We start from the raw sequence: 72089 nt of genomic DNA, 5'->3' as shown, positions 1-72089 counted from the left end.
AGATAACACAACCCAGGATGCACCGAGAGCACACAAAAGAAGTGTGCTGAGAGAGATAAACTGTCAAGGGTACAAAACATTTAGTTGTAAAGGGGAAAGGATATGATAAGCAGGAGTCATAAAGGAAATTAAATGTATAAATATGCACAATAGGATATCCAACAAAACTTTCCAATCCTATTGCTAAAAGACACAAATGCTGCTTCCTTTCACATTTATATTTTGTGGTTTATGACCATTGTCCATATAAAATAGTGATTAAAAATACAATTCAAATATACAGAGTTAATGTAAAGGGCTGTGTTTAAACTTTCCTGAATATAAATGCACGAACTGGGCTGCAAGCAGCCTCTTCCTCTCAAATTTTATATTATTTTTTTTAATATGCAACACATTAAAGGTTGATCATGTGAAACATTTCTCAGAAATCTCATTAAGCTCAGATGATTTGTGCACCCTTTATACTGTACAACACTTGTAATCAATAACATCTACCCTTCTACCTGATCACACTCTGAACTTGTAGTTGTTTTGGTCATCCAGCCTAATTTCTTCCCTAATTTTTTTACACGTCTAGCTATCTACAAAGCCCATTTAGAAATAAACACATATCTACAGTAGATCTTTGACTGCACCTCTTTCAAAGCTTAGGCTTTGTTCATTTTTTAAACTACTACATTGTCCATAGGCCCTCATTCATTCTCTACTCTGTTTTAGAGAAAGCACTTTCAGATATTTCTAGGCCAGTTAGGATAAACCACTACGAATGGAAATTAACGATACACCTCTATCTTATAAGACTTCTGTGTAACCTTATACAAGATAATGGAAACAAACAAACAAACAAACAAACATCTCCTTTGCTTCAATATCCCAAGCTTGAGCACTATGCAAACTGAAAATAAAACTGATCCTGATCTCAAAAAAAGTGGACTCTCCCAGAGCCTAGAGCAGAATAGTTGAGATGGGTAGATATGGGTCAACACTCAGACATGACAGCTTTCCCATTCACTACAGTCTCCTTTGAGCTCAGATTAATACCTGATAACTTCATGGAGGTGTCCAATACATTTCCTTGGCAATAACATGGAAAAAACATTGTTATTACCTTTTCAATTTTCCAATCTGGCCCACACTCCTGGTATCTTCTGATGGTCTTCTATTCCAGTATTAAAAGGGTCTCGCCTTGCTTATCTTTTTGAAATCAGCCAAGGACAACTAAATACTGTCACTTAACTGGATGGAGATAGAGCAAATGAGATAGACAGATCGACCGACCGACAGACAGTGTCATGTTCACCATTTCAATGTGTTGTTCACATCGTAACGTTTCACATGTCAAACCGTTCTTCCGTATCTTACATGCTTGAACGTTTGCTGGAATTTTCCATTATTGCTGTGCTCCTTATTTTGCTCCTTTGGAATGTATGTTTGGGTTTGCAACTCTGTTCAAGGTTGCTTTCCCAGGCAGATGTAACGGTTGCTAGCACCTGGGAGGGGGTGGTTGCTAACGAGCGCTCGGGGCGGGGCTGGGGTGGAGGCAAGGCTTTTAAGTTTGTATTTGGCGCGCTTTTGCTCATTCTCAGCTTTCTCTGTATTTGCATACTATTCCTTTAATAAATCAGTTATCTTTAAGCCCGAGCTTGTGAGACTGAGTATTTGGGATTAGGCAACCATTACAGACAGACTCTTTGACAAAAATTCAGAATGAGCCAATGATTTATCGATTTTAGTTCCTATCATGGACTTTTCATTTTAAGTGCTTATGTTGCTCATAAACTGTAAATTACTAATATAAACCACTGAGTATCTTGCAAAAGCAGCCAGCATAAATACAATAAGTGAATGTGGCTAAAGATGCTATGAACAACAAAAACAGCTTCTTCAGATCTGTTCAAAATAAAAGCATCAATATACAGCTGCTTAGTGAAGATAGCTACAATAACAAACTTATTCAGTGCCAATTAATTTCTATTTTGACTCATTTTCTCTGCATTATGATACTGCAGTCATGGTTTATAATTTAGTTTCATGTATGTGCATGATGTAAATTGCTATAAAGCATCTTTCTAAGATCCTTATACTCAGCAATGCAATTTCACAGCTTGTCTATGAGCTCCTACTTTGCACAAAATAGCATGAACATGCTTAAATAAAACTGGGCTTGGTTTGCACTTGTGGAATACTGGCCAAAATGGGCCAACCTGTTTGGTACTACTTTTACTGTTAGCAGGAAATGCTGCATGTGATGCAGGTATTAGTAAGGCTGGTAACACAGTCTGCACCTGCTCTGTCTTTCTGCAAGTTATGAAATTTATGAAAGCCTCAGTTGACCAAAGTCATGATGGATAGTGGAGGTCACTATATATGGGCCCATCTGATATTTACTATGACATATGAAATATTTGGAATGTAAGAGGAGTACATAGCAAAGAGCATGAAATGAATACAATGAAGAACGAAAATAGATACGCAAAAATGTCTGTGAAGCCAAGAGAAAGGGTAGGATGTGATGGATCTGAATGAACCTGTGAAGCAGAGTTGATGAACACATGCAGGGAATTGAAGATACAGATTTAATTATGAATAAAAGAGCCAAAATAAATGTCTGAACATATGAGTTCATGTCCCCGAGGTTGTTACGAGTGTATATGAGAGGAAGAATCCATAGCTTGGTGATAGCGGCGTGATATGCTGTAATGAATGGTGTAATGGAAGACCTAGATATAAGTTCGGGGAAGAATTATGCAGGATTTTGAAGGAATGTGATCCAGGATAGAAAATTATTCTGCTAAGTGACATGAATGGTTGGATGAGAACAAGAGGAGGGACTATAATAAATGATATGAAAAAATACAAAAACAAAAACAAAAAAAAGTGATCAGGCCATTTGGAGACCCAAGAATGAATGAGAAAGATGACTAGCAAGTGTCTGCTTAGGAAAAGAGTTTTTCCCCAAATATGTGGTTTAAGCATAAGTCTTTGCTGTTTTATAAGGACAGACTGACGGAATGAGTGAAGGATACAAGGGTGAGAAGAGGTTCTGAATGGTAATCTCAAGTGTGTATCTAGGGAAAAAATGGACACAAAGAAAAGGAAAGTTTTGAAAGAAATGGGAGTGAAGAGACTGCAGGAAGAGAAAGCATGAAGAAGTGTTAAAGGATAGATGAATCTCCCATCAGACTGAATGGAACATAAGAGGAGTACGTTGTTTTGGGACTAGGTAAAGAGGGCAAAACAAGGAATCTCCATCAGGGGAGTAAAAAGAATTAAACATGAAAGCAAATAAATTATTTGGCATGAAAACTGAAGTGCAGGATAGATGGAATAAGTGATAGGAATGTAATTTCCCATAAAAGGCTTTTTTCCCAGTGGAGTCAAAATCATCTAATAATTAAAGAACCCCATCCAACTTGACTGTATAATGATTTCATCCAAAAGCTAAGTATGATAATCCATAGGCCATATTCAACTCTAGTGACTCCGGCTTCTTGCCAAAGCACCATATTTGGGAATATGATGGAAGTAAAGCAGGAGTGAGAAGAAATGGAATTCTTACAGAATAATTCGGCGCTGAGCAGGAAGCAAAACAAGAGTATATTGTATGGTGTCTTCTTGGTTATTTAATGTATTTTTGGAATAAATGTATAAGGAATGCTTGTGATGATGTTAGAATGTAGTTGTACGGGACATGAATGTATGGGCACTTTTGTTTGTAGATGATGCTGTGTTGTTGACTGATAACCTAAATGATTTGTTTTGAAACTGTGGTATAATACAACAAGGAATATTGTTCTGAAAATTAACACATCTAGTACCAAGGTACTTGTGCTTATTTGTTTATTTAGATTTAGAAGGCTACCCAACTCTGAAATGACTCTGGGCAGCTAATATAATTAAAAGAAAGGAAAACAATTAAAAAAGAGGAGGATATGTGTGCCTGGACAAAACACATGCTACATGACAAAAAGTTCACCAGGGGCTCAATAACCAACTTAACCCCAGGCCTGGGAGGACAGTCATGTTTTCAAAAACTTACAGAACTCTTGTGGGGAAAGGGAAACTCTGTATGACAGAGAAAAGGGAGTGAATGATTGAAAGTTATATATAAAACTAGAGAGAAAAACTAGAGAAAAACTAGAGCAAGTAGATGGATTTGCCTACCTTGGTAGAATATCTGCTAAAGGTGGGATAATGGATGGTGAGATATTAAGCTGTGCAAATGCTGGTAGAAAAGGAGTTGGTAGTGTGTAGTTGTTAGGAATGAATGTTGAAAGAAGCACAAATGGCCATGTATATGATAATGCTTCTGCCCACTTGGTAATAGAGAAGTGAGAGTTAAGAATGTCAGGAGAAATATAAAAGTAAGTTGAATACAGTGGGAATGGGGTAGTGCATCTGATAAAACAAGCAATGGTTTCAGGAATGAATAGATTTTGAGGAATGTGGATTGAACACAAAAGTGAAAGACCAGTATGTAAGAAGTGGAGCCACTTTAGTGGCCTGATAGAACCACTGAAATGGAGCAGAGCTTATAACACAGCTGAGAAGCTGGCACAGAAAAATAATATTATCTTAAAATAGCTTTAATGAGCATGGCAGAGAAACACCGGTTATTGATCTTATACAGTCAGCCCTCCCAAGCATAAAGAATCACACACTTAGACAGATTAGGTTAAGATAAGAAAAAGAATTCTTACTGACTTTATTGTTGCTTCTGTAACATCCATCTTGGTGGAAAAGATGAAGTTCCTTTGTTCTTCTTTTCTTTCTAAATACATAGTTTACCCTAAACTCTCAGCTCTACAGCTGGCAAGAGCTGTGTAAAAGAAAGGAGCAGAATCCTTCATCAAGGCCCGAGCACATGGCCCTGATGAATGAAGAGCAGAGCAGCATGCTTGCTTCTCCCTGGGTGGAAGAAGGGGAAAAAGAGAAAGAGGAAGTGGGAGTGGCAACGAACAGCTTCCTCAGAGTTGCATTGTGGGACTACTCCATTCACATGCTAATTCACATGCTAATGAGGCATGCTGGATTTGCCAGGACTTCCAACAAGAAGTACCTTGGTCATAATGAAAGAATAGAATCACAAAACAAATACAGGAAGTAAGAGAAAATGGAAGATGGAGAAATTCAGGGTTGGATAGAGTTGTTGTGAACCTCAGAGGAGAGACAGGTAAGAATTATAATAACAAATAGCACTATATGAAGTCATGTATGGAGATGGTGGTAATAAGGATGGCCTGCAAGGATAGAAAGGTATGGAGAGGCATAATTAATGCTGCTGGCATAAACTTGTTTTGGCTATGTTTCTGTTTCTTCTTTTATTTCATATCCTTCTTTGGCTTAGTATTTCTTACTCCTACTCCACATTTTGCATAATGTCATTTACCATGAAAGGGAATCAGGTGTCGGGTAAGTATCTATGGATGGATGTTGGACACAAAATATTACTTGGATTTTCAAACTCTATGAATATAGAGGACTATGGAATAGTCCTAAGCTGAAAATATGAAAAATCATTAAGAAATGACAGAAGCTGTTCCTGAAAAGATAATAATAGTTGTAAAACAATACTTGGGGGGAATTAACGTAGATGTACATTGTTAAGTCTAAGACTCTGAAACCTGAACTGCAACTGTGGCCTTGCCCTGCCATCTTGTGGTTGCTATAAAATTCAACCCCCCTTTTAATGGCTTTCCTGTTTAGCACACATTTTTCAGAAAGCCTCCTTTGGTAAAAGGGCTGGACTCCTTTAGCTGACAGGACAGAAGAAACTGAAGACAATTCTTCTCCATAGACCTGGAGCAACTTGTCAGCTTTTCATAGGCGATTTAAAAACAAAGGAAAACAACAACAACATCAACAAAATGTTCCTGAGACTTTCAGTGTATGATGTGAGGGATGTTGCCTAGATAGACCGTGCAACTGGGAAAGGGGAGGTTGCCCTGGCCTACTTTCAAAGCATGAAAGCCGTCTCTGTTGAACTTTATCTCTTGTAGACCTCTTGAAGATGGGAAATAAATACATCTCATGGATGTATTTGTACAGCAGTTTCCAAACAACTGTAAAAACTAATCAGGATACAGAGAAAGAATGAGTAGACAGCCACTTCCATCCCACCTCCAGACCGGCCAGTTGTTGCCAAGGGTGACAGCCAGAATAGGAGTCCTTTCAAATAGGTGCCCAACTCCTAATCTAGGCTAGAAAACTGAGTATCGATTTTTGGCTAAGGTGGTTTGAATAAGCATGGATTATTCCCAGTGCAACTTGTAAACCAACCATGGAGGTGATGAGGTGAAAACTTTTCTGTGTAGTGTTATTATGAAAAATTGAGTAAGACACAGGGAGGTTTTAATCAGGCTTGTGGCTTGCTATTAATAATGGCTTTGGGCCTACTACCTGTATCACCTCCGAACTGATCCTCTCTCTGCCCCCAAGCCTCTTGGGTATCAGACCATCTGTATCTCCATTAGGATATTATCTACCTAAACCAAATATGATAGGAATCCAAGAAGTATCTGACCAATCAGGGCTTCGTTCACATTATTCCAGACACAGGACTAGGTATGGCTTCATTCCTACTGATCAACAAAACGGGATATAGTCAGAGTCCTACAATGTCCCCTTATACTCCCCTTCCTTTCACACTCATACACTTACTTGCCAACCTTTTCAAGAAAGATAGAAGAATGCTTTCATGACTTCACAATGGATTTGATTCCAGCTTGCTTTCCTTCAGCACGGTGTGAGTATGTGTGTGTTGTGAAACAGCCATATAAATCAATTTATCTATAACATGCCATGGGACATTGCAAGATGTTTAGGGGCAGTATTTAAAACATGCTTAAGGATCAAAAGCCAAGAAGTAAAGCTCTTCTATATACTTCCAGGGGGCATAGCTGCTATATTCACAGTGAATTCAGTGAAGGGTAGAAAGAAGAGTCTGGGGAAACAAGAAATTTCTACCTCAAAAGCATTTGGAAGAAGGAGGGAATGTTTAGGCTGGATAAAGATGAACTGAGGAGATTAAGCATTGTATTATTTATGAATTCCCCAAGACACACAACTACCAGACAGAGACTAAACTGTCACTACAAATCATTCTATCTCTCACCTCATTAGAATCATATTGTCTCTACGTGGATCTTATGGGATCTGTTTCATGCAATGTGAATTCAGTATATATGGCACATGACTTATCAGCTGGTTGAGTTCATCTTAGAATTTGTTTTTTTTAGCTCTATGAGGTTTGGGTGTTTTGAAATTGTTGGCTAAATTAATAATTCTGCTGCAACACCAAACAGAAATGTACTTGGTAGGTTATTAATTCTATTTTCTTTTCAGGTGCTCATGCTTGGCAACTAACAATGCCATTATTATTTCATGAACGTGTTCGTTGCACTTGCTGGACACTTTCCATCTTCATTCTTACCCCACCCCACTCCACGGGATGTGCATTGTTTAAAGTAAAAACACCTCGTATTTTGGTGCATGCAAACATATTTGAACTATACACATATGGGTGGTTTGCTTACACTGTCCCTTTGTAGCAATCTGTAGCACTAGCCCAGAGCTGCTTGTTATGTCTGCCTTTGTAGGTGTGTTGCAATTGCACACAGATGTAAGTAATTTTATTTTTGGTCCACAACCAGCAACATGTTTTTCAGTACACAAAATGCATGAAATGCAACTACAGAGGACAAGGCTTATTTAATAAGCAAATCTGTAAGAATCTTTTGGATTTTATAAGCTAGCACACAAAATTTTGCTATTTTATATATCATATCAAACTGCTTGTCTGACAAAATGTAACAAACTTTTAAAATCTGAATAACCAGGAAGAGCCAATAAAACAAGTCTCTCTCTCTCTCTCTCTCTCTCTCATTCTCCGTCTTTCCCCGCATCCCCACCCCCGAATGCTTTAGGAATATAGATAAAATGCAGAAGTAACCTGTATACCATAAGATAATGAACTGGATTATGAACTGGATGAGTATGGAGGGCTCAAGATTTGAAGAGCACAAAGTGCAGCTGGTCACTTGATTCACCTTATGAGGACATTTTCCATAATTGCCAAATCTGGATAAAAGAATTCAGCAGCTGATCATATCTAGAAACAGTAGATTACAATATACAAAAGAAGTGATCTAACTGCTTAGAGTCAAAATGGAGGAAAGCAAGATAACATATGAGAAAACCTTTTCAGCCAAAGGGTCATATTGTCTCAAGGCTGAGTTTTTGGAAGAAGTCATTCAAGCCATCAATGCACAGGGCTACTTATATTTTCTTGTAGATATATCAACAGACCTTCATATATTTCTCGAAGACACACAACTCCATTTATACATATTCAAACCATATATTGTAGCTTTACATGATCTTTCCCAATTTTGGCTGGTGTGCCAGTTGAAACCCTACCTAGGCCAGATGCCTTAATGATGGTGACTCATGCCCTGATTACTTGGTTGGACTATTTCAATGGACCTCACAATGGGGCTGTCCTTGGAGATGACTTGAATTGCAGCTGGTACAGAATGTAACAGCCACACTGCTGGTGGGACAACCCTGCCATTTCAGGATAACACCAATTCTTAGATTGCTGTCTTGGATCCCAGGAACCTCCCAGGCTTAATTCAAAGTGCTAGTTTATCAGGTTGAACCAGGTTATAGTGTGTACCACCTTGGCACATTTGAACTTGCTCATCTTGTCTGAACATCTAAAGGTGCTGTGGGGAATTCCTGCGCCCCAAAAAGTACTGTGTGTGTGTCTATGTGTCTGCGTGCATGTGTGCAAGGCTGGAAGCCTTCTCTGTTGTAGTTCTCATGCAGTGGAACACGCTTCTTTCAGACATACCTTTGGCCTCTTCCCTCTTTGCATTTCATAAGGCACTTAATGCCATATTATTCCAATGTACCTCCAGCTTGAATTGTTTGATTTTGGGTGTTCCTCTTGGGTGATATGGTGGTGTCTTTATTTTGTGGATTATTTCTTGTTCTGCTTTCTTGTTTGCCACCTAGAGTTGCAATTGATTGGGGTGGCTTGCAAATGTGGTAGAATAAATAGTAACAGATAAAAATTTCCAGTTGCCCTCTCAAAGAAGGCATTTTTCTCAGCACTGCAGCAGGAGGGAAAAACAGAAAGCACCTCTATGTACTCTCTAGATCCCCAGTAATTATCAACCCTCAGAACCCTGAGATGCTATTTCTCTTCTGAAAAGGCTGTGCAGTAAATGCAAAGACACATTCAACATATCTAATTCAGCAATAGCTTTCTGGTTGACTGTGGAAAGGTGCAACTGATTAACATCAACACATTTAAAGTAGCAAATAGCAAAGCAGGCTAGTCAGGAATCCTGTGAAAACAAAGGAATGTTCAGGAGGCTACCAGGTCTGGGCTGTAAAGTACTAGAAGGCAGCAAAGAGATTTTGGTGCAGCACCCATCTGCTACCCCTGCTTCCAGCAATCACTGGATTCTGAACCATTCATTTTTTTGGCATGAACTAAAGGCAAAGCACAGTCATGTAAATTGTACATTTCTATAGATCGTTACCTTGTTGTGGTGCTGGAGCTTGAGCACCTCAATGATGCCATGAGCTAAACCGTGAAGGGCCACACAAGACGGGAAGGTCATGACAGAGAGGTCAGACTAAATGCAATCCTTGGGGAAGGTAATGGCAACCCACCCCAGTATTCTTGCCATGAAAACTAAATGGATCAGTACAACCAGAGATATGTCGGTATACTATCAGAAGATGAAACTCCCAGGTCGGAAGATGATCAAAATGCTACTGGGGAGGAACAGAGGATGAGTTCAACTAGCCCCAGACATGATGACGCAGCTAGCTCAAAGCCGAAAGGAAGGCTGGCAGTCAAGGGTGCTGATGGTGAAAGGCGAATCCGATGTTCTAAGGATCAACAGACCATTGGAACCTGGAATGTAAGATCTATGAGCCAGGGCAAATTGGATGTGGTTATTGGCGAGATGTCAAGATTAAAGATAGACATTTTGGGCGTCAGTGAACTGAAATGGACTGGAATGGGCCACTTCACATCAAATGACCACCAGATCGACTACTGTGGACAAGAGGACCACAGAAGAAATGGAGTAGCCTTCATAAATTAATAGTAAAGTGGCTAAAGCAGTGCTTGGATACAATCCAAAAAACGACAGAATGATCTCAATTCGAATTCAGGGCAAGCCATCTAACATCACAGTGATCCAAATATACGCCCCAACCACAGATGCTGAAGAAGCTGAAGTAGATCAGTTCTATGAGGATCTGCAGCACCTACTGGACAACACGCCTAAAAGAGATGTTATTATCATCACAGGAGACTGGAATGCTAAGGTGGGCAGTCAAATGACATCTGGAATTACAGGTAAGCATGGCCTGGGAGAACAAAACAAAGCAGGACATAGGCTGATAGAATTTTGCCAAGACAACTCACTCTGCATAACAAACACTCTCTTCCAACAACCTAAGAGACGGCTTTATACATGGACTTCACCAGATGGACAACACCGAAATCAGATTGACTACATCCTTTGCAGCCAAAGGTGGCGGACATCTATAGAGTTGGTAAAAACAAGACCTGGAGTAGTTCAGATCACGAACTTCTTATTGCACAATTTAGGATCAGACTAAAAAGATTAGGGAAGACCCACAGATCAGCTAGATATGAGCTCACTAATATTCCTAATGAATATGCAGTGGAGGTGAAGAATAGATTTAAGGGATTAGATTTAGTAGACAGGGTCCTGGAAGAACTATGGACAGAAGTTTGCAACATTGTTCAGGAGGCGGCAACAAAATACATCCCAAAGAAAGAGAAAACCAAGAAGGCAAAATGGCTGTCTGCTGAGACACTAGAAGTAGCCCAAGAAAGAAGGAAAGCAAAAGGCAACAGTGATAGGGGGAGATATGCCCAATTAAATGCAAAATTCCAGAGGTTAGCCAGAAGAGACAAGGAATTATTTTTAAACAAGCAATGCGCAGAAGTGGAAGAAGACAATAGAATAGGAAGGACAAGAGACCTCTTCCAGAAAATTAGAAACATCGGAGGTAAATTCCAGGCAAAAATGGGTATGATCAAAAACAAAGATGGCAAGGACCTAACAGAAGAAGAAGAGATCAAGAAAAGGTGGCAAGAATATACAGAAGACCTGTATAGGAAGGATAACAATATCGGGGATAGCTTTGATGGTGTGGTCAGTGAGCTAGAGCCAGACATCCTGAAGAGTGAGGTTGAATGGGCTTTAAGAAGCATTGCTAATAACAAGGCAGCAGGAGACGATGGCATCCCAGCTGAACTGTTCAAAATCTTGCAAGATGATGCTGTCAAGGTAATAACCCTATATGCCAACAAATTTGGAAAACACAAGAATGGCCATCAGATTGGAAAAAATCAACTTATATCCCCATACCAAAAAAGGGAAACACTAAAGAATGTTCAAACTATTGAACAGTGGCACTTATTTCACATGCCAGTAAGGTAATGCTCAAGATCCTGCAAGGTAAACTTCAGCAATTCATGGAGCGAGAATTGCCAGATATACAAGCTGAGTTTAGAAAAGGCAGAGGAACTAGGGACCAAATTGCCAATATCCGCTGGATAATGGAAAAAGCCAGGGAGTTTCAGAAAAACATCTATTTCTGTTTTATTGACTATTCTAAAGCCTTTGACTGTGTGGATCATAACAAATTGTGGCAAGTTCTTAGCGGTATCGGGATACTAAGTCACCTTGTCTGCCTCCTGAGGAATCTGTATAACAACCAAGTAGCAATGGTAAAAACAGACCACAGAACAATGGACTGGTTTAAGATTGGGAAAGGAGTATGGCAGGGCTGTATACTCTCATCCTACCTATTCAACTTGTATGCAGAACACATCATGCAACGAGCTGGGCTTGAGGAATCCAAGGCTGGGGTGAAAATTGCTGGAAGAAACATCAACAATCTCAGATATGCAGATGATACCACTTTGATGGCTGAAAGCGAAGAGGAACTGAGGAGCCTGATGATGAAGGTGAAAGAAGAAAGTGCAAAAGCTGGCTTGCAGCTAAACCTCAAAAAAACCAAGATTATGGCCACCAGCTTGATTGATAACTGGCAAATAGAGGGAGAAAATGTAGAAGCAGTGAAAGACTTTGTATTTCTAGGTGTGAAGATTACTGCAGATGCTGACTGCAGTCAGGAAATCAGAAGACGCTTAATCCTTGGGAGAAGAGCAATGACAAATCTCAATAAAATAGTTAAGAGCAGAGACATCACACTGACAACAAAGGTCCGCATAGTTAAAGCAATGGTGCTCCCCGTAGTAACATATGGCTGCGAGAGCTGGACCATAAGGAAGGCTGAGCGAAGGAAGATCGATGCTTTTGAACTGTGGTGTTGGAGGAAAATTCTGAGAGTGCCTTGGACTGCAAGAAGATCAAACCAGTCCATACTCCAGGAAATAAAGCCAGACTGCTCACTTAAGGGAATGATATTAAAGGCAAAACTGAAATTCTTTGGCCACATAATGAGAAGACAGGACACCCTGGAGAAGATGTTGCTTCTGGGGAGAGTGGAAGGCAAAAGGAAGAGGGGCCGACCAAGGGCAAGATGGATGGATGATATCCTAGAGGTGATGGACTTGTCTTTGGGGGAGCTGGGGGTGGCGGTGACCAACAGGAAGCTCTGGCGTGGGCTGGTCCATGAAGTCACAAAGAGTCGGAAGCTGCTGAATGAATAAACAAGAAAATAGATTTGGAAAAAAATGAAGATTTTTATTTTTAAAAGGTCTGGAAAACGAAGTTGGAAAGACTGAGTTATCCACTCACTTCAGATATTTCTCCCATGTGTATCGTTTTCCATCTAGTCTTTTAACTTAATACCAGTAGAGGGCACAGGTCTACAGTAGAAGACAAAATGTTATTTTGGAATTCATTCTGACCCCTCCCCCCCATCAGAAAGAAATTCTTATAGTTACAGCATACAAAGCGCAAATCTTTGTATTACTTGGAAGGGCAAAAGGATCTGTACAGCGTGAGATCTATATCACAGCAGTTGATCTGAAAGGAGCCTTGGTCCTCAACGTGCTTGGCTAATTCCAGCAGTTCTGGTGGGCAATGACTTTCTTCTTCTAGTGAGCCCTGTTTTCCAGCCAGCATAGGTAACTGCTTAGCCTCTATGCATTTTTTGTACATAGGGATGTACAACTTGATATACTGATTATAAATGTGTAGAAAGCTGGGCTGCTGTTTATCTCACCAGTTTTATGCTACTATATACGTGAATTAACACATTGCCCCTCAATATCTCAATCTGTGTCAAGCGGCAGAGTTCCTCTAATATGCTTTCATTTAGTCCTATAAGGATTAGGTTACTGTAAATTTCTTTGTATTTCCTCTGCCCAATCCAATTTCACAGGCTCATCTGGTAGGAGGTTTCCAGTTTGGTCATTATCAGTGTGTTTGTCAAGGCTACTTTGACTTTTATTAGGATGTTTACCACCATACCAAGTCCCTCACTGCTATATGCTTCAACAGAAGTAGTCACTAATTCAGCTCCTTGCTTGTTTTTGTCAGCTTGGGTAAACGTCATCACCAAGAGCATAATATACTTTTTTTCCTGGTGAACTTACAGGTATGATGACAAAGATGTCCAAATTGCTATGTGTTCTCTTCAGTAGCAAATTTCAGCAAATAAACCCAGTTTGGCCTAGTGGTTAAAGCACCGGGCTAGAAACCAGAAGGCTGTGAGTTCTAGTCCAGCCTTAGGCATGAAAGCCGGCTGGGTGACCTTGGGTGAGTCACGCTCTCAGCTCAACTCACCTCACAGGGTTGTTGTTGTGGGAAAATAGGAGGAGGAAGGAGTATTAGCTATGTTTGCCATCTTGAGTTATTTATAAAAATAATAAAGGCAGGATAAAAAATCTAAAAAAGCCCCTGTTAATACTACCATGGTATTTTCCCTATTGCTTTGACTTGGGAAATGTTGTTTCAGCTACAAGAATAGGAGGTTGTAAAAAAATTAGTGCTTATTTCTACTTGTGATATTGCCACTCAACCCTTTAATAAGGTAACACATTTCATCATTATTTTTCTAATTTACCACTAAATGCCCAGACATTACATATAGAAGTGTTGGAATAGTTCTTCTTTTATGATTTTATTAAAAGTTTGAAAAAGAAAGATAAAAACTAATACAAAGTAATATAAAGTAAGGAGAGAAAAGAAAAAGAAAGCTAAAAGAAAGCTAAAAGTGCAAGAAAAGAAAAATAGAAAAGAAAGAAAAAAGATACAAAAAAGTGGCTTCTGATCGTCTTTACAGCAGTTGTAAGTACAATTATAAATTTACCTCTTTCTCTAAAATTATAACATGTTTCTTCTTTCTATAGTCTATCCCGTCTAATCATCAAAACCATAAATCAAAAGTTCACTTTTTTTCTGTTTTCTGCAAAAAGTCCATAAGGGGTTTCCAATCAGCAATAAACATAGATATTGGCTTTCCTCTGACCAGAGAAGTCAATTTGGCCATCTCAGCAAATTCCGTCATCTTCATCAACCGTTCCTCCACTGTGGGTAATGCCAAACCTTTCCATCTTTGTGCATACAATAATCTTGCTGCAGTTATCATATACAAAGGGTTGGAATAGTTCAGGAGTATGCCACCATAGTTGCCTCTTCATAATTGAAATGATTATTACAGACTAAGACATGGGAGAGCGTCTAAAATCATAAAGGCTTAAGGGAAATGGTTACAAGGTTCCTCCCTCCCTGCAAAAATAGATTGCCATGGGGTGGGCTGTTTAATTGCTCCTCAAAAATAAATTTGTAACTCATGGCCAGCTAATCAGAGTTTTATACATTATTCTGAAGTAGCCCTGGCCACTGCCTGGACAAGTCCCTGCAGTTTCCTTGGCAAGGTTTTTCGGAAGTAGTTTGCCCTTGCCTCCTTCCTAGGGCTGAGAGAGAGTGACTGGCCCAAGGTCACCCAGCTGGCTTTGTGCCTAAGGCGGGACTAGAGCTCACGGTCTCCTGGTTTCTAGCCTTAACCGCCACACCAAACTGGCTCTCATGCAGTAATAGGCCTGTGTCCAAAATCATGGCGGTGGTGGGGAGGGGCTACTTTCAGAGGTCAAAAAACAAGAAAGACAATACAACTTTCACTTGGATTTCTTTATAGAAGTTCCATATTATCAATGTATTCACTTGCAAAAGAGGCCACCAAGAGCAGTATAAAATAAACATTATGATTTAAATTTAATTTAATTATTAAAAAAAACATGATGTATTATCTTGTGTACCTTGCTGTTGAAGCATTTCATTAAAGGTACTAATATAAGCTGGGCTCTTGCTTGACTGAAACACTTTATAATTCTGATGCTTTTCCTAGTTTTAAACAGTCCAGGTAATATAATATCAGAACCGTGGATCGAAGAAACCAATGTTCAGAATCATTACAGTTAGGCATATATACACAATATAGAAAAGAAGGCGATTACTCTCATCAATATGAACAGCATTTTTATTCCAGCTGTATGACAGACTCTCTTGCAGGCCTGTGACTGTTTCCAAATAAGAGCGGTAGAAAATAAGTTTCTAACCTTTTGGGGTCCCAGGGAATACATAGAATTATGAGAAAGTAGCTACAGATGCTGTAAGAAAACAGAGAGGTTGGAGTCTCTGTTTTTAAAAAATGATGCATATCACAAAACACCTCAGGTAAAAGCAAACAAATGAAGGTACAAGATAAATTCTTGAACTTTAGGCAAACATGTCATTGCCTGCAATGAATAATAAACATGCAGTAAAAAGCAAAATTGTTTTGCAGGTTTGATCTATATATTTAAGCTGATTATTGATGCCAATAATCAATAGAACATTGGTAAAATTATGTCCAATGGCATGTGCCACTACTGAAAATATTATTAACTCTTCTAATGACAGATTCTTATTTTTATCTCTAAAATGCATAGAATGTATAAAATATTACAATCTAACAATTGCAGATTACTATATGTATATTTTCCCAGTAGTAACATCTGGCTGCGAGAGCTGGACCATAGGGAAGGCTGAGAGAAGGAAGATCGATGCTTTGGAACTGTGGTGTTGGAGGAAAATTCTGAGAGTGCCTTGGATTGCAAGAAGATCAAACCAGTCCATCCTCCAGGAAATAAAGCCAGACTGCTCACTTGAGGGAATGATATTAAAGGCAAAACTGAAATACTTTGGCCACATAATGAGAAGACAGGACACCCTGGAGAAGATGCTGATGCTAGGGAGAGTGGAAGGCAAAAGGAAGAGGGGCCGACCAAGGGCAAGATGGATGGATGATATTCTAGAGGTGACGGACTTGTCCCTGGGGGAGCTGGGAGTGTTGACGACCGACAGGAAGCTCTGGCGTGGGCTGGTCCATGAAGTCACGAAGAGTCGGAAGCGACTAAACGAATAAACAACAACATATGTATATTTCCCCCCAATGCAGCTGCAGTTTTATATGTTTTGCATTTTATATTTTCTGCATTCAAATAAGCATTATCTTCAACTAAATATTGTTATTAATATAATGGAATATAATGCAATGTCTGATATCATATAGTATGAATAACTTTAAAGGTGATTTTTCTCATATGGGCAAACATGGGTAAAGTTCTTCAACATGCAACTGTTAAATTTGACAGCTAAACTGTATGTATCCTTGTTTTGTTAAGAAAACAGCAGTCAAGGTTGTTGATATCAGTGGGGGTGAGGTGAGATTGGTAAAACAGCCAAAAGGAAAATTTAATTTTCAATCCTGTCATGATTCTCTGAATGGTAATTTGTTTTGCAAGAACATTTCACTGATTCTAAACTTTCCCGTGCTTAATCCAGAATATTCATCCTGCCCAGGTTCAATACTCAGAAATGGGGAAAGATGAGATTTCTTACACAGTACTAAGATGCTAAATTCAGTCTAATATAGGCTACATCATTAGAATTATAGCACATGAGGAAAAACCTAAATACTTCCTCCCCTTAAATGCAGTGAGAAATTCAACATCAATGTGATCCTACCCTACCTGCTAAATGAAGAATTATCAGATGCCAGAAGGCTACATATGTTTTCTCTCCTTGCAGGTTTGGTAACAGCTACAGTTGTTTGATGTAGTGGTTAAAGACACTGGATTAGAAACTGGAAGACTCTAAGCCATAGTCCTGTCTTGAGCACAAAAGCCAACTGGGTGACTTTTGATCAGTTATACTCTCTCTGCTCCAGGAAGTAGGTTAGGGTTAGCACAGAAAACTGCATGGGCTTGTTCCTGCAGTCATCAGGAGCCAGGGTTGACATGATGGACCAAAACAACAGATGACCACACAATCCTGTAAAAGTATTAACTATCCTAACCTCTGTGAACAGTGTTAAATGAGACAGTAATTTTATTGCTTATTTAATTAGGCTTCATGGTCATGATTTAAGCAGGAAGCCTCAGCTGCCCTTATTACATGGATTTATAGGGGATGGATCGGTGTCTGGTCGTAGTTCAGCCATCCAGAAATGTACACAGTTAAGGCCGGCTGAACATTCCCAGGCAGTCGCCTACATCTCTACGCTGGGAAAGCGGCAATTGATTGTTATTCAGAGAGCCTTAATTTCTTTACTTTTTGGAAACTTTTCAGCTTTCTCTGCATTACAGATTCAGATGTGTCGGGTTTCTACTCTTTCCTCCCACCCCCACCTTAACACTTTTCTTGTCTCAAATTTCTCCACTTCCCAGGAAGGCTTGCCCAGTGCAATGCTTCAAATAGTGCACCGTTGTAAACAAGCCCCAGCCTCCTGTATGTGAGCTGAGCAGGCTCTGATCAGGTGGGCAGAATGGAGCTGTCTCCGTGAGCTGAGACTGGTCTCCTCAGGGCTGAACCTCTCTCCCTTGCAATATTGTTTGGGGTGGTGCCGCCACTTACTTCTGTGGGTCTGGTCTAAACAAGCTCCAGTCCCTTATAAAGGAAGGATGCCTTGCTGGCTCTGCTCAGCTTCTGCTCTACTGGGGCCAAAGAGCTTGCCAAAGAAAGGAGTGGGAGGCCCAGAAACAACGTGCTGAAGCCAGAGCTATCTGCCCTAGTCTCCAAATGCCTGAAACAAGAAGAGCGGGTGCGATGGGGGACTGTCTCACGGAAATCACCGGAGATCTAATTTCTCAGCCTGACATGAAGAGCAACTGCAGCGGTGCAGATCATGGACCCTCCAGCAGAAATTCTGTGGTCATCTGCCAAGCAGTTCGGAGAAGTATCTTCACCTCTAGCACATCTTCAGCAGCTGAGAGGGTCAGCCTGATCCTGAAACAGGAGGAGAAGAATGAAGAAGCAAGCTGCCCCATACTATTTATACAGCTCTCTGAGCTCTTCAGTATAGCTGAAGGACTGGAATGGAGGCAAACTGCCAGGTAAGTCCCCAGAGACAAAGGTAAGGGATAAAGCCCATCCCTACATGCAGGAGCCCCCTTTTAGTGGGGTCTGATTTTAGGAGACCTGCCTGGTTGCCCTTAGCCAGCAAGGATGAAATGGTGCTAAAAAGGAGTGGGACTGTCAGAGCAAGGCTGTGAGGCCCCATCGCCAGGACCCCGTTCCAAAGGTGCTGTGTTGAGTCACTGCATTTTAAAGTCACACACAAGAGTGCCACCAATAGGACCATTCAGTCCAGAGCCTACAATTACCCATCTCCCTCACTGGTGGGAAGTTACTGCTGCCTCCCTCCATTTTTCCCTCCCCTCTCTCTCTCTGCATGCATCGATGTGAATGGAAGAGCTCTCCCACTTGCACTTCGGTATGGTGCAAACGTGCTCTGGCAGCGTCTGTTCTCTGCCCTGTGCCAAGATGCTGCTTTTCATCTCATCCACAGCCTATGAGTGGGATGCTCTGAAGTCATCTTCAGGCATACCCGATTAAAGTAACAATTTGCCCCTTATTACAGCCTCTGATAGTCTGGCTCCCATTATCTTGGAGGCACTGACCGGGAACATAGGCAATACTGGCATGATGGGGATTGGCAAGGGGACAACCAATTTCATGCCAAGCTAGATATTTGCCAGCTCAGGTATGGGTGGAGAGCACTACGACTCAGTGAAGAAGTGCCCTTAGAGCAGTAAGAGGCATTTCCGTCTGATGCCACTGGGGGGCATTTGCCTTGAGAGGGGGTGATGCAGCTTGGACTGTTCGTATTTTGGAGTTTGGAGCTTTAGAGCAGAGTTTTGAAAACTAGACTACCTGTGCATGGAAGAAGAGAGGGAAAAGGGTGCTCTAAGTGGGGAGAAGAGAAAATTCAAGCCACCTTCCATTTCTCCCTCTTTTACAGGCAGCAGCTGCAACAGAAGTCTTGTTCCCCCCCCCCTTTATGGATATCCTAAGCTATGCAAAAAAGGCAGAGATAAAGGGGCAGTTCTGTGACAGGCAACATTTACAAACTGAGCGTGCTTAACAAGGCTGGCTGATTACTTATTCCCAGTTCTTTATTCTTAGGAAACTTTTGAATGACAGTTAATCAATGAATTGAAAAGAAACCAACATTTATATAAAGATATAACTAGACATTAAACATAAAATGAACATATATTATTCATCTCCATTCTGCCCTTCAAAATAAAAATAAGTCAATATAAGTCAATATAATATAATATGTCATACAGTATATAATAATATCAAAATAGTTGTCTTACTGCAAGGAAAAATGATAGATGATAAACCTACATACAAAACTTACAGACTGGGCATTCCACAATCAGCCACCAAAGTATATCACATACTCAGCTTGTCCTTAACATAATGGCGATGCGTCTTGTCCAGCCCAAAGCTTATTATATGCAGATAGCACGGCTAATTCTGGCATAATGAACCAATTTTGTTCAAAATAGATGGGAATGAATGCGCAACAGCAATTGGGACTGGAATTTCTGTCACTAAGCAACGAAGTCGTAAAACGCAATGTCACATAACCACATTGCTTAGCCACGGCAATCCCAGCAGTCCGGGTTGCTGTCATAACCCAGAGACCATGCGGGTCGTTAAGAGAGGACCTCACATGACTGAAGTCCTAGGCAAGCAGGCCAGTGGGAGAAAGCTGTGGGTGGGTGAGTGCAACAGGCAGGCGCCCCTGAGTGCAGGCCAGCTGGCAGGGGCTGCTGCCGAGCGCAGGTGGGTGGGTGGGTGGGTGCTACAGAGTGCTGTACACATACCCAGGGAATCTCGTACTCTGTACTGGGGCTCCTCGGGAGAAAAAGTGGCAGGAACGGCTTGCAGGAGTCACTTGTGACCCTCCCTTTCAGCTTCCCCATTGATTTTGCTTGTGGGAAGCTGGCAGGGAAGATCGCAAATGGCGATCTCATGACCACAGCTCACTGTAACATCATAATCACGAGCCAGGCACCGAAGTGCATGGATCACAATCATGTGACTGCAAGGACACTGCAATGGCTGGAACTCCAAGGACCAGTCGTAAGTCTTCCTCATTCAGCACCATCATAACTTTGAACAATCACTGAATGAGTGGTTGTAACCTGCGGACTGCCTAATGACATCACAATGAATTACTCCATGAATTACTTCCTTGCACGTAAGGTCAGGGTTTGTGCTGTGACTTCATCATGTTCATGTTGCTATTCTTTCATCATTGTTTCTAACTGTGGACATCTCTGTCTCCCCCCGTGTATTTCTGCACATAAAAGCAGGATAGAAAACAAACAAACAAACAAATTTCTGGAGGAGAACACAGAGGAGGAGATACAGAACATTAAGTTGTTGAGAATGATTGCCCTGACCTCCTTTCCTTTTGCTCCTGTCTCTCCTCCACCCCAATTTTTTCTTTTTGTTTACTCAGAGAGCTTCAAAAGCCTTGTTGCTTCCCTGGTACATTCATGACAACTATTTACTCCTCCCTCTGAGTAAAGCCTTGAATGGGAAAGCTGTAAACACATTGCCCCCCTCCCTCAGTTAAATGCTAGCTTTAACTGGAGTTGATTTAATTGGTGAGAATAAACCTGGGATTTGTTTATCTGACCTGTGTTTTTCTGGCTTCCCCTTTTATTTCTTTACCCAGGAAATTTCCATTATCTGATCACCCTCTAGAGCTGTTACCTTTTTTTCTGAGCTCTTGGTATATTACAAAACTAAGTAGTTGTCCCAATGAGCTGTATTAGGTAGGGAGCAAAGGGAAATTTGTGTATGAGAGACATCTAAAGTATTTTCACACTACCCCTAACCATTCTCATTTAAGAGTTGCAGATAATAAACAGTCCATACACCAACTGGGGCAAAATGCTAGCTTCCGCATAAGCCCTTAAAGAGCTTCAGCTGATCTGCTGGGTGTGCAGCCAGACACTCCAAGAAGCCCCTTCCCTCAGCCAAGCATAGTCAGTTCAACACCTCAGCCTCTGCCTTTAGGAACCAGCCTAACCCACTGCTGCTTTCAGTGGAAACCACCAGGGGCAGCTGCCTGCTGTTGACCTCAGCTGAGCTCTATGGACATACCTGCCGCCTTGATGCCAGCCCAGACTTGCCCTCAAGTGCTTGTCCAAGATTTTGCATTCAGCATGTTAGACCTCCTATTGATACCATACCCCGGTCTCAGTGGCAGTATCCCACCCAGGGCCAGAACCCAATCATCTAAAGTAGGGTGAACATTATTGTTGCTGACATCTTTGGGGTGGGCAGATTTTTTTTCCTGATTCTTCACTGATTCATGAATGGTAAAATAGGTGCCTTAAGTCTATCTGTGGGGAGGAGATTCTATAAAATTGTGCTACTATAATTCAGTAATTTCCTGCCAGATTTCAGGAGCATGATAGTGTTTTGGTAATTAGAAGAAAGGACCCTAGGAAGGCCCATGCTCAGTTTAGAACTTATTCTTACTGAGCTTGAAAGAAAAAAAAACACAGTGATATACAGAATATATTTATTTGAAAATTAATGTCCTTGTAGACCTTGATCATGATTGGTTGATTATGTGACATCAAGTCAGTGTGAACTCTTACTAATCACTAAATCATAAGAAATGGAAATACAAATTGTCCTTTGAACAAGGAATTTAATTACTCCTCTAATTAAGCCATTTTGTTGCAGGTGGATAAAGTTTGAAGAAAAAGTAGAAGATGGAGGAGAACGCTGGAGCAAACCTCACGTCACAACTCTGCCCCTGCACAGTCTGTTTGAACTAAGGACCTGTATAAGAAAAGGAGCCATTCTGCTAGACTTGGAAGCTCATAGTTTTAAACAAATAGTTGGTATGTAGGAAGTGTGGGAAAAAATCAGCTCTCCTTAATGAGGCATATTCTGTTCTTGATACTAAGAAAACAGTGTTTTCAATGAAAACACTGTTTTCTTAATATCAAGCATTTGACTCATTATAAGCTTGGCATTGCATGGTTTATACTGAAGGTGTATTTCTGGGCTTCTGCACTGATGAAGTTCTGCTGCAGTAAGGAGTCTAAATATTTTGTTTAATTTCAGATAAGTTCATATACAATGAACCATTCAGCTGAACACTGTCATTTATTCTGATTAGGTAAGGGAAATTCAATTAGGAGAGAGGACCTGAGCACGATCTCTCCCCAGCTCTTTACGATGGGGCCTCACAGCCTTGCTCTGACAGTCCCACTCCTTTTTAGCACCATTTCATCCTTGCTGGCTAAGGGCAACCAGGCAGGTCTCCTAAAATCAGACCCCACTAAAAGGGGGCTCCTGCATGTAGGGATGGGCTTTATCCCTTACCTTTGTCTCTGGGGACTTACCTGGCAGTTTGCCTCCATTCCAGTCCTTCAGCTGTACTGAAGAGCTCAGAGAGCTGTATAAATAGTATGGGGCAGCTTGCTTCTTCATTCTTCTCCTCCTGTTTCAGGATCAGGCTGACCCTCTCAGCTGCTGAAGATGTGCTAGAGGTGAAGATACTTCTCCGAACTGCTTGGCAGATGACCACAGAATTTCTGCTGGAGGGTCCCTGATCTGCACCGCTGCAGTTGCTCTTCATGTCAGGCTGAGAAATTAGATCTCCGGTGATTTCCGTGAGACAGTCCCCCATCGCACCCGCTCTTCTTGTTTCAGGCATTTGGAGACTAGGGCAGATAGCTCTGGCTTCAGCACGTTGTTTCTGGGCCTCCCACTCCTTTCTTTGGCAAGCTCTTTGGCCCCAGTAGAGCAGAAGCTGAGCAGAGCCAGCAAGGCATCCTTCCTTTATAAGGGACTGGAGCTTGTTTAGACCAGACCCACAGAAGTAAGTGGCGGCACCACCCCAAACAATATTGCAAGGGAGAGAGGTTCAGCCCTGAGGAGACCAGTCTCAGCTCACGGAGACAGCTCCATTCTGCCCACCTGATCAGAGCCTGCTCAGCTCACATACAGGAGGCTGGGGCTTGTTTACAACGGTGCACTATTTGAAGCATTGCACTGGGCAAGCCTTCCTGGGAAGTGGAGAAGTTGGGAGGAAAGAGACAATTATGCATCTCTGCTGAAGTGAAAATCCAAGACCTGCAGCTAAGAGCTGTCTACATTAACTTCTGGGTACACATACATTTCACAGCTGGGAAAGTGGGTAGGAATCTCATTCCACTCTATCAACAGCTGCTATCTTGTGCTGAATCGTTACCTAATTCAAGAAGTTACTTTTGGTTGAATCCATTTGACATAGTTCCTGTTTTTCCACAGGGCCAAGGGTCCATTTGAAGCTTGAATTTACCTATGTAATATTTTGCAAAACTCAGGCATTTAATGGTGCATGGAAAAGAAGCACATAGGAAAGAAATGCTGAGAATTAGTTTACAGCTGGGATTACTTCATCTGTCACCTGCAGACTTCCCTGTTCACTCTGAGAGCACAGATGTAATCCTCAGAATAATGGGGAAGAGCCGGAAGAAGAATTTTCCCAGCAGCAGCAAGAAAAAAATGACTCATGAATCTTGAGCTTCCAGTAGTATCATATCTCGGAACACCTTCTTGTTCCCCATCTTTCTTGTTCTTGTGCCCTGTTAAATCCTTCTACCCACTTCTTCTAAAGAAGCAAGGGATGATGGCTCTCTCACTTGTTTGTATGGAGACATGTATATTTAGTGCAAAAGTTAACATAAACTTGGCTGGAATCCTCCAGTTCATTTACTGGGGGCAGTATTTAGCAGAATGCATGTGTATGAATCAGCCCATTAAAAATATCTAGCCATGGATGCTTAAGAAAGGATAAGTAACTTCCTCAAAAGGATGCCATGATAGGATATATAGGATTGTGTGAATTCTTACCTTATGGTGAGAGAAAAAAGGAAGAAGAAGAACTGTTCCTGTAGGAAGTAGGCTAAAGCCTAAGACTCTTCCAGTCAAGGGAAAACAGAACAGAGACAGAGGGAAAGAGAGGAATTCCCTTGCTTCTAATACCACCAGGATCAGTAAAATAAAAGATGTAAAGCATCTATGCTTCTTGAGCTGTGCGGCCAGGACAACATACTAGAGGGTATTCTCAGGGTGTAGAAAGACAATGTCATCTGCTCCAAGAGCCCAAATCAGAGCTACAAAAATATTTCAATCTGCTCCAAGTCAATTCAGAAGCAGTCCTATTCAATTCTGTCATCAGATCTACACTCTGATTTGGAAAAACAGATATGCCATCAGCTCCCAAGAACTAGTTTGCTTTACTGAAGTTTATTCGTCTAATCAAGCTTGCGGCCGCCTACTTTGCCTGCCTGGCAGGATACAATCTAGATGAGGGAAAGCCATGATGTGCCAAGGCCACATAGTGGGTTCACATATCACATTAAGCCACAGTGAGGTTTGTTTGGCTTTGGCTTAGAAAGTTAAATGAACTTCACCAATGTGATTTGTAAACCATAGCCTAGTCCATTGTGGAAACTCAGTCACTTGAGGTTTATTCAGTATAGTTACCGCAGTGTGTAAATCAGGCCAGTCAGTCAAAAGAAGAACCAACAGTGTAGGGAAGGTAGATACATTCCACCAACTCCATCTTATCCATAACTTATCCTACTGTGTTCGCAGTGGAGTATACCTCCTATTGAACTAAATCTTAAAGACTGCAGGTTTAATTTAGGAAAGGAATCCATACTAAATTGTTGGATTTCCTTATCTTCAGTTGAATCAGTAAATGGATTTATTTCTATTTCATTAAACATCATTGCTGGTTAATATAGAATTACTGATACAAAATGTCTTTCAATAAATTTCAAAAGGTATATAGGATTGCAGAAAAGGAAATGATGTCTGCTTTTTAGTGGCTTCAACACATGTTCATTTTATGTTCAAGAGAAAGTGATGGAGATACAAGTAGAGAAGCATGCCTTCAAGCTGGAGCTCCTGAAGAAACTTACCTGTGTCTTACTCCTCAAACCTCATCACCATACAACCAAATCTCAGCTGAAGATGCTGTTTGAAATGGGCATGTCCCCTTGTGCTGGTATGTAACTCTAGCATGTTTCTCTCTCTCCCAGTTCAAGCCTGAAGCTGAGAAGCTATTTAACTAGCCCCTCTCATGTCAGACATGAGCAGCAGGAAGAAGTCCATGGTTTGACACCGATACATGCATATTAGTAGTGGCCATATAGCACGTGCTCCAGTTTTTGACAGCACATTTTTAAATTGTGGATCTCATTTCCTCTCTCAGAGGTATCGTAGGCCTAGCCTGTTATCCTATATAAATGGGATTTACTTCTTACATTAATCCAAGCATGCTGAGCAGTATTCTTCCTCCCTTCTTGTCCCTGTTGTTACAATAGCAAGAATAAACATGCATTACAGAGATGCCCCTGGAGTATTGACAGAGTGGAATGGAAAAGACTTCCAAATCAGATGAGAGTGTGCAACAAATAACTATTACAATGCTAATATATAATCTGGTCCCTTTGCAGTTAGGCAGAAATTCTGATGGCAGATGAATGTGAAGGCGGTAAAGCAGAAAGCAGTGGGACCTGAAGTCAGCAACAATAGCTGGCAGGAAGGTTCAGTATGCTGCTAAAACGGTTACTGGCCTGCATTAAAATACTTAATAAAATGTGGGTTTTTCATCATCTTCTGTCTTTGGGATGCGATTTATTAAAAAGACATGAAGATTATCACTCAGTGTAATTAAAATTGCAATTATAGTGAGATTAACCCATAATATTTAAGCTACATTGTATATGAAGCGTTATTGATTTCTATCCTTTTTTTTTATTGTTGCAGATAGTGCTAACAGGCATTCAGATGCAAAGTGTGAGGTCTCAGAGGTACCCTTAATGGAACAAGTAAGTAAAGGATGTTAAATGTAAAAATGGGGAAAAGCGGTTAAGGCAACCGGCTGGAAACCAGGAGACTGAGAGTTCTAGTCCCGCCTTGGGCATGAGAGCCGGCTGGGTGACCTTGGGCCAGTCATGCTCTCTTAGCCCAACTCACCTCACAGGGTTGTTGTTGTGGGGAAAATAAGAGGAGGAAGGACTATTAGGTATGTTTGCCACCTTGAGTTATTTATAAAAATAATAAAGGTGGGATAGAAAATAAATAAATAAATAAATAAATAATGCAAAACTCTTCAAAGATGGGACTATCAAATGAAGGATGTTCCCATAAGTCACCCAAAGAGGCAGGATTCCTAAATACAGAATTGGACACAGTGGTTCAAGTGTGGTCTGACCAGAGCAGAGTGGAGTGGAAAAATTACTTTCTGTGATCCAGATTTGATGGTCTTGTTAACGCACCCAAGATAACATTTGCTTTTTGAGCAGTTCATCATACTACTGACTCAGTTTAACTTGTGATTGACAAGGACATCCAGATCCTTTTCACATAAAGTACAGCCAAGCCAGGTCTCCTTCATACTTGCACTTCTATCTTGCCGACCCACATGAGGAAAGGCTTTGAATAGTTTTACTAACTCTCCATCAAGAACTGGAGATCAGCACCTGGAAGGCAGCGTGCATCCTGCAATACTATATTGGATCTGTGCAGATTTGCCTTAGTTCCTCTGAGAACAGAATCATTCACCACCACAACAGTCTCTACTTTCTCAAGATGACTTCAGCTGTCAATCAGCAGCAGTAGCAGCCATCATGTTCTTTTGGGCTTGTCCTCTCCTTCTGTCTCTTCCAACTGTCTTGCCAAACTTCTGTTTGTTCCCCTGTTTGCTTAATCTGTCCAATTTGGTTTGAGGCCTACCTCATTCAGAAAACTGAAGCTTTATACTTCCTTGTATCTAGCATAGAAGAAACCACAAACACCTCTAGCTCTTCAATTTTATAACAGAAAGAGATGAGTTATGGTGCAATTTAGACCTATATGCTCCTTAAATTCTGGAGGGGGCGGGGAGAAAATTCCTGTAATTCTATTTTTGGAGTTGTTTCAAATTGAGATTAGATAATATTGCTAAAAAAAACAACAACGCTTAATGAATTAGGATGCCCCTTGCTAAGACAGTTGAAAGTGATGGTGTTTGGAGCAGGAATGGAACTGTAAGAAATGTGTCATGGAAGATAGTGTCCAAATGTTTAGACAAGACAGCAGATGTGGAACAGAACTTGAAAGGTTCTGTTGAACATTGAAAATCAGACAAATTTGAAGTCCCCTATTTGTTTTTGTTTGTAGGAATGATTGTTCTGGGAAACATTATTTTCTGTACATGGAGGGTGCAGTGCACAATGCGACTGCCATCCAAGTTTGATTATCCTCCATGGGACATGTGGGATATATGCTGTTAATGTAACACTGGGGATACCTTAAATATTCCATATGAGGCTATATGGTACAGAATATAAACCAGTAAAACTCACCACAAGTGGCAGTAAGAAGTCTCATCCTGCTATAATGTCACAATGGTAAAGTCATTTGACTTCACCCTATGCACGTACAGTGTATGTTTCTACTGAGAAAGCCTTTACCTGTGTGTGTGTGTGTGTGTGTGTGTGTGCATGATAGGGTGAGGGAAGTATTAAAGTCAGATGGCTGTGATAATAGAGCTCATGTCTGTATTCTGCATCTGTGGTTGTATATAAAGAAAAAAAAAAAGGAAAAAAAGAAAAAAGTGCAGAAAGCAAAACAGTAGAAACAAGAGAAAAAGATAGTTAAAGAAACAAAAGTCGGAAAAAATAAGTCACTTCCGCTCTTCTTTTCAGCAGTTATAAACAAACTCATTGTCCTTCCTCCTTCTTTAATATTACAAAAATCCCTTCAGCCCCTTATTCAAACCTTTTTCAGTCATCAGTTCCATAAACCATTATTTCACTTTTTTCCATTTTCAGCAAAAAAATCATAAAAGGTTTCCAGTCTTTTCTAAAATTACTTGTTGTTAGTTCCCTGACCAAACAGGTCAGTTTTGCCATTTCTGCCATATTCACAATCCATTCCTCCACTGTGGGTATTTCAGTATTTCTCCATTGTTGTGCATATAATAATCTTGCTGCAGTTACCATATATAAACTCAGTCTTCCATGAGTCTTTTCTAATTGACTGTCCATAAGTCCCAATAAAAACAATTCTGGTTTCTTCTCAATATTAATCTTCAAAATTCTTTGTACCATTGTGTGTATTTGTATCCAATTTTATTTTTACTTTTTTTTTTTTTTTGCTTTTTCAGAAGTCCACCATGCATGGTAAAATGTCCCTTCATGTTTTTCACATTTCCAGCATTGGCTAGAAGTACATTTATACACCTACAGTATGATAATTTCTCTAGTGTCATATACCAATGGTACATCATTTTATGAAAACTCTCTCTGAGTGAAGTGTTTCTCCATGCTGTTCACAAGGCATGCATTTCTAATTCTGTTAAAAACCAAGTACGACTTAGCAGACTGTGTTAATGGCAATGGTGGATGACAGTATTTTGCAGGATCTGTTCTACTATCTTGCTGTTGCTCTCTGCATTTTGGAAATTTACCAGCTCTGATGAGCTGCATCTGATGAAATGAGCAACAGTTCACGAAAGCTTATGTTTTTAATATAATCAGTCTGAAAAGGTGCTCCCAGACACCTTCTGATTTTTGGTTACCCACTCTTAATTTCCTTTCACTGCAGCTAAAAAATCAGTTTAAAAAGAAAATTCCAGCTGGAACCGAAGTGGCCAACATTCTTGTAGGAGAAGTCTCTTTCCTGGAAAAGCCCTTCATTGCTTTTGTACGGCTGCAAAACTCGGTCCTTCTTGGAAGCTTGACTGAAGTTGCTTTTCCTAGCAGGTAAAAAAAAGGACAGAAAAGGAGGTCAGATGATCTTGGCTAAGGACTTCTAGTGGAACAGCACATTTTGTGCCAATATGCTTGAATGGAGCAATGCTCTACTATTCTCAGCATCAAGCTGCCTTTGGAAATTGACAGAGCTGACAGTCTTCTGATAATACAGCTAGGGGTCTACAGCCTTCTCGTTCACTATATTTAAATATTCAGTTGTGGTGGTTGGGTGTCACCTAAATAAATTACTGTATCAGCCAGATAAAATGAGTCTGGATCAGTGCATCTCTGCTTCCTAGCATTGCATCCTCCAAGTGGCTAGATGTGTTCAGGCAGAAGCTATAGAGGAATGTTTAATTTGGATTCCTGCCTTGTGCAAAGCGTTGGACTTGATTGGATTTTGATAAACTAAATGATCCCTTCCTATTTCTGGCCTTTCTGAAGTGATCTTCTTAATGCATGGAAGCACAAGCTAAGCTTGTGTTCAGATCCCAGATCAGGCAGACAGCGGCTGAGCTCACACAGCACACTATGTTGTATTGTTTAATCTTGTCATATTGAACAAGCCTGAGTTTACACATAATGTAAATAACAAACCACCATTTGTGAACTACAGTGGGTAGATTCAGTAAGGCCAAATAATAGGTGTAATTTCTGAGGAACAAGCCTAGAACTACAGTTATGTAAAGAGGCCAAGTCTTAGGCTCTCAATTGCTCCAGGGCAATTGTGTTTCCCCTTGTGATTGTATGGCACAGCCTAGACAAAGAGACTCCAGAAAGCTTTTCCAGATTAAGAATGGAAGTCCAGGCACCAGGCATCTGAACTCTACTTTCTGAATCTCCATTCCAAGTCTTCTGATGCCTCCCACTTTTGCAGCTATTTAGCTGTGTATAGGATTCTGGTCTCAGTGTCTTGCTTCCACTAACAGAAGAAAATGAACATCAGCTTTATTTATTTCCTACCTTACTTTATTGTACACATAGTAGTGCCAGTGATGACTTCTGTGTGCCTCTTTCTAGATTCCTCTTTATCCTGTTGGGTCCCAGAGCCAGAATGAAGGCCTACCATGAAATTGGCAGAGCAGTGGCAACTCTCTTAACAGATGAGGTAAGTTTGATTGCCGCTGAACTGCTTTTGCCATATTAGGATAAAGTAGGATGGCATTAATGCCTAGAGGGGAAGACAGCAATTCTTCAATACGTCCAAGATCAAGTTTCTAGTTGCCAAAAAAGGAGTAGACTAAATCTGGCCATAAAAGGCTTGGCTTTAACTAATTCATTCTTTCAAATTCTGTTCATACTTCCTTATATTTCCAGATTTTCATTCAAACTGCAGTATGAACAGAATCTAATTCTTCCGCTTCTTTCTCCACTGGAGGCAGAATAATATAATTTAGTAAATCACAAATAGTCCTCCCTTTTGTTTCCACTATAAGAAAAAAATAAATTCTAGAAGCAGCAAAAAGCAGCAAGTGTCTGTTTAATAGGGGAATGTAACAAACACAAGATCTGGCTTGAAACCTGATTCAGAAAATTGTCCAATTTACCTTTGACTGACTAGGAAGCTAATGAAATTTGAGTTAAAGGTTGAATCTAAATCTCCTTTCAGAAATCTGAAAATCTGAGGTCTAAATCTCCTTTCAGAAATCTTTATGACTCCCACTCTGTTATTCAATATCAAAAAATAAAAGGCTTTATATGGAAAATACATTTGCAGGAAATGCATTAAATTTATAAATTAGTATCCTTTTTTAGGGCCCCTGAATATTTTAAAAATAAAAGATTTGAGTTCAATTGCTTCATTTTTCAATGTTTATATACATCTGAATCCACAGACTCTGGGTTATATACAAGAGTTCTTTAATAGTGAGATGGAACAGTCTTTCATTGGGACACAGATTGGTTCTGAACTTAGGGGCCTCCCATTAAAGGGTTGAACTAGAATATCTAGGATGGAAGATACTTCCCTCTGAAGAGTCCCAGTAAGGATGGAACAGGTCATGTAGTGTCTCCTAGTGGTCAGCAGCTAATATTACATCTAAAGCTATATAAGCCTCCTTTTAGAAGAAGGCAGTCTTGAGGCCTTTGGCACAAGGCCCAGTCCAATAGGATCAAAACTCTCTAGTATGAAAGCATATAGAAAAAAAAGAAAGCGTACTGGTATAGCTCCTATAAGTTAGAAATGATATAGAATTTAGAAAAATGAAGCATGGGATTGGAACTGATTTCTTAACAAATACTTATATAGTAGCAAGTATAAAGAAACTCATATACTCAGACTGAATCAGAAATGAAGAACTTAACTCAAGTTGGAGGTCTAACTGTCCAGCAGTTATATAGCCAAATATCAACGTTACTCAAGAATAGATAGTATTTTAATCTCATTTAAATTGTGTTTGCATATTAGCAAATATACAACTGAAATAACAATCCGTTATGCTTTAGTGCTGTTAGGTATTTATAATCCATTGCCTTCATCATCCTTCAGTTTAAAATGGAGATTAAATATTTTGTTCCTCAAGTAAACTATTAAGCAGAAGCAAAATTTTGTGTTATATAAAACACCATGAAAATTGTTATTAAAGGACATTTTAGAAGTTTGGCTAGTTGCATTTTAAAAAGTAGCAAAATTTAAAATATTAAATAGTAGAAGATTTTTTTAAAATGCAGAATACTTGCAATACTGATAGGGAATAGTTAATATAAACCATAAGGAGTTGTTAGCACTGAAGACATTAAAAGTGAGAATTAGAGATATTTAATCTTCTTAAAATGTAGTTATTATGAATTTGGAAATTATTCTTCAAAATTATTCGTTTTTGTGATTAGCAAGATAGAAACCTCAAAAATAGAAACCTAGTATAAAAACCAGGCCCCACTGAGCAAAGGAAAAGATACATAGAATGTTTTTTATAGAATAGTCTTCTTCTATTTTTGTGTCCATAACCATGTGATATTAAAATCATTCATTATTTATTTTTATTTGGCTTATAAGTCATTCCAATGGCTAATGGCTCTGAGCAGCATATATCCCAACATGTGTAAATCAGGTTAAAACATAAATGTATAAAATCAAAATCCAAACATATGTCAACATAAATAAATAGCAAGAGCATCACTTCATGTCCAATACAAGAAGGAACAACATTGCAATAACACAACCCACAAGACCTGCAGAACCCAATCTTCTTGGATGGGCATATACCACAGGGAGCAGCCCAGGGCTTCTCAACCAGGGTTCCATGGGACCCTCGAGTTCCATGAGAGGTCACTAGGGGTTCCCTGGGAGATCACGATTTATTTAAAAAATTATTTCAAATTCAGGCAACTTCACATTAAAGAGGTAAGTTTCATTCTTTATTTTTAGTTCAAAACACTGTTAATGCATATATACAGGCCTTCACACGAAACGAGTATCATAATTTTGTAACTTCTGGCCTATATTTGAGCCTGAATGTGCAGGGGTTCCCCGAGGCCTGAAAAATATTTCAAGGGCTCCTCCAGGGTCAAAAGGTTGAAAAAGGCTGGAATAGGCACTCCTGCAGATACCAAGGTCCTGAACCACAAAGGACTTTAACACTGACTACCAGCACCTTGAATTGCACCCAGAAGCCAACCTGCAACCAATGCAGCTCTTGAAGTAGCAATGTCAGATGAGCATATGACTCAAGCCACTGCGTTCTGGATCAGCTGCAGTTTCCAATTGCTCTTCAAGGGTAGCCCCGTTAGAATGTGTTGCAATAATCCAGGCAAAGTCGGTTGCTTACACAACCAGTCTAACTAGCAAGAACCTTGTCATCCAATGTCGTTCACAGCTGCTCTGTCCTGTTTCACCTGCTGTTTTCATATTTGGGCAAACCAGATTCCTTTTGCAATAACTTAAATGGGTTAAAAACTTGATTGGCAATGTATAACCCTAACTTCCCATGACTTCCACAAAAGAAAGAAAAAATTACCTATTATTTTTAGGCTCAAATTATCCTATAGTATAAAATTGTCATGTGTAGAAGAGTCAAAATTATACTTCCATCTTAGCGTCTTCCATATATGACTTGCAGCTTTTAATACAGTAAAATACAATAGAGTTATAATAAAAATATATCTAAGCCCATGTCATGATATCAAAAGGAAACTTAATAACTTTCTAATTGGAGCTATAGTGTTTTTTTTAACTTAAGCACTTAAGTTTAATTAAAGAAATTAAAATAAAAATGTGTATCTAGTGATAAAAGTAAAAGTCATGAAAGTAGCAGGTAAAAGCTCCCATTACCACAACTGCAATTTAGATAAGAAAATCCAGGGATCTTTCCCTATAAACTCAGTGACATTTAACTGCTTGTATTGATTTCCTTCTGAGATTAAAAAAAAGATGAATTTATTGTCCTAAGTTTCATTGGGATAATTATTCCCTAATATTTAAAATAATTCAGACAACAATTTAAACCCCAATTATTTCAAAAGTTCATAGATACATCAAAGCATATAGGAAATACATGGATCTTACTTCAATTAATTGAATATCAGTGAGACATAATATGTCTTCTCCTTAAGATAGCAATTTATATTTAATTCTAGCTATTCAAAATGTCTTCACTTTCACTGATACAGTTCTGTGAAAAAATATTAATCCCCTTCTGGATTTTTCATACCTTTGCCACTAAATTATTAGACCTTTACGTATTATTATTGTTGTTGTTGTTATTATTATTAGACCTTTATGTGGATCCTACTGACATATAAAGGTAGTCTGAATGAACCAATACACCAGAGTTTGGTTCTTGTTTCTTTTACTGGTGAAAGGGGAGAAAGGCAGGGTTAAGTCAAATGAATGAATGAATGAACAAATGAAGTCCTACCAGTTTTGTTGCTCTGATGCAACAAAGGGCTTCTTCTTCTTCTTAGTGTTTTTCCCGCGCTTTGGCAGGGTCCGCTTGTCGGCATATCTGTCTCCATTTGGCTCGGTCCAAGGCATCTTCAGGGGAGGCGTTCACGCATTCCATGTCCTCCTTAACACGGTCCATCCACCATTTCTTGGGCTTAATTCTCCATCATTTCCATGCATTAAAAGATGGCAATCCTTTTTCCAAGACTTTTCCTCCTAGGTTATGTAAGCAGAGTTCTGGTCTGTTTTGCTAAATCAAGGAAGCCACTTCGCAAAGTTTTATTTTTGTTCCTGTGCATCTTATCCTGCTATTCCTGCTAAAAGGAATATCTAGAACTAATAATATTGGCTTCCAGCTTTTTCAGAGAATTGCTTGGAAAGCAAAAGACACGGAAGATCTCATTGCAGGAATTGATGAGTTTCTGGATGAGCTGACTGTCTTACCACCAGGCAAATGGGATCCGACTATCCGAATTTGTCCCCCCAAAAGTTTGCCCTCACCACAGAAAAGGTATATTTACTGAATAGAAATGCAGATGGAGAGAAAAACGTGTATCACATTTGACAAATCTAAGGAAACCTGATTAAAATCTAGGGGAAAAGTTTTGTATTATTACATGCTTTATCTGGATATAAATCCACGTATTCCCCATTTATAGTACAGCATCTGGTGACTTTCATCTAGAATAGCTTATGTGTTGCTGAGATGTTCCATTTTCCCAGCTCTGTATCTTGTTGCTGAAAAAAATGCTGTTCTTCCACCTGTCGGTATGACCTCTGCAATCCTGGCTGGTTGAAGTTGAGAAAATGTCGCAGGTTCAGTTTCCCAAAGAATATCCTTGTGTCACTCACTAATATGCACCTTAACCATATGAGAAATCTGTTTTCTCATACAGTTTATTTCTTAAAAACAAGATCATATGAGGAAGCATGTGGCTGTGCTGTTTTGTTTTGCTTTGAATTGGGGTACAGTGTGATAAGACAGTAGTAAAATTCGCTACAGCATGCTGCCACCATTTCAGAAAACATGTGAGTCCCACATTAGCTCTTTCTCTGAATATTGTGTTTTGAGGCAAATAAGATTCAGGAGTATATGTTGCTTACATACTGATACAAACTGTTGCGCTGGAAGTAACAGAAGTAGCTGGAGTCTGGTTGTGAAAACCAGAATATGATATTTAGCTCAGAATCAACCACCATCGCTGCGATATGGCTTGTGTGTACACAAGAATGGCTGTATTGCCGACTATGCCTTGTTACATCCTCAGGATCTCCATGCACTTCCGTGACTGGAGTCCTCACGCTAATGGAAACAGATCGGCTGTGGATGATCGACATGCTCATGGGCACCAGCCCATCAATGAAGAGCTGATGAAGACCGGAAGGTGAAACTCACAGAGGTTTGGCTGGGGAAATTACACCATGGAGGGCTTTCTCTCCACTGTACAGCTGCTTGGGAGAATTGTGCTGCCCTGAAAACAGAGTCAGGTTGAATTCTCTTCTATCCTTTTCCCAAGGGTACAAGTTTAAAAAGAAATATAAGTTTTCCAATATGTATATGTATATATGTAGTATATATGTATATATATGTGTGTGTGTGCGCGCGCGCGCGCGCTCACGTGCGTGTGTGTGGGTGTCAAATTTAAAAAACCAAATTTAAAACGTCTTATTTTTCTTGCAGGCTATTTGGAGGGTTATTAAAGGATATCCAGCGAAAAGCCCCTTGGTACTACAGCGACTTCTCTGATGGCCTCAGCCTCCAGTGCTTTTCAGCCATCCTCTATATCTACCTGGCTACAGTCACCAATGCAATCACTTTTGGAGGGATGCTGGGAGATGCTACAGATAACATGCAGGTCTGTGCAAGAATCTGGTAGCCTACGGTCCCTTTGTAGCTGCCACTGTTTTATCTTACCACGTCATTCTACATTTCTTTAGTCTTTTGTACATTCATACTGATGGCAGTAGGCAAATGGTTTCAGACTGCTATGTGGTTATGCAGTTTGGCTGAATTGTATCCATCATTTGAGAGCTGGTATGCAGCTGATGTTCAACCAAGCAAAGCCATGTGCTTCCTCATATGATCTAGGGTGTCCTGGAAAGCTTCCTGGGTACTGCTTTCGCTGGCGCACTTTTCTGCCTGTTTGCTGGGCAGCCTCTCACCATCCTGAGTAGCACTGGGCCTGTCCTTGTCTTTGAGCGTCTTCTGTTCTCCTTCAGCAAGTAAGTAGAACTTCATATTGGTATGCATGTTGGGAGCAAGCCTTCATGCATTGTTCTTCCTTGAGCCTTATCAAGGTGATTGGGGATCACACAAGATTTGCAGTGCTTGTGCCTGTTGAATACCTAATACTCATGCTTGCAGTTTGGATCTGCCATTCTGACTTCTTACCTCAGACTTGAACACTGCTGCTTGTTGGTAATTTAGAACAAAACACAGTTGCAGTATGGGAAAGTCAAAATATATTTAATATCTCACACAACTTTTGTAGGAATGATTTTATATATGTCCAGGTCAACTTGCTTTGATAAATCTTACTGAAGTATGTCCAACCAGGCTGTTGTGCAAGGGTGTTAGGACACAGGGTGGAACATCCACAAAGCTGGTTCAGCCAACCAGCTCATAATAAGAACATCAGCCAAGCTTCTCTTTCCAACAGGATCCAACAGTAAATTAATTCTGAACTATTCAAGTGCAAAGAGGATACCAAATATGACAGCAAAGTCTTGCTTATCCTTCAAGTTTATTCTTCCCTTAAACAGTACCTTCCCATTATGGTAGGCTATAATTCCCATCATGCCTACACAGCAAGGCCAAGTACATACTAGCTGGGCATGATAAGAGCTGCATTCTTGCACTTGTGAAGGATATGGTGTAGGAAAGGCTGCTTTTGTTCAAACATTTCCAGTATATTCCGATAGTGTATTTGGTGTATTCTGATAGTGTAACTAAGGAGAATCACTAACTCCTGAGCCCAGCATTGAAGAAAGAGTCTCCATTCTTCCCTAATGGAGGCATTCCACTGTCCTCAGTTTATTCCCTGAAATTATTTGATGATTGGTATGAAAAGCTGATACTGGCACTTCATCTTACCCTCTTTTGGTAACTGCCCAAACAAGTGAGTCAAGCTGCAAGGGAGTAAAAGTCAGTTATTAACGGGGATTCATTATTGGTGATTGAATGTTGATCTCTTCTTAGGTCAGAGGGAGCAACTCTAAGGGAAACTCCCCAGTTTAACTTGAGATTTTGGGGCTAGTTATGCTAAAAGTGGATTAACTGCCTGGCTACTAAAAGCTCAAGCTTCCTGTTAGAAAACTAACCTGTTTAGAGATATTATTTTGGCTCCTCCCTCCTCTCAGAGACCACAGCTTGGATTATTTAGAATTCCGCCTCTGGATTGGCTTATGGGTGGCCTTCTTTGGCCTTATACTGGTGGCTACTGAAGCTAGTTACTTGGTGCAGTATTTCACACGCTTCACTGAGGAAGGCTTCTGTGCCCTCATCAGCTTCATTTTCATCTATGATGCTGTCAAGAAGATGCTGTCCCTGGTGGAACATTACCCAGTCAATTGGGATTATAAAATCAATAACATCACCTTGTATAGCTGTACCTGCAGTCTGACCGAGACAGGTAAGATGAGCAACCAGTGATCTTGTGATAAGAGGGTTGGGTAGTGGTAGTGATCTTTGAATGACTTGCCACTCTTGACAGATACACGGTAAAATAAATGTTAACATATTTATAACTTAACTATAACTCCAAGACAATTATCAACATAAAATAAAAAGAGTACAATATAAAAAAACAACAACTGAGAAGCAATTCAAATTCAATCCAGTTCAAATTCAAATTAAGCTGAATTCAAACCAAGTTGAATTCAAAGATACCACCAGTTCTTGGAGCAACATAGCATGACCATGCATTACAAATCTTAATAACTAAAAAACATTTACAACTAGGTATTGAAAATGTAATGTGGGTATTTGTCAAATATAGCTGGGAAATCATTCCCCCCCCCCTCAATTTTGATGCAGTCAGTAAGGCCCTGTTTCAGATAGTTACCCAACATACTTCTGTGTAGGGCTGCAATGGTTTATTTTCATGTTTTCTCTGTCTTGCACTTGTCCCTGCTAGTAGATCAAGGCAGCCTAAACCAGTCCTGACACTTGCCAACTGGAAGTGCTAAAAGGGCTCTCCCATACCTCAAAGAAAAGCTCTGATTGGCCTAAGCAGCCTAATTGGACTTGAAATCAGCCACACAGAAAAGCAGGTACCTGCACAGTTTGATCCAGTTCTGTCCAAATATACAGTATTAGTCTCCTGCATTTAGAGATGCCTAGCTTTGTAAGCAAAGATTCCTCTGTTTTACAACTGTCAGTCATTTTCTTTTTGGAAATCCAGTATTTCCTGGATGTTGTGGGTGGAGGCTGGAGAATACAGTCTGCAGACATAGATGTATTGCAGTATCATTCCCATCTTCTCTGAGCCAGCCTGTGCTTCTCTAATATTGCTACTGTTCTGATTTGTCTTGAATTGTTCTTTGATTAAATTATTGTTTAAATCTTTAAACAACAATGTCCACCTAACAGCTGGCCATGCTGCAGACCTATCTTTAGTGTTTTTGCAAGAAACAATATACATTCATGTTATGTTACCAACCTGTTTGTGAATGCATATTTAGGATTCAGCAAAACAGACATCTGAAAATTGTGTTAAGTTCTTGATTTTCTTACCCTCTCCAGCCGTTACGTTACAGCAGATCAGAATGAACTTCTGATATCTTGGATGACTGTTTCTTGCAGGCAACTCCTCTGTCCTGAATCAGACTCTGTTCCTGGACCTCAGCAATTTTGGAGAGGTAACAAATAAAATTATTGTCATTGACTAATACAGTAGCTGTGAATAAAAGGCGAGGCAACCATATCTGAATTGCAAAAGGCCAGGCAACAACTAGATGGCAGCAAAGGAATAAACAAGACTAATTCTTGGCTGCTATCCTGAGGTCCTCCATAATTTTGCAGCCCAGGTATGGTAACCCAGGAAAAGAATGGAAACTGAGATATAAAGTGCACAGTATGTTATGATTAACATGTTTGCATAAATGTTGACAGGATCAAAATTCTGTACCTCTTGGAGAACTTCAATCCTTTTTCATTTTATAACTGGGATGCTTTGCCCTTTTGCTTTTTTTCCTGCTGAAGACTTCTCCACCATCACTTCTGCTGCTTTAGTATCATTTGAGAAAGTCACAGCCTCACAAATGTCAGAAGACTATTGTACCAGGAATGTTAGAAGCCGAAAGAGCGCACACAGATTTTTTCTAAAACTGTATCTTGTTAAAGGTGAAATTCCCAGATTATCAATGAGGGGAGGTTCTCGGCATATGCTGAGACTGTCATGCAGAATTTGAGAAAGAAAAGATTCAGTGTTTACCTATGATTGTAGCCTTAATTCTCTTTTTTCTAAGCTCCTACTTCCTGTAGTGAAGGAGCAGAGTATGTGTCCTTGTGTCTTCTCTGACCTAGTGCTTTCCATCCAGTTTGCCAGGAAGTGGGGGAATCTAGGCGTTAGACTGCACCTGGCACCAAATTTCTCTAGAAGAAACAGTAGGGAAGGGAGGACAGGAAGGCTGCTGCCCATATTTCCTCCTTGGGCTCATCTTCTGATGGATGTATTATATTTATCTGCTGCCAGATTCAGAAAACAGTTCCTGGTGGTTTACATGTGAAACACATAAGGTAAAGGTAAAGGTTTCCCTTGACGTAAAGTCCAGTCGTGTCCGACTCTAGGGGGCGGTGCTCATCTCCGTTTCTAAGCCTTGGAGCCGGCGTTGTCATAGACACTTCCGGGTCATGTGGCCAGCATGACGACTCGGAACGCCGTTACCTTCCCGCCGAAGCGGTACCTATTGATCTACTCACATTTGCATGTTTTCGAACTGCTAGGTGAGCAGGAGCTGGGACGAGCAACGGGATCTCACCCCGCCGCGCGGTTTCGAACCGCCGACCTTCCGATCGACAGCTCAGCGGTTTAACCCGCAGCGCCACCGCGTCCCTACTGTGAAACACATAAACACATAATAAAACCCTAAAAACCAATCTTAAAAATTGGCCGTAATATAATAGCGTGTATATTATGTAGGTTAGGCAGGTATGTACTACAATTTATCTGAACATGGGAAACATTTTTTTAATGTGCTAGATTAAAAACAGGAAAAGCAATAATCCAGTACAGAACTCTAAAACTAACATACTAAAAACTGTTAAATACCTTAAAACTATAAATCAGTTATGACACAGGACAAAATACCAAACAACATTCCCATAGTAAATGGGGATTGCAACATATTAACCTGGGCACAACCAAGGTTCCCTCTTCCATTTTAGCTAATAATATAATTTTCTCTCATATTCAGCAACTGCTTGACCCACTCTGATGCCTTGCAGACTGGTTGGATTACAGTTCCCAGAGTTCCCACTTGCCTAGGCCACTGCAAAAACGACCTAAATGTTTCCTTAAGGGGGGGGTGCATACTCATTACCTTGACAAACAGGGCTGTTCCTCTGAGGCAGAATCCTTTCTTCTCCACAGCAACCAGATTTGGAATCTGGGAACCAGTCCCTCCTGACCAAGGATCAGTGTGTGCAACTAGGGGGCCACCTGGCGGGCAACAGTTGCAGCTACGTGCCTGACATTGCTTTCATGTCCTTCATTCTGTTTCTGGGAACACTGTTCTGTTCTATGGCCCTGAAAAATTTTAAATCAACTCGCTATTTCCCCACAGCTGTAAGTATCCATTACATTACAATCCATTACAACAGCCGTTGATGTGAATCTATGAAATACAGTAATATTTCCTTCTCATTAATTAGCTTGGGTACCTACTCAGTCTTCCTGTAATGGCTGCCCCCAACATGTATTCAATTATTATTCAAATTATCCTACAGTATGATGAGAGCTATGGTTGAACATATTGTGAAAATACCAAGATAGTGGTGGTCTAGGTAAAGGTAAAGGTTTCCCTTGACATTAAGTCCAGTCATGTCCGGCTCTAGGGGGCAGTGCTCATCTCCATTTCAAAGCCGAAGAGCCAGCATTTGTCCGTAGACACTTCCGTGGTCATGTGGCCGGCATGACTAAATGGAACTCCATTACCTGCCTGCCGAAGTGGTACCTATTAATCTACTCACATTTGCATGTTTTCCAACTGCTAGGTTGGCAGGAGCTGGGACTAGCAACGGGAGCTAACCCCATCACGTGGATTTGAACTGCCGACCTTCCAATCGGCAAGCTCAGCAGCGCAGCGGTTTAACCCGCAGCGCCACGGCAGCCCTTTTGAGTGATGGTCTACTTGCAGAGTAAAAAAAAGTAGAAACTTACAGGACATGGGAAAGAGATAGAAAATGGACAAAGAGGAAGAGATCCTGGGCATGCCTCCTTCTTGCTGAAGCTTCCATTCACATTCCCTCTGTCTTTACCTCTCACAGCCCCCTTCCCATCTCACCAGTTTTCTTCTCCACTTTAATTTTCTTTTCTTACTTCTATTGCTTCTCCCTTTGGGCAGAAAGAGGACTGCAAAGAAAAAAAATTGTGTGTTCTGAGTGAGTGGAGTGAAAACTATGAATAGCTGCTGATTGCTGAGAAGTGTGTTCTGAGAGCTGTTTGATTATCCATTGTGGGTGATTGTGATTGCCTCCTACTGGGCAAGCAGGGATTTCTTCAGAGACTATAGAAGATACATAAGGCAGCCAGTTTCCAGGAGCAAGCTCATTAAATTGGCAGACGGCGATCTGGCAGGTATTTGGTGGTACAGATTGGTTCCTAGTAAATATTTCCAGAAGAATATACTGTAGATTTAGAATGAAATATAGAATAGAATATGAAGTTGATTCTGCAAACATGACCTGTAATGCTGATGCTGTATTTGTTTTCTTGCTTGAAAATAAAGGGTAGGAGGAGGCAAGTACAAACTCCTGGCAGTATTTGAGGAGATACTTGAGGATCAAAAAAGGAGGCACTACAGCAGGAATTGCCATAGGAAGCAATTTTCTACAAAGAAATAAAATCGATAAAATCAAGTAAAGAGCTAACTCAATGGATATGAATTTACTAAAGAGTATATCTCAGTCCTGAAAATATATGATAGTTGTATGTTTAGTGTGAAGTGCAGAATTATATAAACATATTGATGGAGCTGTTTTTGAACTTTCACACAAATAAGAATCTGGGAATCAAAACCAACGTCAGCATCATCTTCCTCCTCTCATGCATCTTTTCATCCTTCATAGTAAAGCACACAGGAGAAACAAAATATTAGTGATCACAACTGCAAAGAATTCAGACATCAGGGTAGGACTGATATATTATCTACTACTGCTGCAGTAGCCTATTTAAATGCATGTCATCAATTAGAGTGCAGATATACAGCGTGTATGTATGTATGTATGTATGTATGTATATATATATATACACACACACACATATATATATACACACACACATACATACACACATACTTATATATATTCAGGGGAAAAAACCACTGCCTTCAATAAGACTTACTCCCAGGTTTGCTGTTTTGGCTCCATAACCCCCCAACCACACCTTCTTCTGAAGCCATTCATTCTTTGTCACATACAATATATATTCACATCATGATTTGTAGAAAGGAGGAAAGATGTCTTGCATTGGGGCTTTTTAATATAAACTACTTTATTCCTGCATCATTTTTTTAAGTCCAGCAGTTATTTGAGATGAACTGTAAATCTGTATATTTGTTTTGCAAATCTTATGCCTCTTTTTTTTCATTTCACTTCTTAGGTAAGGAAGCTAGTGGGTGATTTCTCCATCATTCTGGCTATCCTCATCTTCTGTGGAATTGATGCTGCTCTTGGCTTAGAGACACCCAAGCTTATTGTGCCAAGCACATTCCAGGTAAGATTAGTCGATATGAGACAAAAGAGCTCTTGGCCTAGCCTTAGAATAGCTTCCTCCAAGCTGAACTCAACTCCTGATGACTTCATAGGCCCCTCCATAGGCAACATTACAGAAATGGTTTACATTGTCTACTTTTGTCATGCATTTATTGATGTCCCGATTTAACCTACAGCCCAGAGATTTTCTATAGATCTCCCAGATACATATTTCTGTAGAATTATGTGAGCAGAGGGTATTCTGCTGTGATTATATAAAATGTAAACAATGTGCCTGGGTGTTCCACACATGTTCAGTTGTCCATACAGACCCGTTGGCAATGCAGCTCTGCTTAATTAATTGCTTGTGTAGTCCCAGTAAAACAACTCTGTATTAATATTTTATTGGACCCTGGTAGAAAAATGCTACCAATCTAGTACTCATAATCCTGCACACTGTGAACAGTAGAATTAGCTCAGAATTAGAGGGATCTGAAATAGCTCTCTTTCACATGTATAGTCTTTGGATTGATAGAATTTACCGTGACAGCATCTTGCTTTCCTTATGACAGAAGCAGTAATGGAAATCAGGTACTTTTGTACAGACTCTGAGATCCCGGTACAAGCACAAGAACCATAGGTGTGTATCTTAGTGATTATCAGTGGGCTACTTTTGTGTAGTATTGATAGACTCAGTGAAGATGACGGTGTAGGAACATGGAACCAGATGTGAATTGTTAATTTTTATCTTATTTTTTGCTCCTGTATGGTGAAATAACATAAGAATAACCCTGCTGGATCAGGCCAAAGCCTATCTTAGTCCAGCATGTTATGTCTCTCAGGAGTCAGATACCTCTTGATTACTTGCAGCAGTAGGTGGAAAGATACCCCAGTCCCACCACCATACTCCTGCAGCTAGTATTTGGAGGCAAGCTGCCCCAACAGAGAAGTAAAACTGAGTTTCAAAAACTAGCAGCCCTTCAATAGACCTGTTCCCCTGAACTTATTCAGTCCCCTTTAAAGCCTACTACTTGGTGGCCACCTTTACATCTTGTGGTAATGAATTTCAAAGATAAATTATATGCTATGTGAAGAAGTACTTTCTTTTGCCTGTTTTAAATCTCTAATAGATGGCTAATGTTCTAAGAGAGGGAAAAATAACAACTTATCCCTGCTCACTCTCTCTATGATATGCTTCATTTTATACTGACTTCTTCAGCATATCTGCCTTCAGGCACTTTTTTCCAGGCCAAAGAGGCCCAACATTTCAGCTTTTTCTTGTAGAAAAGGTGTTCAAGCCAAGTGATCACTTTGGTTGTCTTCTTCACCTTCTCCAGGTTTGTATTTTTTCAGGAGTGGTGACCAGAATTGTGCACAGGGATGTAGATGTACCATAGATTTATATAATGCTATTACTATGTTGGAATTTTTATTTTCAATCCATTCTCCAATGATTCATCACATGGAATTAACCTTTTTACAGTTGCTACACATTCAGTGAAGAGCAATCAACTTCTTTATTGAGCTATCCACATGGCCCCAACCTCTTTTTCATGGTTAGTTATTTTAGACTCCAGCAGTGGATTTGTCAACAAGTGTGGATCACTTTGAAAGGGGAAAGGTCCCCTGTGCAAGCACTGAGTCATGTCTGACCCTTTTTGGGGATGGTGCTTTTGCAATGTTTTCTTGGCAGACTATAGAGCGGGGTGGTTTGCCATTGCCTTCCCCAGTCGTCACCTTCCTCAGAAAGCTGGGCGCTCACTTTACCGACCTCGGAAGGATGGAAGGCTGAGTCGACCTGAGCCGGCTACCCGAGACTCCAGCTTCCGCTGGGATCGAACTCGGGTTATGGGGAGAGTTTCGGTTGCAATACTGCTGCCTGCCACTTTGCACCACACGAGGCTTTGTGGATCATTTTACACTTACTTAAATTTAAAAGAACAAAAAGCAAACAGTAGGAATAAATGAACAGTTTCTCAATGAGGGGAGTAAATAAAATAAAAATGAATGGTCCACCAAATGGCCAATGCACTTTGATCACTTTACACTTACTTAAATTGAAGTGCATTGGCCATTTGGTGGATCATTCATTTTTATTTTATTTACTCCCCTCATTGAGAAACTGTTCATTTATTCCTACTGTTTGCTTTTTGTTCTTTTAAACAGTAAAAAGACAGGTCCTCTTATTCCATGACTGCTAAGTTTGCTCAAAAGCCTCTGAGGAAGAACTTGGTCAAAAGCTTTCTGAAAATTCAAGTGTTCTTGTGTGAGGCAGGATTTACCTTTGTGGAATGCATGCTGACTTTCCTTCAGCAAGGATATTCCCTTTATGTGCCTTGTTATTCTTTCTTTATAAGAATTTTATTAAGTTTCAAGCAAAGATAAAAGCTACAGAAAAACAAAAAACTACAAAGAAAAAAAAGAAAAAACTAAAAAAGTATAGAAATGCAAGAGTAAATTTTCAAAATTACAAAAAGAGGTGACTTCTGACTTTTAACAGCAAGAATATACAACAATTTTCCATAATCAATCCCTTACTCTATATTAAACCAAAATCAAATTATTTCTATAAATCATTCCATTGGCACATTATAAAAATCACTAAATACAGTTGCTCCCTCCCCTTACAATAAAAGAATATATACATATACATATACATAAAAACCTCCTAATCAACTTCCCCCCAGATAACATTTATTTAATTATTTCCTTCCTATTGCTACTCTATATATTCTTGTTTACTATAATAAAGATCAAACTAAAAAACATATAAATTGTCTGCCATTATATTTGATAATACAACAATTTAAATAATATTAATCATATTAAACCCAAAACCAAACATTTATTTTTTTATTATACCTTAATAATCTTAATCCAAATTGTTAAAGATAAATGAAATAAGCCAAACCTTTAAAACAATCCAGATAAATATTCTTAAACCCTTATCCCACTTCAAAATAAACCAGAGCATTTACATATCCCCACAATAAGCATAGAGCTTATTATATTTTTATAATATATTAAAATATATTATTATATTTTCTTTAAAAAATCAAACAGCCCAACTGCCCCCCTTAAAAACTCTGACTTCTTTTCAAGAGACCTCCCATACATAATAATCCCTTCTTTTCCATGACTTTCCATCAGAAAATCAATTTCACTTATGGCTTGCAACTCAATCTCTCCCTTTAATTTCTTCAACTTGTCTATCCAATCTTCATCCAGCATTTCAACAGAAGTCCCATCTCACTCTTAGAAGAAACATTTATATCACTGTTAAATTCCTCAGTTTCCTCCACAACATCCCCAACCAGATGACATATTTTAGACCTCATATTTTCCACAATATCCTGAATGCCTTGCATAAAAACCTGACAGGAATCAGAAAGAATCTGTTTAAAATCTCAGTGAAAGTCAGAGAAAGTCTGCTTAAACTCCTCCATGTCTCAAGCAGAAGATTATGGCAAAAGTTGAAGATATGAAGGAATTTTAGAATATGTTTACACAAGTGAAAATGAGATAAGAGACAGTTCCCCAGGGAAAGTAGAAGCAGAAAACTGAAAGTTCAAAACAGCCAATTCAATATGCAGGAAAATGCTAATATCTTCAAATTTAGTACAAAAATAATAACAGGGAGACAATTATTTACTCTCAATCCTCCTTAATATTTGGATGGAAAGCGAAGTCCAAAACTTAAAAAGAATTTTAAAAATTAATCCCAAAAATAACGATAAGCAGCAAGAGAACCTGCTTCTCCTTGCTGTAGAAAGCCTCTCTTAGGGTACGCATACTTAAAAGAAATATAAATTGGGTGATTTAGAAATGGGGTGGCCGGTCTTAGTGTCCCTTTAAGGCTATAGCGTGGCTTGGAAATAGTGATGTCCCAGCCTCCTGGTTAGTTCTTAACAATCGAAGCAAATATTTGTAGCTCAGGGTTGAACTGTGGAGTCCTTGGTGCTCTCTGAATCTTGTTGTTTTCTTGCAGATGTTTCATTGCCAGACTAGGCAACATCTTCAACCTAGTCTGGCAATGAAACGTCTGCAAGAAAACAACAAGGTTCAGAGAGCACCAAGGACTCCATAGCTCTTAACAGTCGAGCGTGAATGCTGTTTGCGATCTTCTGGCTGCAAGCAGCTGTCCGGAGGACAGATGGGGTGATTCCAGGTGTTTTCCTTATCCAGAAAAACACTCCTGGGCTTCAGGAAAAACCTGCCTGAGCCCAAAAAAACTGCCGCGTTGTCAGTTCTGCCTGCAGGCACAGCTGTTCAGTCCATCATGTCCTCACTGGAAGTTCCATGTGCCTTGTTATTTTTGATTATAATTTCTACCCATTTAACTAGAACAGACAGTAGCTGATTGGTCTCCAATTTCCTATTTCTCCCCTGGGTTCCTTTTTAAAACTGATGGCACATTGACTACATTCTGCAACTACATTCTCTGGCACTGAGCCTGCTTTGAGTGCCAACTTATTTCTTGCTGGGTCAGCAATTTCACATTTGTGTTCTTTAGGAATCCTAGAGTGGAAACTTAACAGGACCAGGTGACTTGTTAGAGTGTAGTTTCTCAAGATATCATAGAGTAGGATTTATCAGGCTGTGTTCTGTGGAATCCTAGGGTTCTGTGAGAACTTGATGAGGTTCATGAGAGACAGATGTAAAAAAAAAAGTTAACTTGAACACAGCCATTTTCTACCACTAGAGCTTTACCTCTTAATCAGTGGTTCCAGAAAATTTCTTTTTAACTAACAGACTCTACAGCCTGATAATGTTTGCAAGCCCCTGTCCTAATATACCCTCCTTTGGAATCTTAAGTTGCATTAGTTATTCAATTCCCCTCCATGAGAAACTCAGTTCAGACTCAGGCACCTGTCTTACATCTTCTGCAGCAAAGACAGGTGCAAAGAAGGGATGCTTTGGGTGAGGGGGTTGTCATTTCTGCACTCGAAGTGTATTGACTCTATTACATAATAGGCAGGGTGGGATTTTGGGCCTATTTTCTCTGTTGCTTCATGTGTTGCATTGAGGGGTGATTATTCCTAAAACCCTTATCCATGTCCCAAGGTTTTACTGCTGAATTTTAGCTCTCTGATCTTGGAGTGTGGCTGTTACATACAGTATATTGTAGTTACTAGTTAGGGAAATGGTATGAGGATTATGCTTATTCTGTTCTTTAGTTAGGAGTTAAACTGATGCTATCTATTCTCTGTCTTTCAAATACACTGAGAGAAGTAATAATATGTTGCATTCTTTTTAACATAAACATCCCAAAGGGCATCCTTGCAAGTAGTAGCACGAACAACAGGCAGCCTTTGCTGTCAACTAGCAATACGACACTTACTCGAAAGGAGATCAAGGCACCACAGTGGTGGGTGCAACAGTGGGAAGGCAAGGCAAGTGGCCCAAGGCTATTAGTAGAAAATGGCTTTGGATAAGTAGCCATTCAGCACAGTGAAGGGTGCTGGCTTCCAGCATTTACTCCATGCTTGCCCCCTTATACTTCACCTTTAGCAGGCAGGTGATTCTGTTATAGGAACTTATAGGCAGTCTCAGAGAATAGATAGTGAAGGCCTCAGTAAACAAGGTAGCAACACAAGTAATTGTTTTATAACTATTTTGTTAGAGCATATTCTCCAAGCACACACACAGACACATCCATTCACATGCACACAATATACCTACCAAAAAGGAAGAAAGGGGGAGAGAGAGAGAGAGAGAGACCTTCTCTTCTACTAGCCACATGGATAAAAGAGAATTGGGAGATTCCAAGAGCGCCTTATGGGAGAATCTCAACATTTCAACACCATGTTATGGTGTCATGCTATCTGTGCTGATTGTTACAAGTGTTAGATTTCAAACTTTGTTCTGGCCTCATACCTTTCCTTCTTATTTTGATGTATCAGTTCCTATTTATTGGGTTAGGGTTAGGCTTGTATGCCACTTCAATCATAGTTGACTTTAAACTACTGTTTCAGTAGCCAAGATGATCTAACAATTGTCATGATTGGCATTACTAGAGGTATATGCTGCATTTAACACTTTGGACCACCAAATATTCCTGTCACGATTAAGCTTCTTTGGTATTGCTGATATTTCAGTAGTTTCAAACTTATCTATTGTTCCAGATGATTTCATTTTCTGATCTTTCCCATTATCAGTGGGAGTTCTTCAGGGATCAGGGTTGGGTCTCTTATTTTCTTTATACATCCTTCCACTTGGTTCCCTGATTTCATCTTCCCAATTCATTTATCACATCTACACTGAAGGCTTTCCAATTTATTTGGACCTGCTCTGGGTGATACAATGTGGGCACATTTCCTAACTATCTAGGTAGGATTTTTGGCTGGATGTGTTCCCACTGTCTTAAACTCAACATGAACAAGACAGAGATTATTGTATTCCATCCTGATCATCTTATCCATCTGCTTCCTGTTTTTTCCTTTGGTTTTCAAGGCTGCCAGTTGGGAGTCTCCTCAGTTGGGAGTCCAAATTGATGACAAATTGTCTTTAAAACATTTCACTGAAAAAACTACTAAAATCTGTAATTTCTATTTAATGAACATTTGCAGAAGTTATCATTTCTTTAGTCGCAGATGGCTAAGCAATTTTCATGCCATGGTTGTGTCACATTTGGATTATTGTAGCACCCTGTTAGCCCCATTACCCAAGACCTCCCTCTGCCTTTTGGATCATAAGCAGAATGCTGCTGTTCATGCTACTGGATTTGGACATTCCTTATTTTACCCCTACCTCTTATTATTGCCAACCATTACATTGGCTTTCATGTAAGATACCATAAAAATTGCTGGCAATGACCCATTATGCCCTATGTAAGGGCACACCCAGCTATTTGAAATATCTGTTGGTAGCTGTGTATTTAATCTGATTACCAAGGCAGGATCAACTGGTTCTCCCGCATCCTGGAATAGCCATGGTTGAGAGCCTTTTCTCACCTGGCTCTCTTTGGAACCAGCTCCCATCAGAAATATGCTCAGAGTCAGATCTCTTAAAGCTGAAAACATTACTAATTTTTTTCTTGTCCCACTCTGATTTTTTTAACCTATAAAAACATGATGTTGACATTATTGTACTTTTTTTTTAATTCGTTCAATCGTGTCCAATTCTCGGAGACTGCCTGGACAAGTCCCTGCAGTTTTCTTGGCAAGGTTTTTCAGAAGTGGTTTGCCATTGCCTCCTTCCTAGGGCTGAGGGAGAGTGATGGGCTCAAGGTTGCCCAGCTGGCTTTGTATGCCTAAAGTGGGACTAGAACTCCCAGTCTCCCAGTTTCTAGCCTGATGCCTTCACCAATATACCAAACTGGCTCTATTGTAAATTATGGGCCTTTTAGTCTTGAGGCTCCTTATTTATATTGCAATTTTATAATTGACTGTAATATATTACAATATATGACACATGTCACCATTTTTGTGTCATTGTATTTTGTTACAGATGGATAGAACCTTGATACCTGGTGGATAACCTCTTGCCTCCTAGCCCAGTAAGATTTGAGAGAAATACTCTCTTATCAGTGCCACTTTTGCCAGGAATTCATGATACTGTTGTGATGTCCTTGATCAATGCTATTTGCTCTTTCGATCCAGAACAAGGACATCGTATTTCTGCCAAATCATGCACATATATTTTTCAACCAAGATATGCATTATTTTCCAATACTGAATTTCCCAAGAATCTTTTCTTGTACAACTGATTGAAGTAGTTGAAATTTCTCATTATGTATCTTGTGTCCTAAATATTTCAATTATCTTTTCTAAGTGATATTCACAATTTCCCTATCTTCGCCCATTGTTTGGAGGATTGTATTATTTTGTAACCTTCAACCCACAGTATTTTAATAAATGTTCTATAAACGCACATTTCAAAGACTTCTATTCTCCTAATTATCATTTGGGTCATTGTTCATGCTTCTCTACTCCATACAATGGAATTAGTGAAATGCAACAATTCATCAACAGAGTTCAAATCTTAAGTCTTCAGACAGCAAACTAGTTTACTTATTTTGCAAAAAGCTAATCTTGCTTGTTCAGTTTTGCTCCTTATTTCCATGTTATGATTCCATCTATCATTCAAACTACAGTCCAAGTATTTATGCCATCTGTACTTGTTTTTCCATTCAGTTCAGGTAGTTGCAAAATTCCAGAGGTTAGCCAGAAGAGATAAGGAATTATTTTTAAACAAGCAATGCACAGAAGTGGAAGAAGACAATAGAATAGGAAGGACAAGAGACCTCTTCCAGAAAATTAGAAACATCGGAGGTAAATTCCAGGCAAAAATGGGTATGATCAAAAACAAAGATGGCAAGGACCTAACAGAAGAAGAAGAGATCAAGAAAAGGTGGCAAGAATACACAGAAGACCTGTATAGGAAGGATAACAATATCGGGGATAGCTTTGACGGTGTGGTCAGTGAGCTAGAGCCAGACATCCTGAAGAGTGAGGTTGAGTGGGCCTTAAGAAGCATTGCTAATAACAAGGCAGTAGGAGACGGCAGCATCCCAGCTGAACTGTTCAAAATCTTGCAAGATGATGCTGTCAAGGTAATGCATGCTATATGCCAGCAAATTTGGAAAACACAAGAATGGCCATCAGACTGGAAAAAATCAACTTATATCCCCATACCAAAAAAGGGAAACACTAAAGAATGTTCAAACTATCGAACAGTGGCACTCATTTCACATGCCAGTACGGTAATGCTCAAGATCCTGCAAGGTAGACTTCAGCAATTCATGGAGCGAGAATTGCCAGATGTACAAGCTGGGTTTAGAAAAGGCAGAGGAACTAGGGACCAAATTGCCAATATCCGCTGGATAATGGAAAAAGCCAGGGAGTTTCAGAAAAACATCTATTTCTGTTTTATTGACTATTCTAAAGCCTTTGACTGTGTGGACCATAACAAATTGTGGCAAGTTCTTAGTGGTATGGGGATACCAAGTCATCTTGTACGCCTCCTGAAGAATCTGTATAACGACCAAGTAGCAACAGTAAGAACAGACCACGGAACACGGACTGATTTAAGATTGGGAAAGGCATACGGCAGGGCTGTATACTCTCACCCTACCTATTCAACTTGTACGCAGAACACATCATGTGACATGCTGGGCTTGAGGAATCCAAGGCTGGAGTTAAAATCGCTGGAAGAAACATTAACAATCTCAGATATGCAGATGATACCACTTTGACGGCTGAAAGCGAAGAGGAACTGAGGAGCCTTATGATGAAGGTGAAAGAAGAAAGTGCAGCTAAACCTGAAAAAAACCAAGATTATGGCAACCAGCTTGATTGATAACTGGCAAATAGAGGGAGAAAATGTAGAAGCAGTGAAAGACTTTGTATTTCTAGGTGTGAAGATTACTGCAGATGCTGACTGCAGTCAGGAAATCAGAAGACGCTTAATCCTTGGGAGAAGAGCAATGGCAAATCTCGATAAAATAATTAAGAGCAGAGACATCACACTGACAACAAAGGTCCACATAGTTAAAGCAACGGTGTTCTCCGTAGTAACATATGGCTGCGAGAGCTGGACCATAAGGAAGGCTGAGAGAAGGAAGATCGATGCTTTGGAACTGTGGTGTTGGAGGAAAATTCTGAGAGTGCCTTGGACTGCAAGAAGATCAAACCAGTCCATACTCCAGGAAATAAGCCAGACTGCTCACTTAAGGGAATGATAGTCAAGGCCAAACTGAAATACTTTGGCCACATAATGAGAAGACAGGACACCCTGGAGAAGATGCTGATGCTAGGGAGAGTGGAAAGCAAAAGGAAGAGGGGCCGACCAAGGGCAAGATGGATGGATGATATTCTAGAGGTGACGGACTCATCCCTGGGGGGAGCTGGGGGTGTTGACGACCGACAGGAAGCTCTGGCGTGGGCTGGTCCATGATGTCACGAAGAGTCGGAAGCAACTAAATGAATAAACAACAAGTTTATTTTTGCTGATACCATTACTTTTGTTGTCTTATAATTTATATTTAGCCCGTAAGATTTACTCAATACTGTAGATATATTTGGCTGAGTAAAATTTATAAATTTCATTTGCTATCTGGTAGTAGAACAATATAATCTTAATGTAAAGGGTTTCTTATTTCACTATTATTTGTTTATCACAATTATATCCTGCCACAATCATAAACAGACTCTCAGTGGCTCATAACATGAAAAACAGTAAGTAACAATGAAAATTAAAAATATAAAAACCTACCATCAAAAATATAAAAACATACATCCTAGATAGCATCTGACATTAGCCCCTGTATGCCCTCTGGAAAAGCTTCATTTTCAGAATCTCTAGGAGACCAGAGTTGGGACCAAACATACTACCCTAGGGAGGCCATTCCAGGGGACCATTCCTATAAGAGAAGGTAATGCCTTTGGGCCTTGGCTTTGTGACCTCCTGAAAATAGGGGACAACCTGTTGCTTTTCCTGGCATAATTGAAGGGGTTTGGCCAATTCCAGTGGAGAGAGGTGCTGTCCTGAAGATAACCTGGTGCCAAGCCATAAAGGGCTTTATAGGTTACAAATTATTGTTTATACCATCTAGACATTCTTCTAAAGTCTCTTTGAAACCCCAGTTCCCTAATTCCAGAAACAGTTATTAAGTAAGTTTAGCTGCTAAAGAGAAAAACAGTTCAAGTCTTAGTTGAGGTTCCTAAGTAGGAAGACAAAAGAACTAAGTTCATGGATCAAGCAGTAAAGAGTCAATACAGCAGGGATTACAAACCAGTTAGGCAGACTCGTGGGCAGTACAAATGGCTTCCGGTAATGTGCTACTCTCAGAGAAATTTATTCTAGAAACTGTAGCTGTACTGCCTTTACTCAGCTGTGCTATATGCATTCATATGGCTCATTCTCGAAGGAAGAAAATGAGTTGAAAATGGTGCTAAATGAAATGCTAAGTGTACAAAAGGACTCGACTGAAAGGAATTGCTTTGGAGAGGACAGACATTCCCAGGAGTTGGTGTTACTTTTGGGAACTTTGAATGCTGAGCCTGACAAATGCATGCCAGCTAGGCTGGGATGGAGAACTGAGAGCTCTAGTTTAAGAACTTCTCTGTTTGAAATCCTTTTTACTGCATCTTTGTGCCCTGGACAAAGAGCTCATGGACACCACATTTTAAATCTTTGTCCATTGCCTTTATTCAGTGTCTAATCCCTTGGATTTAAAGAAGTTGCTTTCCTATATTGAATTCTGAACTAGGTTTTGACTCTGCTGTAAATGCCTTGTTCCCGATTTATGATCTTTCTTTGGAACCCCTTTAGGCAGGACAAGCTAGTACTCATTAAATCCTTTCCTGGTGAAAGGTGTCTAGGTACAGTGAGTTAACAAGTGTAAGTATTAAGTAGTCACGCTTGTCAAGCCTAATCTGAGTGTAGGGAAACTGAGGTACAGACCTTTATTTCCCCATGTAACGGTATATGGGAATCACCTTGAGGGATGAGGGAAAGAGATGCTGCCCAGGCACAGTTTCCTTCTTGATCAGACAAGGATTAAGGTGCGGACATTCTTTGCCAAAAATTTTGAGAGGCACCAATGCTGACAGTTCTGCTACCTACCCTCAACTCATCCTGAGGCCTGCTAACCTTTTCCGGTTATTCTCTCTGCAGCCCACAAATCCCAAGCGAGACTGGCTTGTGTTTCCATTCGGAGCAAATCCCTGGTGGATATACTTAGTATCTTCAGTACCTGCCATTCTAGTTATCATTCTCATCTTCATGGATCAACAGATCACAGCTGTCATTCTCAACCGCAAGGAGTATAAGCTGCAGGTCCGTATTTGGTTGGGCTGTAAATAATGTTTTAGTTTATTGGAAGATGTCTCTTAAACATACAGACAGTGAACCCTAAACTGAAGAGCACCAGAACAACTGCTAAGACTAAACATCTGCTTCAGAGACAATTATGTCACAGGAACAGGATTTTAAAGCCAAGTAAGCTTATATGGCAGCTTTTCATATTATCTGGACCCAGATTTTAAAGGTTTTATAGGGCATAAACAACATTTTGAAGTTACCCTGAAAGAGACTGGAAGCTACCGGAATTGTTTTAAAAAGGGGCCATATACGTCATCCATTCTGCCTTCCAGGGTTACTTATTAAAAAAAGACGGGATAAACTTAGTATGTTGCAAATTGTTCATTTTGCCTTCTTCATGATATCTTTCACCAGCTTCTGGTGTGAAGAAAACCATGCTCTCTTATTTGTGAAAAAAAAATCTTGGAAGAAGGAAGAAGATAAAGCATTATTTACCAAAACTGGAAACAGAAACAGACACTTCTCCAAATTTAGTGGACAATATATAGAATTTTTGTTAGTACTATACAGTATTTGACATGAAACCTAAGAGTTTCTGTCTTAGATTCCTCAGGAAATGGTATTGATTGTTGTAAGAAATTTTAGGATTATCTAACCCAGGAAGTGAAATTCTGGGAGCATAATCAATTATGCAAATCACATAATTTATGAAAATGTTATTTGTTCCAATCAATTAAAAGCATCATAGTCTAAAATAGAAATCTTTACCATGCATTATCCAGCCCACATCTCCTAGTGCTAACATCAATGTTCTCTTGCAGAAAGGGGCAGGATTTCATCTAGATTTCCTCTGTGTTTCCCTACTGATGGTTTTTACCTCGTTTATGGGCTTGCCCTGGTATGTGTCTGCCACAGTCATCTCTCTGGCGCATATGGACAGCCTTAAGAAAGAAAGCACCACTTGTGCCCCAGGAGAGCAGCCAAAGTTCCTTGGCATCAGGTATTGGGAATAGACAAAATAGAGGTGTGGACTTGTTATTATCTGTCATTGTTTCTTTTTCAGCTAGACTAGCCTTCTCCCACATGGAAATATATGCAACATTCACAGTCAATACCCCTGCAGGCTATGCTCACTTTGGGATTGGGAATTTTAATCCAACACATTTGGAGGACACCAAATTAGGGAAGACATTATGAAATGATTGATAATGTCCACGCTCTGTTCTGTTGGATAACATGATGGAGGCTTTGGGTGGGATTGGTAGATGACTGACTTCTGAAACTTAGAAATTTCTTCTTGCAGGGAGCAGAGAGTAACAGGATTGATGGTCTTTATTCTCACAGGATTGTCTGTGTTCTTGGCACCTGTGCTCAAGGTGATTTTTTTTGAAGTATTGGTACAAGTATTTAATACATAAGCCTGTTATTCCATTTCCCACTGTTTGTGTGAAGTTTTCTTTGATTTTGCTATCTTAAATACCTTAGTAGCTTAACTGAATTCAGCTCTCTGAATTTCAGCCTAATGTATTGCTGGAAAGTATTGGAACAGAAAGGGAGATATGCTGTGGGATTTGTTCTCATTTTCGTGGACTAGAGTGAAAAATGCAGACCCCCCCAGACATGTGATTGTGACTGTTCGATTTCTCTTTGAAGGAATAGTTCCACTATAGGCTGCATTGATCGGAACCCTGTATTCAAGTACTGTGTCCGCTTCTGGGTGCCACAATTTAAGAAAGATTCAGATAAACTGGAACTGCTGCGGAGAAGGGCAGTATAAATCAGCAGGAACCTGGAAACAAAATATTACAAATATTAACTGAAAATACCACACAGGATATACACAGGGTGGGGGTAGGGTTGGAAGTCATGTAAGACCCCTTGCATGAGCCATGACATAATGCAGCATCTGTATCTCTCTGCTTTGAAAGCTTAAGGGAAGGCCAACTGTGCTGACCATTCTGATAGCCAAAATCTTACAAAGAGAGGCCAGTGTATGTCTAGTTTTGAGAAAGATGGCCGTGGGGAAGGGAAAAATACCTGAAGAGATGTCACATAAAAGAAGGAAAGATGTTGTTATTTATTATCCCAGAGTAAAGGATGTGAATCAGTGCAGTTTAAAGTTGACATTGACAGTACTGTTTTATACAAGATGGCCTTAAAGAAAGTCTTTTGTGACTCATACTTTAAATGTGATTTTCTTTTCTTTCTTACCACAAGTTTATCCCAATGCCTGTGCTGTATGGTATTTTCTTCTATATGGGTGTATCTGCACTTAGCAGTATTCAGGTGAGTGCAAAAGGTTGTAGGAGCACATTCTGAAGTGTTGGGGAGGATGGTACTGTGATTTTTGATGAAGTCTAACTCAGTCAGTAGAATATGCAGTATTTTCTAAGTTATATAGTCTGAATAATGTGGGCAGGCTCTGTCTATAATTAAGGTCTCCTGGATGTTCATATACTCCTTTTCAAGAAGCTGTGGGGGTTGTGGGGGTTTTGCTTACTTGTTTGTTTTGTGCCTTTGAGTCAGTCTTGACTCCTGGCCACTGCCTGGACTAGTCCCTGTGGTTTTCTTGGCAAGATTTTCAATAGTGGTTTGCCATTGCCCCCTTCCTAGGGCTGAGAGAGAATGACTGGCCCAAGGTCACCCAGTTGACTTCATGCCTGAGGCTGGACTAGAACTCATGGTCTCTGGTTTCTAGCCTGGTGCCTTGACCACTACACCAAACTAGCTCTCTTTTAAGAAGTCACTCTGAGTGAGATGGGCAGTGACAAAATTTGAAATATAAAATAAAAATAAAATAAATAAATCCTCAGTGTTAATAAAGCAGTAGAGAAATGTAGGTAAGAGGTGGTTTTAGAAGTAAAGCTGGAGCTCAGAGCATTCCTAATGCGTAAGGAGAGGGGCAAGATCAGTGGATGAAAGAGCCCTTGATTCACTTACTATTCCAGATCTGTAATTTCAATTGTAAAACAGGGGACAAGCCATGGTTAGTCAAGCAGCTATGAAATTTATTGGGAATCCTCTTTTTACATCCTCTTTGTCTTACCACTCAGCCACCTTGGAACCCCCTTGATTAAACTAAATGAATATAATATTTAACATTTCACATATTCTATTTGTATGACCTCTAAGGTACACTGGTTTTATTGTTGTAATTCCCATAGTGCTGATAGAAAGGTTTGAGGATCAGCAAATAATAGCTTGCCTTATGATGTTACTTAGTGCCTTTGTGGCTGAATCAAACTACCAACCACAAACTTCTCAATTCATGATTAGCTACCACGTTTATATGTACTTAGATCAAGGGTTAGCACCCTCTGGCATTTCTAGCATCTTCTACAGGTACGGCCACTGGTGAGTGATGCTGGAATAATTCAACAGTATGTGGAATGCATGCCACAGATTGCCTATTCTTGCTTTAGATGGTACACCTGCATAAATTGGAAACAGTTCTATTTTCACCAAACCTCAGTCTACTCCCCTGAACTTCCTTTCAAAAAAAGTCAGATTATTTGTAAGAGCTAATCTAATTAATCCCATTCTAGGCAGAGGTTATCGATAGAATATTTATTAATTTGTTTTCCTATGCCACTGCAGTGCCACTGCAATCATGCCTGCCTCTGAGTGGCTTACAGATCTCCCCAAAGAATAATATCATGAAAACTAAAACATAACAATGTGTAGTGAGTAATATCCCATGTGCTGAAAAACAACCCTAACCATTCACATCAAGAGAGACTAAAAAGGCTCCCTCAGCCCTGAAGAGCCCCCTGAAATAACTATGCCAGGGCGAATCTGATATCACAGGGAGAAGGGGGCAGCCACCGATTCCTACTGGGGAGTGTCCCTTATGTTTCTTGCTTTCATTTTTTTCCAGTTCACAGACAGACTTCAACTCTTGTTGATGCCTGCTAAACACCAGCCAGACTTCATTTACCTGCGCCATGTTCCACTACGCCAAGTGCATCTTTACACTTTCATTCAGATCTTCTGCCTTGCTGTCCTGTGGCTCATTAAGTCAACTGCAGCTGCCATTGTTTTCCCTTTAATGGTAAGAGTCCGTAGGACAGACATGAATTTCTTGTAGTACTGCTGTCTATTATGCAGAGAATGAGTGAATCTGCCCAGGTTCTTTTCCTATGTACAGAAAAGCCTTTTATTATCCATAGAATTCTACCTCCTACTGCAGACCTGTCCAATCCTCAATTTTCTCTACCTGGAGAAAAACTAATTCTACCCACCCACACCCATTTAATGTCAGTTTTTTTCTGAATATTTATCAAATATACTGGATGTTATTTTTTTATATTCATTAATATTTTACATCAGTATTTTTCAAACAAGATAAAGGTAAAGGTTTCCCTTGACATTAAGTCCAGTCGTGTCTGACTCTGCGGCGTTTGTCCGTAGACACTTCTGTGGTCATGTGGCCGGCATGACTAAACGGAACGCTGTTACCTGCCCGCCGAAGCGGTACCTATTAATCTACTCACATTGGCATGTTTTCGAACTGCTAGGTTGGCTGGAGCTGGGACTAGCAACGGAAGCTCACCCCATCACGCGGATTCGAACCGCCGACCTTCCGATCAGCAAGCTCAGCAGCTCAGCAGTTTAACCCACAGTGCCACCGCGTCCCACATTTTTCAAACAAACTTTCCATTATTTTAAAATATCTGATTGCTTTTGATGGTTCTATCAGATTTTTAATTCAAAACAGAATTTTAATTTTGATGTATTATTAATCTTTTAAAATGTTGTAATTGTTTATTTGTTTATACACATATTTATATAATGCCTGCTTCAGAGGGAGAACCAGTCTGGTGTAGTGGTTAAGGCACCAGGCGAGAAACTGGGAGACCAGGAGTTCTAGTCCCACCCTGGGCACAAAGCCAGCTGGGTGACCTTGGGCCAGTCACTCTCTCAGCCATTGGAGGAGGCAAAGCAGGGTGCAAAGCAGTTTACTGTATACAAAGGAAGAAAATACAAATGTATAAATTTATGACCAACACCAAATATAAATAATAATCAGAATAAACCCCATCTATAAGGCAGACCTACCACCATTAATGTCTGTTTACCCTGTGGAGCAAAACAATCCTAAATAGTTTTCTAGAAGTATTTTAAAAATACTTTTACTGTGAAGGGCATTGTGTGGCTCAGGAGGCAAAGTATTCCCAAGAAGGGTAGATCAAGAGATGGCCACTTTAGAATGGGGCATACTATCATCTTCTTCAAGGCAGACAACCCAACTCTTTCCCTCAAAGAAGTATTAGCCATGGCCCCTGCCTGGCTACCCATATGAACCAGGTAGGACATCAATTTTGCCCGCAGGTGGCAAAGTTCATACTATTAAGAGATAGACTACATCCTTGGCCTTCACAAGCTCAAAAGAATGTCAGGTAGTCTTGTAAGAGGTTGCCTGACCCCACCCAAGTAGTACCCAACTCTGAGTGAATCTGAATAATTCTATCTGTGAAAAAGCTTGCAAATGTCACAGCAGTCTGCAATAGGATTGTCACCTCTCTCTTTCCCCAAAAGGAACGGGTAATCTTGAACAGAGTGACTGGATGTGAATCTGTGTCATGTTCACTGTTTCAATGTGCACTGTACATCGTAACGTTTCACATGCCATGGTGCTGACGTGCGTTTCTGTTTGGGAGGGAGCTGCTGTGAAACCTTGTGCCAAGCTCTGTATCTATGTTCCTTTCAATGGAATGTGTTTGGGTTATGTGCTCTGCTCAAGGACTTTTCCCGCGGACCATCAGAAGCCGTTAGGAGCACCTGGGATTGTGAGCTTGGGAAGATTCTACGGGGGGAGGGATCTCATTCGTACCGAGGGTAGTTTGTATTTGGCGCGCTTTTTTCATTCTCAGCTTTCTTTGTGATCCTGCATACTATTCTTTAATAAATCAGATATCTTTGTGATCCTGCTCATGAGTCTGATGGTGTTTTAGAATAGGCAATCTTTACAATCTGCAGATCCACTAAGCATGAAATATGCTAGGCATGCTCTTGAATGTGGGTGAGGAACTGCATTTGGTCAAAGTGACTCTCCCATTGGGGGAGAGGGGCGGTAATATAAATCTAATAAATAAATTAATAAATGTTCTACCATTCTAGGTGTATCTTTATTCACTTTATCTTCTACAGCTCCTTGGTTGGAGGCAATCTGATGCAATACTCCTACTGTTAGTCAAGGCACATAGTGGAACTGCCCGCAAGATTGCTAAGAAATTCCCCAAGTGCTGTCAGAAATCCCACCCCTGCAGAGATCAAATATGCCAACAATGTGCATAAAACTAGAAAGCAACCTGATCATGGCAGAAGACTGATAGTAATGTTCATGCTGCATCCACACTGAGGTAGAAGCCAGGTCTAATGGGCTGATCTCAGATACAGCAACATCCCTGACCTCCCCCAGTCAGCTTTCTGTGATGCAAACCAGGTCTGTACCCTCATCCACCACATCACCCCACATAGTTTTATTGCACATCCTCTTGGGCTCACCAACTGCATCCTGAGGCAATAACACCCAACCATCTGTCATACGGTCAAAGGGGGGCAGAAGTACCAGAAGTGGGGACCTGCAACAACTTGCCCACTGCTGTCTATCATGCCTCCTGTGACCCATCCACATAGAGATATACTCTTCTGTCTCATCAGAATCCTGCCCTCCCCAAAACTACTACTACTATTTATCATCAACATCATCGTCATCGTCATCAACAGCAGCAGCTGCATGTCCATGCCATTAATTCCCATAGATTCTAAGTGCAGGACGCCAAACAAAGGGTTAAAAATCACATCACTCTGTTAACATCCAATAACAGCACCATCCCTGAGGGTAGGCTAAACGTGTCTGCATCCCTAAAAGCCTTCCTGAAGAGGCATTTTTACAGCTCTTCAAAAGCCGAATCAAATACTATATCTGGGGTGGAGGGGGGAGTGGAGCTGTTTCATAGAAGTGGGTCCATCACCACTCCCCAGGTATGTACTTCCCATTATGCTCCAGGATTTAGGGTATTCCCCCATACTCTCACTTCAGGGGACTTTACCATGTGCCTCTCATTCAAGTTGTTTCAGCTGTGAGCTGGGAATGAGATGAAGTCAGGGTCATGAGGACATGGTATAACCACAGCCTATTCATGTAGGGGGATGAGAGGAAGGGCTCTATGCCTAGAATTCCCTAACAAAAGTCCCATATGGCAGTTGTTCTCTTCATTCAAATGCTTCCTCAAAACTCATATTTTCTGTGAGATCTTTGACACAACCCTACAGAGTGTAAAGACACATAACTGCATTTGCTGATACTAATCCCTCATTAGCTTTGTCTTTGCTTTTCTTCCAATTCTCTTTCTCAGCATTTAGACTGTAAACTCCCTGGGGCATTTTAATGCATTTTTTATGTTCTTCTGTGATGTTCTATATGCAGTGATAACACTATGTAAATTATTAATAATTACAAGCAGACTAATTTTATTTGATTATGATCTCGCCTTCTAGCTGCTGGCTCTAGTGGGTGTTCGGAAGGCAATGGAATACATTTTCTCTCTACAACATCTGAGTTGGTTGGATGATGTTATGCCAGAAAAAGACAAAAAGGAGGAAGAAGAAAAGCTGAAGAAGAGGAAGCAAGATCAGGATGAGAGTGACTGTGAAGATGTGAGCATGGTTAAATTTGAGGGGATGAACCAGACGGGGAAAGGGCTAAACTGGGTAGTAATTAGAAATTCTCTCTGTAGCACCATCTCAAAATCAGCGTAAAATACTGAAGAGGTAAGAAGTATAGCTTGTTTATGTGCAAAGAAGTTCTAGCCTATCATTCCCAGAAAAACCCTTCTGAAGTCATCACTGACTAGGAATAATGGGACACATTAGCTTGGAATCAGCATATTAGCTCAGTCCATTAATGTATAAATAGGGGAGTGAAGGAATAAGGCAATGTTTTAATATTTCATCTGTGAACATGAGTTTTCACAGATTTTGGGTCTGATACAATGATGATTTGACCAATATTGGCAATCATTAAACTGCAGGTATACATCACCTACTAGACTTATCTGATAAATCTATATAGTTGTGGGACTGCAGGAACTAGCTATCCTTTTGTATTTTGCCCTCTGCTGTCATTTACAGTACTCTAAAGAAACATCCAAGCATGTAATGAATGCACAGGGTATGCACAGCTGAATGAGAAGTTCCCTCATTCACCACAAGGGCACAGATCCTTTGGGAGGATAAGATAGTGGCACCTCTTGCTGCCCTCAGTTTTAGCCCTCAGAATGTTTCCTTGGTTGGTTAGTTATCACCTTGGCTTCACGACTGGCTTCAAGACTGTGTTTTAAAGTTATCTCCCTAACTTTAATCAGCATTTCTTTGAGAGCCAATATTGTTTTGACTTAGCAGAGTAGTAGCCATGCCCTTTCTGTGGATAATACTAACCACTGATAACTATGGCCGCAGCTCCTAGCTACTCCTCACTGCCTGCTCCACAGACAACTGACAAGATATCCTGTCTCTATTTCAGCACTGCCATCTCAGACCATTGAGTTTTCAGCAAAGTATGTCTGTTGCAAATCACACTTAGAGAAAAGCTAGCAATGTCTAGAATGGGGGTTAAGCATTTCCAGCTACTACGGAGTGAGGGATGAAAGATCCTCTCTGCAGAGATTACTGTTGGGTGACTTTTTCCCCACTGTCTCTTCTGTCTCTTCAGGGGTTATAAAATCATTTTCTGAGGGAGGGGGGAAATACATCAAAAGCATGAGTGAGTACATATATTGCTTCTCCTTTTATTAATTGTTTCTTTGACCTATGCTCATTTTTAGTCTGAACTTATATACCAAGAAAAAGGACCAGAAATCAATATCTCTGTGAACTAGATGAACCAATACCCAACAGCTGACAAGGCCAAAGATGAACATGGATGATACGTAAGAATTGTTTTTAAAAGAAGGCATAGCCTATGGGGGAAGTTTAGACTAAAGAGAGAATAAGATGTTTACTATGAGTGTGAAAGTCAATCAATCGTGGAAGACTATTCAGTGTGGAGGGAACTCGATCCTTAAGAGTTCCCATTTCTTGCTATTGCATAAAGTAAGAGACTGAAAGTGAGGAACAAATACACATGAAGGGATAAAACTGGTAGCCTCAAAAAATCTGGCTTTATTAGGGTAGCAAGCATCCTATATCTTACTCTTTCTCACATAAGTTTTGCCAGTTCACTCTTATGCAAAAAGATGCTGTTGCCATTGGCAATACTGTACCATTGTGAACTGATGGCAGAACATCTAAGCTCCCTGTCCATGGCACTTGGCTACTTAGCCATAGAGACAGTTCCAAGGCAGATACAGCCTATGTGTCTCTGATACACAGATACACATCACTGAAATCTAGACCACCATTTCTGCCCTGAGGGACAAGGACTATTTCATTTTTCCCCTGTACATGAACAAGCAATTGTAGTTAAATAATTCCTGTTGATGCCATCATCTTTTTGAGGCTTGGCTATGTTTGTATCTCCTAAAGATGGCTCAGTAGGCTGAAAATGTGTCTTTCACTCTCCACTGGTATTAGCTGCTGTTGTAGGAACAGAATGATAAATTAAACAAGCAAAGCAAAAGAGAACTAAGAGGACATGTAGAAGAAATTCAGATATTACACCAAGTTGGTTCTTCTTACAGATGCTTTCATCTTGTGGGTGTTAACTATTCTGTTTTGTAAGCTGCCTTGGAAGACCTTTGATCTTATGAGTCATCTCATAACTCCCGAAGATGATAATAATGATAGCATGCCTGTGCATCTTCTCGGTTACACTGTACATTTAATATTAAATGACTTCCAGGAAATCATATCCAGTTGCATGTTACTTCTCTGACAATTATTTTGGCTTATATTTTTCACTCAGTTGCTTCACAGCATGCATCATAAATGCAGAATGTGGAGTCCTTGACATGCAGTTTGGAGTTTATATGCAGAATATAAACAACAATAATTGAATGTGCAATGAAAACGATCAAATCACTTTTCTTCTTTGTATACAAAGCCACAAGCTGTTGCCTTTAAGTTGTGCTTCTAGGTAATAGCCTGCATTTGAGGAGGGGGGAAGCATTTTTGGATGTTTTCATTTATAGAATATATGATGGGTCTCATAAAGATGAAAAGCAGAGTTAAATGTTCTGAGGAATTTAAGCATCAAGGAAAAAAAGCTTAGGCATTCTGTGACATTGCTTGCACACTCAGCTAAGTTTGGTTTATTTAAGTATGGGTTATTATATCAATTGTCATTTACTTATTGTTGGTGTATTATATAATCTGAGTTAACCTGCTGATGAACAGAATTTATACAACACATTAACTCAACATCAATGTATGAATCTGCCTGTGTCTCTATGTATGTCTCTCAGATGTATTTTGCTGTGCTATAGACACCCATACTGGATGTGCTTTCCAAATTCCATTAAGCATCATAAAATCTAGAAAATCACAATATGTGACATCACCCTTTATTTATCCATAAAACCATTGTCACTTCTCTGTTGCCTGCATCATTTAAAACTCCCTAAAGTTATGTTAAATAAAATACGTCAAAAGAAGTATTGTTGTAACATTTATGTACTTATTTGTTTCTTTGTATATTTTGAATTTTAGTTTTTCCTAGTATCATTACTATTTTTTGCTGTAGTTGCAGTAATTCATGGTGATTATTGGAGATGCTTGTTCTGTCCTCTCAGAAATTTGTTCAGTTATAGTTTTAACTCTGATTTCTCAGAAAAGCTCCTAATTTGTCAATGACGTATGCAAGCAATAGGTTTCTTGCAGTGAGTAGGAAGGGGCTGTGTAAAAAGATAGTTGGATTCCATTTTGTAGTATATGAAGAAGGACAGTTTGCAAAAACAGAACTAAAATGTGAAATCTCTCTTGAATCTTCTTACAAAAAACATGTTGATGATGCTTACTTTAATGAATAATTATAATACATTAAATCCAGCTCTTTTATTCTTCAAATCCCAGTTCTAATAATATTGCAAGAAACAAATAAATTATTTTGATACCCAGAATCATTCTTTTAGCAACAGGTCCCTGAAAACCTTAATTGTAAGATTATATTTATATTCTAAAAAAAAAATCCTAAAAGACCCTTATAAATAATCCAAGAGGGTGTGGAGAAGATACAATGATTCTGTGATCAGTTTATTGATGGTAATAGCAAAACTAGGAAAAAGTTGACTACTGGTGAAATCAAATACTGTTTTAGAAAATAATAGGATTGGAAGTGGCTATTGAGTCTGATCTCCATTTCTCAGTACAGGAATCCAAATTAAATCATCCCCAACAGCAGACTGGCCAGACTCTACTTGAATACATATAGTGAAAGAAAGCCCACTTTTCTGTAATTGGTTCCACTGTCAAATTACTGTTGCTGTTAGAAAGGTGTTTTTGGTTTTGTCGTTTGTTTTAATATTCAGTTTGAATCTGCCTTCCTAAAACATAAATCCATTATTCTTTGTTCTGCTCTCTGGCGTGATAGAGGACAGATGCTTCATCCCTGCCTCAAGTCATGCTTTCTGAAAGCTGAATAGTTGTTGAAGCACATCAGACTGCACCCACAGAAAAACCACCATAGCTTGGGGAAAACACTGTTACATCTTCATACATATACAGTATAATCACATTTGGGAAAAAATGTACAATTCTTCTGTATGTTTTCTCCATGGACTTCAGTAGGAATAGTTCTTTAAAACATTTAAGATATTAAATACAATATATGCTAAACTTGATTTGGATTTGCAGCTAGGGGATTAAGTTGATGGATACGCTTCTCTGCAGTGGCCCCCACCCTTTGGAACATCTTGCCCCCAGAGGTGAGGCAGGGGAAATGGGAGGGGGGAGCACGATCCAGACCCCCTTGAGCTCCTGCGAGAACAACAGGCTATACATCTAACAAGTACATGAATAAAGTATGTGTTTGTGTGTGTATGTATTATGTATGAGTAAAACAAAAGTTGAATTCCATCTATACAGGCCTCTCAGCATGATGTTACCAGTCCTTTACAGAACATTCAACCATGTTTTCCCAGACTTTCTATGATACCCAGTCAAGGTTTTAAACTGACATCTGTTTTGAAGAGTTTCAGCTGATACAATACATCTTGAAATATTTGGACTCTGTCTTCACCACAGTATATGTTTTCCATTGCTCTAGGCTTTTGCATGCTGGCTTTTTTAACATAATGATGTGGAAACTCAATAATGTCTCTTGGTTTTTTATTACCCAGATGATTATAGTGTCCTATCCATGTCCTGAGGACCAATGTTAACCTCTGGGAATAAATCATTTACCCAATTTACTGCAAAAGAAAATATATTCAGTCCTTAATATATCCAGTTCTTCAGTAATTCCATAATGGTTTTAACACTAATGTTGCTAATCCTAATGTCAGTGGGGTGTCAGCAATGTTTAACATAGTGAAGGATAACTTGGAAATTTCATCTTGCAATGGTTTAATTAGTTTTGACCAATCATTAGCTAAGTCTTTTCTTTAATCTCAAGAATAATTTTGATAGTGAGAAACAGGCAGAGTCATTACCTTCTTTGTGAGGTCAGTTTTTGCCTTTCGGATTAGTGCTTAATTTACATGCAAGGAAAAAAAGTCTCTATCTACCCTGAAAGAGAGACAGCAAATATATTTTGAACTGGCAAATCAAAATAAACAGAACATGTCCAAGTCCTACGCTGAGATCCACTAGAGTGGAGGACAAGGAGACAGAAAAGGAAAACAAAAGGAAGAAGAAGAAGATCTACTACTAATTCAGGAGTGGGAAAAGAAAAGAAATCTAAATAAAAGGAATCAGACATAGGAAATTCTTCTTACTGTTTCTGTAGCACTTTTAACGATATCGATTTCATTTGCATCAGTCGGAAATGGAGGTCATCATTGCGTGATGCAAGGGCTTACAGACGGGCGGACATTGGATCGGACCATTACTTAGTCAAGGCAGAAATTAAGTTAAAGCTTCAAAACCTAAGGAAGTTCATACCAAAAAGACCATTTGCAATGGAGAAACTTAAGAATCCTACAGTTGCCGACTCCTTTGCTCAGGAACTACGTAATTGCTTTGGCCCTCTTGAGGACACGGCCAGTGTGGAAGGTCTCTGGAAAAGCTAAAATTAAAATGGGATCAAGCCAAAGATGTGGATGAAGTGGAAGAAATGAGCCAGAGATACATAGAACTCGACCAGCTGGTGAAGAAAAGCTGCAGGAAGCATAAAAAAGAATGGCTGGAGTGGAAAGGCGCGGAAGCACAAGAAGCAGCTGACCAAAACAACTCCAAGACTCTTTACTGCATCATTAAGGAATTGACTGGAATGAGGAAGAGCATCTGTGTCCCGATCAAGGATAAGAACAGGAAGCTTCTGGTCACCCAGGAAGAGCAAAACAGAGGATGGGTCAAATACTTCCAGGAGACCCTCAATCAACCAGATCCGACCAATACATATAATTTCAATGAAGAGAATGCCCAACAAGAGCTCCAGATGAATACTAGTGGGATTACTATTCAAGAAGTTGAAATTGCGATCAGAAGCCTTAAAAACAACAAGGCAGCTGGCTTGGATGCAATATCTGCAGAGATCCTAAAGTATGGTGGTCAAGCTATGGTGAAAGAGCTGACAAAGCTGTTCAATAAGAGTTGGCAAAGTGGTGCAGTCCCAGAAGACTGGTGAAGAGGCACTATTGTTAAAGTCCCCAAGAAAGGTAACATCTCTGAATGTAGCAACTGGCAGGACATCACCCTTCTCTCAGTACCCGGGAAGGCATTTTGTGCAGTCCTCTTGAGGTGACTGCAAAATGCCATTAATCAATGCCTGAGAGAGGAACAATCTAGATTCCGTTGTGGAAGGTCCTGCAACAAGCAAATATTTACCTTAAGAAATATCATAGAATAGTGTATCGAGTATCGGCACCCATTAGCCATTAACATCGTTGATTTTTAAAAAAGCTTTTGATAGCGTCCGTCGAGAGTCCCTTGGCAGATCCTGCGTTTATATGGCATGCCGGCAGTCTTTGCTGCCATCTTTAAGAACTTGTACCAACTATCAAGCTGCTGTGTTAAGACTGAGAATGGCCATACAGACTTTTTCAAGATTACTGCCAGGGTCAGACAAGGTTGTATCTTGTCCCAACTCCCCTTCCTTGTGGCCCTTGATTATGTCATGCAGCGAGCTGAAGTATGCAATGGGACAGGTATCCATTGGACTGACCAAAGTTACCTTGGAGACTTGGATTTCGCCAACAATATCGCCTTGCTTGAGGAAGACGAGCTGAAACTACAACATGCCATGACTGTCTTGAATAACGAGGCAAATAAAGTTGGCCTCAGGATAAGTGTCGAGAAATCAGAGATCATGCACGTGAGCTCTACGGCCCCAGTATGGGGAATTGTACTCGGACTGCAGCAGTTAGAGGAAGTAGAGAGGTTCACCTATCTGGGTAGTGTGATCGCCCGGAATGGAGATGCAGAGGTGGACATTCAGTGCCACATTGGGAAGGCGATAGCTGCTTTTTGGAGGATGAATAAGTTCTGGTCCTCCCTGTCCATATCGCTGAAGATTAAGCTCTGTCTGTTCACTTCTATCATCTGTTCACTTCTATCGTGATCCCAACAGCTATTTATGCCAGTGAGACTTGGAAGGCATCAGCAAGTATCAACAACCAAATGCTAAAGATCTGATATTTTTATCACATCACTAAAGAGGAGGTGCTCCAAAGGAGTAGCTTGTGTGCACTTCATAACATCATCACACGCAGAAGACTTCAAGTGGCTGGTCACATCTTCCACACGGAGAACAACTGGATCCCTAAAGTGGCAATGAGTTGGACTACTCCTGACGCTAAACGACAACAAGGACGCCCTCAAATAACATGGCGAAGAACACTGACACAAGACCTGAAGGCGTCGCATATCACATGGAAGGACACCAAAATACCCGCCCAAGACCGAAAGAGCTGGCAAACCCTTACTGCCCGATATGCCACATACCATGGATCCGGGAGAGAGAGAGAGAGAGAGATTAGGAAATAAGAATATTGAAGAGCAACAACACACACAGATATTGGTTTGCGTGCAACGTTTATTTATTAATAACTGATCATGTAAATACATGAGGATGTTTTAAAAGGAAAAAAAGGTCTTACCCACCCACACTGAACCACAGAACAGTTTTATCTGTGTGACATTTGTAATGTCCAGAGTTTCTCCTATGGGAGGAGATGGGCAGGGATAAATTTAAATAAATGTCACTTCTGGAGGTGGTGGGTGTGCATTTGTTGGGAAGGGAGGGAAGGGGTGGAGAAGGAGGGGAAAGTTGAGTTTAAACAGGGAAAGACAATGGAGATTAAGATTGATATTACTATACACAAATTACTACATTCTCTCAAGTATATCCTATTGTTTGTATTTCTGGATTTTTGCAATATGGCTAATTTGAATATTGCTTCATGGAACCTTAATGGTTCTGGATCAATAATTAAGCACCAAAGAATTCATAAAATTCTCAGGAGAGTAACCAGATAGCTATTGCTACAGGAAACACATTAAAAAGATATAGTGTTAAAAATTGCATTTGGGAAATGGTTTTTAAGCAATGGCACCCCTAAGGCCCCCGGAATAACCATTTGGGATTGCTAAATCCCTGGGTTGTAGGACTCTTAATTCATTTAGGGATAATGAAGGTACATTCGTGTTTATAAAAGGGATATTACAAGGGGAGGATCTAATTACAGGATAATTATATGGCCACAATGACACTCAATCAGAATTTATGCAATTGGTTTGCAGAAACTAAACTCATTAGGATCTGGAAATGTCATTATAGTGGGGAGACTTCAACCAAGTTCCAGATAATGAATTAAACTTGTCTTCTAAAAGGGAATGAGGGAAAAATGATATTTTTTAAAAATTCTGGATCATGCTAATTTGATTGATATGGCAATATAAGCATCTAAATGAGAGGGATTAAACATTTTATTCAAATAGACATAAATACTATTCAAGTATTAATTTACTTACTACTGCAGTCTTAGAAGGGAGAGGCAAAGGTATCCCATTCAGGCTAAGGTTTTGCCCACGTGGCAAAGGGGCTATGAAAACGGTTAAACACATTTTTAAAATTTATGTATTTACTCTATCTATATAGCCACCCATCTCATTTTTACATGACTCTGGGCAGCTTACAATAAAACAAATAAAAACCACAAAAGGCACCATATAAAATAAATAAAAATAAAAACACACAGCAATATAATATTTTATTATTTTGCCTGTTTTATGGTGGCACATGGTCAGAGTTTATAATTTAAGTAAATTTCCTGGTCAATTTGTAGTCTCAGTTACTCATGACTCAGTTACTCTAAATGCTACATCATATGCAAAATGCCCAACCAATTGATATGCTCAGTTTTACAATTTGCTCTTTTATATGTATATAACCTGTTTATACTATTAAGTTTTATTGTGTAGTAGGTTTTGATCACAGTAAAGATACTTGTTACTTTTATGTTCTAAATCATGGTCCAATAACATTTTGTTAGCTGAAATAAAATCCATTTTAATTTCTGGCCTGTTTGAATTTCCTTAAAAAGGGAAACATGTCCTGGAAGATCATTATCCTAAAGATTAAATCCATCTCTTTTACTTAAGAAGGAAACCATTGAAAAATTGAAAACAAAACTGCTACAGGTTTTTTTTAATGAAGTGCAAGAGATTGTATTCAACAGGCATTGTTGTGGGATACTTGAAAGTATGCTGCATAGGAATAATGATTACTTAAAATTATTATTATTATTATTATTATTATTATTATTATTATTATTATTATGCCTTTTTTATATATAACTCAAGGCAGCAAACATACCTAATACTCTTGCCTCTTATTTTCCTGCATAAAAACAACCCTGTGAGGTGCATTGGGCTGAGAGAGAATGACTGCCCCAAAGTCACCCAGCCGGCTGTCATGCCTTAAGGGAGGCCTAGAATTCACTCCGCTGGTATCTAGGCCAGCACCTCAACCACTACACCAAACTGGCTTTGTGAATGACACAAAGATAACCTATTTAAAAAAAAACAGGAGTGTTAAAATTTATGACAAACTGACAACTAAAAGAATATAATTCTTTAGAGACAAAAGATATGATATAAAATATAGTAATCAAAAATGTAATGCATTTAGTGACAAAGATTCTAAATTTCCTGCTAATAAAAACAAGATTACTGTTTTACCATATCTCCTAAATTAAATCTCCACAAGAGAAATTAATATGTTTCTTTTTTTAAAGGGGAGAATTACATCTTCCCCTTTGTCATGGTCAGATCATGCCCTGGTGGCCCTG

The 72089-nt window shown here is 39.8% G+C and overlaps 1 protein-coding gene across 1 annotated transcript; it reads left to right on the top strand.

Annotated features, from left to right (window-relative positions):
* The first annotated feature begins 18122 nt into the window (after positions 1-18122).
* Positions 18123-63620, top strand: SLC4A9 (solute carrier family 4 member 9). Its single transcript, XM_063299924.1, has 21 exons — positions 18123-18409; positions 22077-22237; positions 25252-25401; positions 26166-26227; positions 28989-29146; positions 30158-30245; positions 34376-34530; positions 35288-35404; positions 35701-35875; positions 36109-36242; positions 37380-37651; positions 38824-38879; positions 40613-40807; positions 42842-42955; positions 54553-54714; positions 55521-55699; positions 56003-56075; positions 56917-56985; positions 58577-58750; positions 62203-62361; positions 63528-63620. Exons 1-21 carry the CDS (start codon positions 18123-18125, stop codon positions 63579-63581), a joined length of 2994 nt encoding a protein of 997 aa, XP_063155994.1. The 3' UTR covers positions 63582-63620.
* The last annotated feature ends 8469 nt before the right edge of the window (positions 63621-72089 follow it).

The sequence above is a fragment of the Candoia aspera genome, chromosome 3 (assembly GCF_035149785.1).
Source record: "Candoia aspera isolate rCanAsp1 chromosome 3, rCanAsp1.hap2, whole genome shotgun sequence".
In the NCBI taxonomy this organism is placed as follows: Eukaryota; Metazoa; Chordata; class Lepidosauria; order Squamata; family Boidae; genus Candoia; species Candoia aspera.
The sequence above is the reverse complement of the archived record's forward strand: the minus strand, read 5'-3'. Positions and strand labels throughout refer to the sequence as shown.

What these genes read in the sequence shown, in the direction of transcription:
- SLC4A9 (XM_063299924.1), top strand. Translation starts at nt 18,123, where the DNA reads ATGGGGGACTGTCTCACGGAAATCACCGGAGATCTAATTTCTCAGCCT. An exon ending in CTGCAGTCTGACCGAGACAG is followed by an intron (nt 37,652 to 38,823) that starts GTAAGATGAGCA and finishes TGTTTCTTGCAG; the next exon opens with GCAACTCCTCTGTCCTGAAT. An exon ending in CTCGCTATTTCCCCACAGCT is followed by an intron (nt 40,808 to 42,841) that starts GTAAGTATCCAT and finishes TTCACTTCTTAG; the next exon opens with GTAAGGAAGCTAGTGGGTGA.